Source organism: Myodes glareolus, chromosome 21 (assembly GCF_982192425.1).
Source record: "Myodes glareolus chromosome 21, mMyoGla1.1, whole genome shotgun sequence".
NCBI lineage: Eukaryota > Metazoa > Chordata > Mammalia > Rodentia > Cricetidae > Myodes > Myodes glareolus.
In genome coordinates, this window is record NC_142046.1 from 43,181,814 (window position 1) to 43,253,902 (window position 72,089).

The following is a 72,089-nucleotide window of genomic DNA, read 5'->3' on the forward strand; positions in this document are numbered from 1 at the left end:
CTCCTGTCATCAAAACTTGCATCATTCTGGTCACTATTGTACGGAGACATCGTACCACTGGAGCTCCTGATGGGAGGGTGTGGTGACAAAGTCATCTATGCTAGCCTTTACCTGAGTCTCTTCAAGAGGAGTGGCTTTTTTTTTTTTTATGGAGAATAAAGTAGAGAATCACTGGCCTTTCCAAATGATACTGTGGCTTTTGTCAGGAAGCCCTGTTCTCCAGTGAGCCTAAGAGAAGTCCTCGGTTTACAGTCTACCCAGCCCTCTCGTCAGAAGGCAGGAGAGAATGTCTTCAGAGCTCTTCACGTGTTGAAGATGAGAAATTGACTGTTTGAATGCAAGGTTATTCAGCTTTGCTATAAAGGAAATAAAATCAGTGGTCTAGAAACCTTGCTCTAATAGGCAGGTGCTCTTAGTATTGAGTTATTTTGCTAAACTGATTCAGTGGTATGAAATTTGGAGTGCCTTGGAAGCCAGCTTCCACTTTGAAAACCTGTTGCATTTAGGCTAAGTTGATCTACTTGGCTCAGACGTAGCCTGGTGAAGAGATAGAAACATTAACTTTTTTGTTTCAAAGATAGAAATTTGTGGTATCTCGGGCAAAAACTAACAGACCATCTTCATTGCTCTGCTTGGTTTCTTCATTATTAAATTCATTGGCTACAGAAATTCCAGTCATGCTTCTCTCTCAAGCACTTGCATAAAACCTGGTATGGAGCAAGCTTTGTAGGTAGTTGAGTGGAAATGCTTCTTGGTTGGTGTCCGTGTTGTGAGGACTAAATGAAACACTGTACATAAAAACTCTTCGGGAATTTGGAAGATCTTCCCAAATTCTGTCCCTTCATTTATTTATCAGTTATCAATCTTGAATATATAGACTCATTTCTGTAGAAGTTTTGGTATGCTTTTCTCTCTCTCTCTCTTTCTCTCTCTCTCTCTCTCTCTCTCTCTCTCTCTCTCTCTTTCTCTCCCTCTCTCAACATTTTACAGATAAGAAGGAAGAACGTATTAAAGAGTTAACTTTTACTCAATTTGTAGATTGATTCTGGTTACAGCGCAACACTATACATTCCTCGACTTGTCCAATTAAAGAACCTGGCAAGTGTTTTGATATCTGACAGCTCTGCTGTCAAGCAATTCTGTTCTACAATTAATCAAGCTGTAGCCATTTCCCCAACCGCTGCCATAACATAATGGCATCATTGTGTGTGCACGTACAATACACTTGTATGTTGCTGAAAAGGCAGCAAAACAAATGAACGCTACAAATTCGCTTCCCTCTTCCTGCAGTCGCATCACCAAAATTTGCTATTAAACCCGTGCTATTCTAATGCCATTACCATGTCTGATACTGCTGTTTAGATGCTGTTTTCTGGTTTCTGGTTTCAGAAATTGAAATTCTGCCTTCTTTGGAATGTCCTCGGCTTTGACCAGATAACACGGTACCAATGGCTGGGATGCTTTAATGATTGAATGTCAGCTCCTGGGTTTTGATTACTGTTTTGTCTGGGCTCGTGTTAGACACAACTGTAGACTCTGTTCCCCTTCCTCCCTCTCCCAGTGACTTCCTGCGGCAAATGAGTTTGCCACAAATCAAGATGCCGGTAACAAGCATGCCTGTGAACCTGTTCCATCTCTCCTTGGCAGTTTGCCACTTTGCCTTACTAGTAATGCTGAAATGCCTGAATTTACCAAATAGCTTGGCTTCTCTAGGGAATTAACTGTTTCATGGGAATCTTTCTCTTCTACCAGAATCATGTGTTTCTCACAGACATTTACTATTTGCGCATGTTGGTCAGCTTTGACCAAATAAACAAGCAACGATTTTCATTGCTATCGTTTTCTGTTTACATATCTAATTTGCTAAGCAATCAAATGACAAGAAAGGTCACCTAGAAATTACAAATGTACTGGTCAAAAATTTGATGTGAAAAGTAGATCCAATCTCCGGCTTCAGGAAGCAATTACAGCTCCTTACACTGATGACATTTGGTGATGTCTGGGTTCTCATCTTTACGAGCATCCTTGTTTAACTGGCATTGCTGATACCGTCTGCAACAGCATAATCAACCCTGCGACAAGAATGCTGAATGTGATCCAGACAACTCCATCTTTTTGGTTAAGGAAGATTATTGCTTGCTGACAAATACCACGATGAGGGTCTCTTGTCACTTAGGGAAGCATGTGAATAAATATAACCAGATTGCTCTGAGTGGGTGTGTAAAGGAGGGGTGACCAAGCCCAAGATAAGCTATGAAGCAGATCAGGATTTGTCAGTTCTTCATTTCTTCCCCCACTGACTCATGATCTGATCTCAATCCTGTTCCGAGGTTTGGGGTTGTAACAAAACTGGTTATTTTCATATTCTTTCCAAAAGGTTTTAATGGGTGTACAAAATGACACTGTGGCATCTCCAAACAAAGTTCGCTTCTGTTGATTCTGCTGCCTGCTTCTCTTCCCATCTTACTGCCCCCCCCCCCACAAGCTTGCATCCTTCTGGTCCCAGTAGCCTCCTGCTCTCACGCTACCTGTGTCCTAGGCCCCACTCGTTTCCTCAATACCTTTTTTCTGGTTTCTTGGCCTATACGCGTTCAAACCTACACACAAACACATGAGAGAAAGGAAAACTGTTTGGATCCCTTCCCTTAATATACTACTTCCCAGCTTCTCTCACTTCCCTGCAAGTTTCATTTTTCATTACAGCTAAGACTCCCTTGTGTCTATGCACCACAACTGCATCACAGCCTTCTGTTGAAGGTCATCCATGCTTGTTCCCATTGCCTTGTCCCTGCGAATAATGCAGCCATAAACATGGATGCATGAGCGTCTCTGTAGCTCTGAAGAGTCCTTTGTGTACATACCCAGGAGTGGTATAGCTGCTTCATATAGTAGTTCTGGGCTTAATTTCTTTTTATTTTTCACAAGATTTTATTTTATATATTTTATTTTATATGTGTACGTATGCACATGTCAGTGCAGATATGTCTGAGGAGACCAGAAGAAAGTGTTAGATTTCCTGAGATCTTCCTGATGTGGGTACTGGGAATTAAACCCAGGTCCTCAGGAAGAGCAGCCAGCGCTCTTAACTGCTGTGCCACCTCTCCAGCTCCATCTGTGTTTAAGTTTTTGAGAAATCTCCACAATGATTTCCGTAACACCTATACTGTTTTGTACTAGTACTCCACATTCACCCCCGCAGTAAATACGGGTGCATCTTTCCCTACATCTTCCAGCATCTACAGTCACCTATTTTCCAGATGGTGGCCATTCTGACCAGGTTGAGATTGCTTTCTTTATTTTATTTTATTTTTTATTTATTTATTAAAAATTTCCACTTCCTCCCCGCCTCCCTTTTCCCTCCCCCTCCCCATCTTCCCCTCCCTTTCTAGTCCTAAGAGCAGTCAGGGTTCCCTGCCCCATGGGAAGTCCAAGGTCCTCCCCACTCCATCCAGGTCTATAAAGATGAGCATCCAAACAAATCAGGTTCCCACAAAGTCAGTCCATGCAGTAGAATCAAAACCCAGTGCCATTGTCCTTGGCTTCTCAGTCAGCCTTCATTGCCAGCCACATTCAGAGTGTCCAGTTTAATCACATGCTCCATCACTCCCAGTCCAGCTGGCCTTGGTGAGCTCCAATTGGATCAGTCCTACCGTCTCAGTGGGTGGACGCACCCCTCGTGGTCCTGACTTCTATGTTCATGTTCTCTCTCCTTCTGCTCCTCATTTGGACCTTGGGAGCTAAGTCCAGTGCTCCAATGTGGGTCTCTGACTCTGTCTCCATCCATCGTCAGATGAAGGTTCTATGGTGATATGCAAGATATTCATCAGTGTGACTATGGGACAAGGCCAGTTCAGGCACCTTCTCCTCTGCTGCCCAAGGAACAATCTGGGGACCTCTCCTTGACCTGGGAACCCCTTTACAGTCAAGTCTCTTGCAAACCCTAAAATGACTCCCTTAATTAAGATATTCACTTCCCTGCTCCCATACCCACCCTTCCTCCATCCCACCCATCCCATTCCCCCAAGCTCTCCTGAATCCTCCCCTTTTCCCTTCTCTCTACCCATCTCCCCTTACATCCACCCCCCGACATCCCCGTGCACCCAAGTTTTGCCTGGCAATCTTGTCTACTTCCAATATCCAGGAGGATAACTATATGATTTACTTTGGGTTCACCTTCTTATTTAGCTTCTAATGTAAAAGTTGTACCAGAAGTGTGTGATAGAACTTCAGTTACAGATTGCTGGCCCTGTGCTTGATATGAGCAAACAAGTTGGGTTTCATACAGCAATCTAACCTGGCATAGACTTGATACAGTGTGATAGGCTCAGAAGGTGGTGATGATTCTCGGTGGGGTTGTGTTTACCAAGTGAGAGAAAGCAAATGTTTGTATGATCTCTTCACATGTTGCATATACAACTTCTTCACATGTTGCATGCACAACTGCTTCACCTGTTCCATGCACAACTGCTTCAGGTATTGCGTGCACAACTGCTTCACATGCTTTGTGCACAACTGTTTCAAGTGTTGTGTGCACAACTGCTTTATGTGTTGTTTTAAGTGCTCCCAAAACTCGTGCTTCTCTGGACATCTTATTGAAAGGTTAAAAAATGGAATTGCCCCACTTTCTGTTTTGTTTCCAGTAATAAAGATTAATTTTTATCATTGCACCCTCCCATTGGATCCTTCTTATCACCTGCTTCAGTCTCATGACAACTGCACTCTGTGGTCCTGGAACAGGACATTGGAAAGGTTGTGTCTAGGGTCAGGTTTACACACAGCATCCTCTGAAGTCCATCTAACTAACATGACTAATTGTTTATAATGGCGTCAAAGCCTCAGTTCCTCATAACTATTCAATCATGGGAGGCGGTAAAATTGGGCTTTTGACATTTAAATCAATGCTCAAGAAATGACTTCATGCAAAAACTTAAAATACTAGTCACACATCTTCTCAGAGTCTGCATTTCTCATCTGTAAAATGAGAAGAAATCTAGTACCTACCTTCTGTCGTCTACCACTTTTTGAAACTTTCCTTTGTGCTGGTGGTCACCTTGCAGCAGAATTACTCATGTCACTGTGTAAGCCACTCCATCCTGAAAGCTAACTTTGTCTCCATCTTACAGACAGAAGCAACTCAGATAGATGGTAAACAACATATCTCTACACACAAAGCTAGACAATGGAAAAACAGGTCAGACTCTGGATCGATCTGATGCTAAATCCTCATGCTATGCTCTGAGGTTATTAAATCTGGAAGCATATAGAAGGAAAATTAATACACCATGTTGAGAGTGTCTGGAACATTCTACAGGGTGGTGTTGGTGGTGATTTAATAGTTTGCCATTCTCTTTCATGACTTTAGCTACATACACTTACTAGCCATGTGATATATTCAATAGTTTCTTCAAGTTGACTCTTGTGTTTATTTAACTTTCTTTTTATTTTAAAAGGAAACTTCAATGAGTTGGAGACTCAAAATTAATACCAGGCGTAAAAAGTATACATAGTAAGACCAAACCAACAGAATGGAAATTTAAGATCACTTGCTTATTCACTAAGGTTCTAAGCTTGCAAAGAAAGTGTCCTCTTTAAAAAAAAAAAAACAAAATAGAAAAGTATATTAGTAAGAATAGAAAAATTCTCTTTAAAATGGAATCATATGGGCTGGGGAGATCATTTGGTGGGCAAAGTTCTTACCATGAAAACATGATCTAGGGTTTGAGCTCCCAACACTCAAATGCTGGCTGGTTGTGGTGAGTTGTCTGTAAACTCAGCTAATGGGAGGTAGAGACCAGATCCCTGGAACATTCTGGTTAACTAGATTAACTGAAGTGATGAGTTTGGGGTTTAAGTGAAGGACCCCACTTTAATATACAGAATTAAAAGTGATTAACGATGCCCAATTTCCATTTGGGGGCTCCATACACATGCTCGCATTGTGTATGCACATACACACACACACTACATCCATCTGCCCACACATATGTGGTTATATATGCATAATACATTCCATAAACACAAAAAGTGTGGGGGGAGGGGTAATGTTAACATAAATATCAGTCTTTCCCCAGATATAATCAAGAATGAAAACAATTGGGAAAAGATAACACATTCTTCAAAATGGTTTCAGTGTTATACAAAGTCACATCCCTATACTGTCTAAACCATTCTGAGTTTTGGCAAAGTGGGAAAATGCTGCTATCAATAGACTGTAACATGACGGGCTGGCTTGTTGGGGTTTCTGTCCTGCCCAGTTCCCACAGCCGGCAAGTCCCAAAGAAAATCACCCAGAGATCTCCATAAGTTATAAAACTGGCCCATTAGCTCAGTCTTCTTATTTGCTCTTGTAGCTTATATCAACCCATTATTCTTATCTATGTTAGCCACATGGTTCGGTACCTTTTTCCACGGGGCAGCTTATATCTTGCCTCTTCGGTGGTCTGGGCAGAACAGCGAGAAGAGTTTCCTTTTTCCCAGAATACTCCTGTTCTCATTGCTCCACCTCTACTTTCTGCCTGGTTGAACCACCTATACTTCCTGCCTGGCCAATCAGCGTTTATTTAAAACATGATTGACAGAATACAGACAATTCTCCCACACCAAATAGATCAAAAAACAAAGCTCTTGAATTGTTTAAATGTTTCTGTACCTTCAATTTGAAGAAACCCCTTTCTCGTGTCCACTCACAGACTGAAAACCACTCTGTACAGCCCTCTCTCCAATTTCAGAATGGAGCTAGACATGCCAGTCACTCCAGGAAACACATGGATCCTAATGAATCACAGTGCCAAATGGTAGACACTGCCTGCCATGCTATAAACAAATGTCTTTCTACATGAACCCAAAGATTTATTCAAATGAAAACCCTTAATAGATGCTGTCATGTTTAAAGCAACTCTACTGAATTCTGCAATCACAAGAATCTTACAAAGTAAACAGTGTAGGATACCCCATGTGTTTAAGGAGCATTGTATTTTTCTTTAGATTCTAGAATGTGAAAACAAACAAGCAAACAAAAAGCATGACTATCCTTGAGATAAAAATATTATTTCTTTAGTTGAATTGGGTAGGGCAGATCACCTCTCAAAACACTTCATTTTTTTCTTTTATAGAACTTAGACAGGTGGTGGTGGCATATGTACTCAGGATGCAGAGGCAGGTTGATCTCTGAGCTCAAGGCCAGTCTGGTCTGCAGAGTGAGTTTCAGGACAGTCAAGGCTGCACAGAAAAACTTTGTCTTGGGAAAAAATTCAAATATATAAAAATAAAATAGAAAAGAAAGAAAAAGACTCCTGCTGATCCGCAAACTCTTGAGTGTTGGTGAAGCAGCAAGTCCATGGAAGAGGGCTTGGGAGAAAGTTGTATACATATCCACTTGGCTCTAATTCAAATTGTTAATAAAAGGGCCATAAAATATGTTTTGATGTATAAAACAGTATGTGTAACTGTTCGGTACTTCTGGAAATTTTGTAAGGAAAGCGTAACTATTTTATTTGTAGCACTATTTAAGAACGACCTTCTTATGTAAACTTAACTAAATTCAAATACTCTTGCATCTATGTTGATTTTTGAAGGATATTTTAATTTTAATATCTTTGAGATGTACTTCAGAAAGATGGACAAAGGGACCTTCTACTTCCCTTGCATAGAGTGTTTTTTTTAAATTATTTAAACTGAAACCTTTGCTCCATTAACATTCACGTCTTTCTAAATTGTTCTTTAAGCAAATACTTCGCAAAAGGGTGATTGCTTTGACTGAGAAGCCATTAAACTGCATTCTTTAAGTTTATGGCCCAACTTCTGCCATCTAAAACATCAACATGCAGAGAGGATCGAAAGCAACAGCTCCCATCAGCCTCTCTGTCTAAAACCTGAGTCTCTCCACTAGCAGCTTCGGACACTGCCATGTCGGTGTGATGACCAGGTATTCTGAAGGGCTGACCTCATGATGTCACTTTCTATGGACTCAGAGATCCCTTGTGCAGTAGCCCGTCCTTACTAGGACAGCCCTGCTTCTCTGTGAGCAAACATCTGAACTTGTCTAGAGATTCCCTCTGCAGACAATTCTATGCTCACAGGCTCACTTGAGTTTCATGCTCATCTTGGGGTGAGGGGAGGGCTTAAGTACATCGCCACCCTCATTTACAGATACATGAGTCGTGGAAGCCGGCTCCTGTTCACAGAGCAAAGGTGGCTGGTCAAATCAAAATCCAGGTCATGACAGGTCTGTTCTCTTTCTACTACAACATATTGGAGGTAGAAATGCAAAGATAAAAATAATTTTTCTGTAACTTATGTTTGCTTTCCGCAAAGGATCTTTTAACAAAATTCTTCTTCAATAAAACTAAAGAAGTAACATAGTGTTGAGGACAGTATAAGCGCTGGATATGTCTTCTTGATAGGTCAGTTTTAGGGACAAAAATGTGTCCCAACCGGGAAGTTGACTTTCATTCCTATGAATTTAAACTGCTAAAGATTCTTAGCACACTGAGGGAGTTAACAACATTTCAAATGATTCTTCCTCTCCAGCTAATCCAGTTCTCAGCACAGAGTAGTAGGGTACGTGAAAGAGTTAATATTGCTTCCAAAGGAGAATTTATGACCTAGAAGTAATTTAGGCAGCGAGAGAAAATGTCTCACTTCAAAGATGGGAATGCTGAGCCATGCATACAAATGTGACTGCTTACCCATGTGTGACTGAAAATCAGCAACCATGGATTCTGTGGGCTTAAAAGAACTGCAAAGAGCATCTGGTCTACCCCGGCCTTCACATACATGAAATCTTCATATAAAACTGTGGAGTTATGGGTAATAAGTGACCAGGTAGAAAAATTACATAAAAGATGCCTTAAATCCAGATATCTAGCTTGATGTTTTTATTTTAATTTGTGTGTGTGTGTGTGTGTGTTTATACCATGTCACACACACACACACATGTAGGTAAGAGAACAACTTGGAAGAATCATTCTCTCCTTCTACCACATGGGTTCTAGGGATTAAAAAAGCTGTCAATCCCTAGTTCCATGGTTTTAATGTATTATTTTTTTACACATTTTGTCTCTTGGGAAGCTTAATTTGTTTCATGAATGGGAGAGTGCACATCACATATCAAATATGTATAGTCAAGTAAGATTAAGACCTTGGATTGTGCTATCTAGCTTTGTAGAATGTCTTAGTGACTTGAGTGAACACAGTTTCAGCAATATAGCAGGACAGAGATGCCAGAGTAGATGACCACAGACAACATCAACTCTGAAAATAGAGGACGAGAGAAGGCTGCAGTTAAAGGAGGATATAGGGCCCTAGGAAGTTTCTGGAAGTGGTCTGGTGGTGTGTATACATTTTTAAGGGGCAAAATTGGAATGTTTCCTTCATGTGGAAGTGGCTGCCATAGTTTTAAATGCTACTTGGAGAAATTGGGTAAAAAGAAATATTTAAAGATCAGAGATATATGTGGGAGACAGAATAAATTAAGAGTTCCTAAGAAAGTAGATACACGCACAGTCCAGGGAACACAATGAGTTACAGAGGGACGAGTGACCTTTGTTTTGTTACTGGGTGGCAGGTGTGGGGGGAGAAATGCAAACCCCTTGTGGGTGGAATTGTAGATGGGGTCAGGAGTAAATTAAGGAACTCTGTGTCTAACGGGTTTGATTTATGATACGAAGGACAGAGTCACATACTGAGAAGGGAGGCACTGATTGCTCAGGGAGGAGGTTTGAGGAGAGTAGAAAAGTTTGAAGGTGGCTTTTTGAAAGGCATGGTAGACAAATGTCACCAGGGGTTTGAAAGCTAATTATGAACTGGAGACCATGAACGTAGGAAACCTGTACCCTTCTTGCCTGAATCTACAGAGGGGGCTCCTAAGCTTTAGTTGTTTTTTTTTTTTTAAGAAAAAAAAGAGGCAAAATAAGCTATATGTGGAGGAAGTATAAGGTATATTAAATTGCAGTTCATTAACAAAAGTGCTTGAGATAGTTCTGCAAGAAACTTGGGCTGGGTGGTGAGGGTGATAGATCAGCCAATGCCTGCTTAGCAATGCCTGGGAAGTCACGATGAGATGAAAGAACACTTGGAGAAAAGATCCTTCCCCAAGCAACTTGGGAGGTTGGGGATCTGTTGTCAGCAAGAGGTGTGTTCAAAGAAGTCCTTTCAGAGGTGGCATCCTAGCGCTGACAACTGACAAAGAGTATTACAGCCCAGAGTGGGAGACTGCGACGGTCAAATGATCTAAATCTCATTTGCTTGTTTGTTTGCTCCCAGAGGAGTAACAGAAGCTTCGGGAAAGCACCTTCTAGCCCTGATGGACCCACACGGTGTGTGTGTGTGTGTGTGTGTGTGTGTGTGTGTGTGTGTGTGTGTGCACGCGTGATGTTGATCTCGAAAGGCTGTGGGTAAGGCGTCTTCTATGGACAGAGTCAGTTTCTAATGAAGGCAGAAAGTAAGACAGAGTCAATGGGGATGTGGGAAATCTTGCTGGTCGTGAATGACTACCACAGGGCACAAGGCAAGGGTGCAGATGGAGTTCGGGACAGGGTTGGAAAAGTCAGATCCAGCACAGAGCCAAAGGCCCTGTGCAGGCAAATCTGCAAGAACAGAAAGCAAACATGTGTGTGCCTGGGGTGGAGATGAGGGTGGAGACTACGAATGTGCGAGAGAGAACATTCTGACCTGACAGGAGTTCTGCTGAGGTGATGCTGTCCTCACAACTATGTGAGTGTGTTAAACAGTTGATCTGTAGACTTACAGTGAGGGGCTTGATTGTATGAAAGCTGTCCCTAAGGAAAACTGCTTTAAATTCTTAAAGAACTATCCAAGCTTAAAGGTTTAAACAGACAAGTCACCAAAGAAGGTGTCATGATGGCAGGCAAGCACGCGAAAATGCTAAAGCCCATTGGTACTTAAAGTGTAAATTAGAGCCACACAATGTCATCCTAGACCGAATTGAAAAGTGAACAATACCAGATGCTGGAGAGGAGGAGATCTCAATAATCCGCTAATAGGAAAAGATACTGAAATTAACATAAGAAACAGCTCACTGGTTTAAAAGAAAAAACTGCATACTATACAACTCATGGTCTCCATGGTGTCATATGTACCCAGGAGAAATAAGCACACACGCAGAACCTCACAGCACTTTTTGTTTAGATCCTCACCAATGGAAATAATCTGAATGCTCTTAAGCAGTAAATAGATAAACACATCAACCATAGTGCACCATAGGGTGAGTCAAGGGACACACACACATATCCAAACATACAGAGAGGCAGAGGCAGACACAGAAACAGAGACACACAGACAGACTGTGGGCATATCCATCATGGATGAATCATACAATTCTGTTGATTGAAAAATCCAAATTACAAATAGATAAACAGTAAATGAGAACAAATAAGATAATTTTATTTATGTGAAGGTAGTTCATTCTCTAGATGTGGACTGGGGTGGGTTAAGAGGTGAAGAGAGAAATTATCAAAGTTTGCAGGCAGACATTTCAGAAAGGTAGCCGCTCATTATTTTTATTTTGGTGATAGTTCATAGGTGCATTAATATTTACAAACTCATCAAATTGTACATCTTAATACATGGAGTTTTTCGTATCAGTTAAACTTAGGTAGATCTATTTCTTTTCATGACTCCCTGGATAACCATTCTTTGAGCAGCTGACAGCAGGTCACAAGATCAAGCGTCTTAAAAGCCACATTGACTCCCTCATTCTCTTTGAGACCACTACCCTATCTTAAGGCAGGCTGTGTCTTTGCATCCTAATCCGAGACCTCACTGAGACCATTTTAAGTTACAGGGGGTGGGGGTAGCGGGGCAACCAAAGACAGACATGGCTAGGAAGCGGCATAGAGCGTACATACATTCACTGCAGCATTCCCCTTCAGCTCCGCTGCATTTTCTCAACCATCATTTCCCTCACACATTTTTCCTCTCTAAATTTTTTCAGTGTTCTTATTTGGTTTTATGGTCTCAAATCAGCCGTCGTCCACCAGCCGGAACAAGGGACTCAGCTCAGCTCTAACTCACTTTCTTAGAGCTTCACCTCCAAAGAGAACTAATTCTCCACCGAGATGCAGTTCCGGGTTGGGGTGGGACACCTCACAATCCGGGCCTTGCTCTCAAAAGGCAGAGTCTGGAAGGTTAGGGCTTGAGGGTTCTGGAGTATGACTAGGAGGAAGGGAGGGAGACAAGCTGGGTGAAAATGAAGAACTGTTTGTCACAAGAGTCTATCACACCCAGGCTCCTAAACTCTGGCGAGATGCAAAGGCTGTGTTTGTTTGTTTCGTTTCCCTCTGTTTTTACTGGCTGTGGCTCCAGACATGCATTCCTTTCCCAGAACTGCCTTATCCAGCAGATAACTGGTAATAGTCCCCAGGAGACCACCACTCTGCCTATCTCCAAGGCGTTTCCTATTTGCTCTTTCTCAACCATAAAACAGAAAAGTAAGGTAGCGTCCGCGTTCCGCCAGTCACTAAAATAGCAGTTGTAATTTTTCTTTATCTCCCTGCCCCATTTATCTTCCAAATACATTTCTCATACCCTCTCTAGCTGCCGCCAAGGATGTTTGCATCAAAAATGACTCAGGAAGGAAGTGAGGTTTGGCAGACCTTGCCTGCTTTTCTAAGCCTTGGGAACAGGCTCCTCACCCACAGGGAATAAGGTCAACTCACTCCACTCCTGTGGGTAAAGTTAGTCAACAAGGACTTGTTGAATCACCCTGCCTGAGTTGCCCAATAACAGTGAAAATGAAGCAACCTACTATTGTATTAAGAACAACAGTTGAGTTCGGAATGGGGAACTATTTAGGATTATATCAAATAACAAAAGATGTTTCATTTTACAAATGTCACAACGTTTACATTTCAAGTTCTCTTTGGTTCTGATGAAAGTGAAGTTGAAAGTTCTTAGTATGTTTTATTGTGTTCCCATTGCCATCAGAAGTACAAAAACTTGACTATTATCTCCTCGTGTTTTATTTTAAAGATTGTTTATTTGCTTTCAGAAACCATTATGAAAATAAAAGTCGTTTCTACCCTTGTCTGAACCACCACTTTCAAAAGGACATTCTTTGTTGGTTATTTGCAATATTTCCAAACTCACTTCAAAGAGTGTGGTTAATATTTAAAAGACTTTTTCCAAAGCCTTCTACATTACCACATGCACAATGCCTCTCTTTCCCAGAGCAGCACTGCTGTAGGCCAATTGGGGATTCTATTAGAAGAATTCAAGTTTCTTGTGGTCCAGATTTACCAATTCCCAGACACGACTCTGGCTCTCGATTGCTCTCTCTCTCTCTGTCTCCCCGTCCCGCCCCCTGCCCCCAGCATAGCTATGCAGTTCCTAAGCCATTACTGACAAGTGCATAGCACAATCTGGCTTTTACATCTTTAAGGCTTATCAAAAACAATGTGTCCCCAAAGGAGTGATGGGTATTATTCACAAATCAGAGAGAAAGACCCTCGGAAGCCATGTAACTTTTCCACTCAGATGCAGAATAGAAGCAGAGACAGCACTGCCTGTCTTTGGGTCTTGTGGTTTTGTGTGTTACTAGAAAAAATCAGGGTTTATAGTTTTGGACAATGGCTTGTCACCAGTCATAGGGCCAGATGGCACCGAGAGACTCAGAAGAAAGCCAGTCAACCTCCCTGCTCCATTCCCCTCTTCTCCCCGCTACACGGTTCAACCCACCAGGCTGACTGTCCAAAATGGTAGTTACTAGTGCCGACCTTCCCATTGTCAAATAATATACATAAACAGCTTGTCCCTGATTGTTGATTTCAGACATTAACTTCTTAGGTTAAACAGAGGTTTAACTCTGTTAGCCCATTTTCTCAATACAAATAATTACATTGCTATTTATGTTTTGTGATTCTGAAACTATCACTTCTACATATTCCCCAAAAACACCATTATACTGTCCTCCTGATTATTTTGTTTTCTTCTGTTTTCAAGTGACCTATCTTATCAGATGCTCTTTTTCCTGGCAACCTCCCCCTGGTACCCCCTGATCTCTGGCTGAGCTGCCCTTTCCTGTACCCCAGGGCTTGATGTAATGCTCACTGGATCCCAACAGCTCCCTCTCACTTGCTTTAGTTCTTCTTTTAAGTAGAGGCTTCTCAAGACAGAGAAAAGGGGAATGCAGGTTCTGGTCCAGCATGTCAGAAAATGTCCTTTCCCGTTCCCACACTTGATTAATCTCTGGGCTGGATGTTCCACTCCAAGGTTAAGATCACAATCTCCCAGATTTTTTTTAAAGTCATTGCTCCATTACTGGCTCACAGCCAGTGGTGGTGAAAAGCCTCATTTGAATTTGTCCCACAAATCGGTATTGATCGCCTACAGAGAACCAGGCTCTGCTCAAAATACAACAGCACATAAAGAAACAGAAGGCCCTAAGTGTTAGTAGCACAGGCCTTTAATCCCAGCACGCAGGAGGCAGAGGCAGGTGGATCTCTGTGAGTTCGAGGCCAACCTGGTCTACGAGAACTAGTTTCAGAACAGGTTCCAAAGCTAAACAAAGAAACCCTGTCTTGAAAAACCGGGGGAGGGGGAGAAAAAAGAAAAAGAAGCAGAAGCCCCTCCTACACAGAGATTTTCCTTCTAGTGCTGAGAATGAAGTAGAAAACCAATGAGAAAGAGACCAAGCACAAAAGGTCTATGTTGTCCTGCACACCTTTAAGCCTAGTATTCCGAAGACAGAGGCAGGCACAACTCCGTGAGCTTGAGGCTAGCCTAGTCTACATGGAGAGCTTCATGGCCAGCCAGGGCTACAGAGTGAGACCTTGACCAAAGAAAAATTAATTACTAAATAAAAGACCACAAAGACATGCAACTGCCTATAGGAGAGTAGAGATGTTTCTTTGTGACGGTGGCCAGGGCAGGTTGTACTATGGAGGTGCCGCTGAGTTGAAACCTAAAAAATACCAGAGAGCTCTAGGAGTCAGTGGAGGGCAGAGGAAACATAAGTATGAGGGTCAAAGCAGAACCAGCTTGGGTATCTCAGGAACTAAGAGCCTGTGGCACAGAGAGATGAACTCACAGAGGAGGTTTGGTCCTGCCCAGTTCGTGATGATTCTTAGGGATTATGAACTTCACTTTTCTTTCCCTCCGCCATCTGCCTCCCTTTTGGTGGTGGTGGTGACGGTGTGTGTACATGTGTGCATCTCTCCCTGTATCAGCCTTCATTTCGCCAGACATACTCTCTCAGTGAACCTGGGACTCAGGTTCAGCTAGACTAGCTAGCAAGCAAGCTCTAGGGATGCCCCTGTTTCCACCTCCCCAGGTCTGGGGTTAACTAATGTTCACCACATTTGACTTTTGGATGCTGAGCATTTGAAGTCAGGTCCTTGTGCTCAGGTGACAAACATTTCACTGAATGTATGAAACAGAGTCTTCAACTATATTTTATTTTAAGGTATATCTGAAGAGAAGAGAGAATAATGTTAATATTTAATAATTTAATAAGTCTGTGTTACATGTATTCACAGCATTTTCAGCAACTTTCTATAATTTTTATACTGAAAAGAATGTGTGTGTGTTTCTTCTAGTTTGATTATTTTTTAATATAGGTAACATAGGGATTTCTTTTTTGCTATACACCTCATTGGTGCTGTAATATAAATTAAGCCTACTGTCAAATTCAGAAATCCATCTATTACATTTCTTCCATTACAAACCCCAAAATTTCAAGACATTTCAAGGTGTCTTGGATAATTGCTAGTCTTACAGAACTTTCAAATTGATGACACTCATTAGCCAGCTTGTCATAAGTGTCTTCATTATGGTCGGTTGTGATGAGTTTTTATGTTATCTTTACAATGCCAATATTTCATAAAAACTGCAAGAAATTAAATTGTTCTTTGTGCCTATTTCTTCATTAATTGGATCATCAAATTACCCAAAGGCACATTCGTTATTTCTTCAGCAAATTTTTATTTCCATTGCATTTACTTGGAAAGACGCGAGCCCAGCATGCGCAGAGGTCAAAGGGTAACTTAGGTCATCAGTTCTCTCCTTCTGCCACATGAGTCCCAGAGATCTTACTCAGATACATACTGAGGAATTTCACTGGGCCCAAATCCATTTATTTTTACCTTGAAATTTCCTCTCTCAGTAAATTCTTTGAGAACCTAAAAAATGGTTCATGTTGCTTTCTACCTCAGAACATTGTCACTGTTAACACTTGTGTCTCATATTTTTTTAAACTTTTGTAGAAATTGTCTGTCTCTAAAGAAATTCTACACACACACACAGCCTCTGAGACAAACTGATCAATTTGAATAAATAAGTCATGTGACTTCATACATACGAATTCTCTGCATATGTTTGCATTCCCCATAACCAAAAATTCCTACTTACTCTATTATATGTGATTCTCTTAGGAATGTTTGGTACATTATCAACTGTATATACTTTATTACCAAACATGTTTCTGGTAGGAGAGAATTCCCTTTGGATCAGATATGATGAAAAACAAATCCTCTGCTTACTATTTGTAAATTGGATGAGCGGAAGTGTTTATTTGAACTAATTTATTTGTCCTCCATGATCCACACAGTCTCATGGTGAGCACCACAAAATACTTCCACACTATTGTGGAACATTTGTCTCTGTACCTTTGGGTCACAATGATAGTTTGAATGATAGGTAGTCCTTTCTACCTGGGACTATCTAGCAGTATCATAACTATATACAGAAATGTGTGCATTTTAAGTAAACATAACAAATCCAAATTAAAGACACCTTTAACTTACCTTTCCCCTAAGCACATCACACAATGCTCATTTCCTCTCCAAAGTTGTGAAGAACGGTAATAAACTAGAGGAACATGAACTGGAAGAAACAGTCTCCATTGGGGTTGAACCAGGTTTCTTTCACAGGTTTTACTAGCGTCCACGGGCCCATGCAAACACACTGTGAGTCTCTCGGGCCTTCCATCATAGAAAAGGCCTACACAGAAGAGGGCTTTTGTAATTAGGCTTAATTGCCTTGCTGGTAGACCTGCCTTTGTAGCATTTTGTTCTGTTAGAAATCAGCAAGATGAATGACAGTCACATTCCATCCTCTTCGGAGAAGGATGACAATGTGCGAAGGATGAGCAGTTTCCTGGTTCGCTGCAAAGAAGAGTTTAGCTGGTGATAGGCAAATGGTGTGCAAACCCAGTCTTTCACTTAGCTCCCATGCCCGATCTGGTTCCTCGCCTCTGCTTCTGAGTCCTCTGCGTTCTGAGCTTCCCACCAGGACTGCCGTGCAAACCGTTCTCTTCTTCCAGACTTCCTCTCTTTGTGCTTCAGGTCATGGCTTCCTGCACCTGCTCAGTCACCATGCCTCTGACGGCTCCCTGGCTGCATCTCTCAAGCATCCTGCTGGCCTGGCAAAGATGGGCTGCTCCGTGGGATCTGTGATCTAAAGCTCATCAAGTGAAATTGTTTATAGCCAAGTCCTCAGAGCCGGCCCTTCTGTCCTATTATGAATAAAATATAATGGATTAGCTTAGTGTGTTACCTAGAGGGAAAGGCAGCGAAGTGTGGGCAGTCTCCCAAATGTTAAATCCATTCAAATTGTAGAATATACTAACGAAAGCTTACAGTTGCTAAAGGCATTTATTCATTTCTCCTTGCTCTTATGAGTTCATGTTTTACTTGATCCGCCTTATCAATTTGGAGAGGTGCTAGAAGGGAAAGAAATTATCTTTATTAGAGTCGCCTCTCCTGTGAATGCAAGCACTGTCCCTACACTGCCATTACCACAGTTTCTTCTCTCCTCTGACCATAAAACAATGTGTGCTGAGTGCTGTTATCAGCCAGGCTTGGCCGACGAAATCTTCTGCTTGAAATCTAAGACATGGTCTTGGGATGTGTGTTGTTTCACAGTTTTGAGAAGCTTGTCCTTGGGGAGCAAATGTGTTCTGCCACCAGATTTATATAAACCCACTTTTCACTTTCCAAAATACTTATCCCTCCCACTATCCATTCTTCTACAAATTACCTATAGTTCATACAGGCGGTTCATGACCTTAACCTAGAAATAGCGTCTATTGGATTTCAGAACTGGGCTAGTGAACCTTGTTAATATCTGTTGAACTGGTTACTAGTTATGCGGTTCACTTTTGGTAGGCTCAACGCCTACTGGGAAGGATAGATCATTAAGAGTTCAGAACCTATCCTGAGTTGCCACTCAAAGTTTCTTAAGCTTAACACTCATTTAAAGTACACCATCATCACACTGACTATTTCTCAGCCATAGATTAACCTTGAAATGTGCTCCTAAAATTCTAAGGATTTGCCCCACTTTTTCCCTGCTTGGGCTTGTTTTCACGTCATTAGCCTTCCGGGTAAACCAAATAGTGCAGTTTCCACTCATCTGTCCAAGTATCATTAGCTAAAATCAACTGCTCACATAAAATGTAAAGAATGTCCTTTTGGTTTTTCAAGAACTGGAAACGTAATGAGAATTCCCGGTTTCTGCAGCTCCCTCCATGCTCAGTAATAGTGATGTAAAGTTTACCATGGTATCAGGTTTTGTCATGGTCTTACTTCCCTGGCATGCAACAGGCCCACATTTTCCTATACAATTTCTACTTGGGCAAAAATATCTGCGTGACAGCTTTAAATGTATGACAGACAGGACACAAGGCCTCACAATGTTCTACAGTTAAACTATACCCCTCGCCCACTTGGGTCTCTTTTAGCCATCATTATTAAGTTGCCATGATCAATTTGCTCAGTAGGCATTTCTAGACTTTTTTCTACTTCTGTAATGTAATTCAAGGCCTGGTACATCCTGGGCAAACATCCTTTATCACTGAGCTGTAACAGGGGCCCTCAACACATGTCTTTAAATTCTTGCTATGTGTGAGACACTGGGTTATAATTTCTATGAGATCAGAGCCTTCATCTGTTTAGGACCTTATTGTATTTGTGATGCTATAAACCAAGCCCAGGGAAGCGCAATTGTTTTTGTTGAAAAGGTAATTGAAGAGCAATGACTAATTGGCATGCATAAAGAAATATTTTAGCACACAAGAGAAGCTATAGAGGTACAGTCTTAGGATACTGTTCCCTTTGCTGTAACAAGCAACTATAAGATTGAAGGCTTAAAAACAACACAATTTACTTTTCTATAGTTTTGAGGTCCCTAAAACATGCACTTTCTGAATATTTTAAGAGATACCTTGTTTCTGTGTCTTTTTTTTTTTTTGGCTTCTAGAGACCATTTCAATCGTCTTCAGATCATGGCACCCATGCCCATTTATATGTCCTCTGTGCCCACCTCTGCTGACCCCACTCTCCATCTTCTCTCTAACTCTGACACTTTACCATCCTCTTTTCTAAAGAGTCCCAGGTCTACTTCTGATGTGGGATTCCCCTCTGTATGCTCTGATTACCATTAATGAATGAAGAAACTTCTTTGGACCTATAGCAGGGCAGAACTTAGCTTGAGGGGGGGACTAAACTGAATGCTGGGGGAAAAAAGGGAGGAGTCAGAGAGAAGCCATGGAGCCGCTGCCAGAGACAGATATGCTGAAACCTTGCCAGTAGGCCACAAGCCTCGTGATAAAATATAAAATAATGGAGATGGGTTAATTCTAGATGTAAGAGCTAGCAAACAATATGCTTAAGTAATCTGCCAAACAGTGATTTAATTAATACAGTTTCTGTGTGGTTGTTTCAAGAGTATGGGCAGCTGGGAAATAAGCAACAAATTGGCACTCCAACATGGTCGACTATATCCATGTTAAACCTGAGTAAGCTTGGAAGAAAACTCTACACACATACACACACACACACACACACACACACACACACACACACAAAGTTTAGCAGCATTTTTTCAGCTGGTGGCTTACCACAGTTCTCTTAATATAATAATGAAAATAAATTAAACCATATGCTTTGCCATATTATATCTATAATTTTCTGCAATTCTGAAACACTTAAAATTAAACATTTACTTTAAAATGTGTTATGAAGGGCTTGAGAGAGGATAAGGTCACTTGCTGCACTTCTGGAGGTCTCAGGTTCAATTCCTACCACCCATGTCAAGCAGCTGACAACTGTCTGTAACTCCAGTTCCAGGGGATTTGAAGCCCTTGGCTTCCACAGGCATCTGCACTTATGTGCACAGGAACACATACACATCTACATATAGTTTTTAAGATTAAAAATAAACCTTTAAAATATCTGTGTGTCTACTGTATGTCAGCCATTAAGAATAGGTTGTTTTTGTGAAAATTATTATCTGTTAGTGAGACAATAACTAATAAACAATTATGAAGATGATCTCTCTAGATAGATAGGTAGATAGATAGATAGATAGATAGATAGATAGATAGATAGATAGATAGATAGATAGATAGATAGAGATCCATTTGTCGGTTCAAGTTTTCAATTCCATTCTACATGTACTGTTAACTCATGGACTCTTAGGAAGCTTCATTAACTAGATGACAGTGTTTATATACAGTTCCCTTTTCATTTAGTTTTACATAATTCAATCACTTCCAAAATTGCTTGGGTCAGGACCTTTTCTCCCCCCTCAGTGAGGCTGTTTTTTATGTTCATAACATGTTACACTCCATACTGAAATCTCATGTCTTAAATGAGTTAAAAATTCCCACATCCCTACTACTCACTCATTATAAAGTCTTGTGGGCTTTCACTATTGCACTATTCATTAAAGCCAAGAATAGTTTCCCCACCCTACAGTGCACCCTCTGCTTCACTGCATGATTTGCTCTTTCTCATACCTTAGACGCCCCAATAAACACTATTGTTTGCCATGCCCACAATCTTGCTATTTCTAAAAATGTTATAGAAATGAAATGATACCATATGAAAGCATTTCATCTGAGATTTATCTACATCTTTGCATGGTGCAGGATCATATTCCTTTATGTTGCTGAGTAGAACTCTATTGCATGAATATTCCAGCTCATGTATCTGGTCACCTATTGAGGGGTATCATGATTGCTTTCATTTGTGGCAATTATGAATAAAGTTATTAAAGCATCTTTGTTCAGGTTTTCCTGTAGATCTATCTTTATAACAACTGCGTAAATACTGTGAGCTAGATTGTTGGGTCATATGTATGCTAAGACTATTCTTTTCTGTTAAAAAAAGAAATGTCCAACCTGTGGCTGTGTCAATGCATTTTTAAACGAATTATTACCAGGTTCTCCTGGTGGACTTCTGCAGGCTCTTGGGTGGGTTTCTAAAAGCTGGAGGTCGACGTCAGTGAAGATCCTGAATCAATGATCCTGGCCAGAGATGACGGGTGTTTAGAGTATGGGTAGCTGGAAAGGTAAAGAGCCATCTGACACTCCATTCTCTGAAGAGTTAAAAATATAGTATGCGGGGGATCTGACCACCAATATAACGTGGGATTTTGGTGCTGGCTGTGACGCCCAGGCATCTAACTCAGGTAACTTAGAAAATGAGAGTACAGAAGAGTAACATGGTAGGGAGTGGGGATTTGGGGCTCTCAAATGAATCTGAAGTGCCTTATCTGGTTTTTCCAACTGTGGAATTTGCTTGGGAAATACCATCAGGCAAGATGTATATGTGTGAGTCCTGAGCTCAGAAATCAAACCTGTTTATCAGGTTAGAGTGACATAAAATTATTCATGGTTGTGAAAGAGACAGTAGGAAATTTTAACTTAGCAAACTGTCAATTTGAATTTAAGAACTATAATTTCCATTACAGGTCAAACTTTACCCTGTGATGTATATGTGTTGAGAGACAGTAGCTTCACAATGAAGATGAATATCTGTACCTTTATTATTTTTTGTTTGTTTGTTTTTTGAGACGGGGTTTCTCAGTGTAACTTTGACTGTCCTAGAACTCACTTTTAGACCAGGTTGGCCTCAGACTCACAGAGATCCTCCTGCCTCTGCCTCCCAAGTGCTGAAACTAAAGGTATGTGCCACCACTGCCCAGCTGTACCTTCATTATTTTATTGTTGGTTAAATTATTCTGCCTGCCAGTCTGTATAATTCGACCTCCTTCACCAGTTACATTGTGGTAAGTCCCTTGGGTTACACTATTGTTACCCATCAGGACCAAGGGAAAATTCAAATACCACCTAACTTGGTCACACAGTTTTAAGAATGAACTTAATTGAATGTGCAGTTGAATTTAAACAATTAAATTATTTTGTGTGTGTGTGTATATATATATATATATATCCACAAAATATTATTATTAATAATAATATTAATAATCTTAATATTAAATTAAGTAATGACCTTCTCTTAAAGCAAAAGTGACATCTTTACTGTGATCCCAGGAATACCCTCTTCCAAACCCTGGGGTGAAAACAATGCTTGAATTTTTTTATTTTTCTACATCTAATCAAATCTACCTTCTGCTTCTTGATCCACCTCAATTAGGAAGAAGTTGAAAAGTCAAGTTCCAGCACCAGTGGTCTGTTTCATTTATTTTATTTTTTATGTTTATAATATAATTACTTCATTTCACCCTTCTGCTTCCTCCTTCTAAAACCTACCATACACCCCTTCTTGCTCTTTGTCAAATTAATAGTCTTCTTGTAAATAACTGGTCTTTAATTTCTTCTTTATGTTTTATGGTTTTACAAGACAGAGTTTTTCTGTGTAGCCCTGGCTATCCTAGAACTTGGTCCATAGACCAGGCTGGCCTTGATCTCACAGAGAGCCACCTGCTTCTGCCTCTCAAATGTTGGGATTAAAGATGTGTGCCACCACCACCACTGGACTTCTTGACTGGTCTTTGAGATACCGTCCTTCTCTCTTGGGCACGTGAGCCATAGAAAATGGGCACGGGCATGGGTTTTCCATGTTTGAGGAAGTAGCCTCCGTGTTCTTGGCAGATGCCACCAAGGGCTGGGAGAAGTTGTTAACCCTGTGGTGCCAGTGCCTTATGACCTGCTCAGCCACTAGAGACTCTCACCAAAGCAGTTTGTTACCAGTGCACACAGAGTCCTATCCCTCCCACCTGGCATCTTCCCATCTTAGACAACTGCCTTCCAGAAATCTCTGTATCTCGGGCCTTTTGTTGGTTGCTCTGTGTCTGCAAGACAGAGCAGCTTTGGGATTGTTAACTTTTATAGCATAAAGCTACCACATAAATTGACTGCATTCCATCTACTCTTTACACAATCTACTTTAAATATATCTGGATCAGAAACTGCAATTTCTTCTCACCGATAGGAAAGTAAATTATTTAAGCCAGAATGACATGTTAAGGGTTACATTCTCTATGTTTAAGAATCAGCACCACTCAACAGAAGCAAATCTTTTAATTCAATGAGAAGTCAAGAGCACATCCTTTCAGAAGAACTCTTTCAAATATAAATGTTGGTAATAAATATTTCAAACTGCTGACCAGATCAAAGAAATATGACCCTAATGAATGGGCTACCATTTTAAACTGTTTATATAGCTCTAGGGAATGTGCATGTGCAAGAAAAAATAAACAATTATGCTCAGAACAACACCATCTATAATCTCTACTCTTGGGAGTCTGAATCAGGAAAATCATTATGTTCAAATTTGACCAGGAAGACACAAAATAACAAAATACAAACAAACTAAATTTCTTCTTCTTCTTCTTCTTCTTCTTCTTCTTCTTCTTCTTCTTCTTCTTCTTCTTCTTCTTCTTCTTCTTCTTCTTCTTCTCCTTCTCCTCCTCCTCCTCCTCCTTCTCCCCCTCCTCCTCCTCTTCCTCTTTCTCTTCCTCTTCCTTTTCTTTTCCTTCTTTGGTTTTGTTTATTTGTTTGTTTTTTGGACAGGGTTCCCCTGTATAACAGTCTTAGCTGTCCTTGAACTTACTATATAGATCAGGCTGGCCTCAAATTCACACAGATCTGCTAGCCTCTGACCCCCAAGTACTGAGATTCAAGGCATGCAGCACAATTGCCCAACTCATATACTAATTTCTAATTCCACTATTTAAAAGACAATGGTAATACCTTCCAACTATAGGTAAGCGAAATTCATAGGTATGAAGATAAGCATACTTCATAAGCAAGCTGAGTAGTGGAAGATGGAGCGTACAAAATAAATTTGCCTTTTTGTAGACTCTCATGAGTCTAAAAACTAGAAAGTTAATCTTCCAGCCTTGTTACATAATGTCTTATAGCACTTGGCATACAGGGACTGATTTGGACACAAGAATGATAAATGCGTGTGCTTGAACATGAGGCCTTTGGGCAAGAGTTGCATCATTTGGATTCTTTTCTATTGATTTTCCCCAGTGCTCTGTGCACTTAGTGTTCAATAACTACCATAATTATTGATGGATTAGTAGAGAAGGCAGTGGAAGATATAGTTATTATATTCTGTTAACATACCAAGACAAGTTAACAATGCCTCTCTGGAACCTTATAACTTTTTGGTAGTGGTGGTGATGTGTATGTGTGTGTGTGTGTGTGTGTGTGTGTGTGTGTGTGTGTGTGAGAGAGAGAGAGAGAGAGAGAGAGAGAGAGAGAGAGAGAGAGAATTTGGTCATTACTATTGCAACATCTTAAAAAAATATTATTTAGAGAAACAAGCATAAATCCAGTTAAAAGAGTCAAATAGCAAAAACAAAGAACAAAGTCTGGGTATAATAAAGATGTTCTCTCACAGAGAAAACGCCAGGGTTAGGGCCCTACCTTCCAAGTTGGGCTTGGAGGGCTGGGATTTTAATTTACCATAATGAATTAATACCCCTGTGCTTTAAGTTTCACCGAGTGAAATCTCATTTAACTTTTCACATAACATAAAGATCACTGTGCGCCTTTGTCTCCCTGCTTGGTGTTAGGAGCGCTGATTCAGAGCAACGCTGAGCCACAGAAAGACCACACGCACCCCGAGTCCCCTTCACTCAACACGCAGTGCTTGCAGGTCCTAGTCACCTAACCAGCTCTGGTCCAGCCCTGCCCTGCTCGCCTCGTCAGGGCTCGTCTTCAAAACCCAATGTTCTAGCTCTAATCATGACAAAACCAGCAGACTCAAATTAAATACCATGCTCCCTGATGACTATCACAGCCAGTACTTGCAAACGTGACAAGGTCATGAAAACCAGGGGAAGTGGAGAAACTGGTGCAGGCCAGAGGTGGGTACGGAGCTATGACAACTGAATACAGGATGGGGGTCCTGGAAGAGAGCAGGGACCTTGGTGGGAGGGGGCCAAGGAATCCAAGTCAAAGCTGTAGTCTTGTTGGTTGCAAAGCACCACACTCCTGACAAGTGTGTCACAGTCACCTGAGAAGCTAACAATTGGGGAAACACGCAAGGGGTACATTGGAAATCCCCCATCACGTCTTTGCAACATTCCCTAAGTATTCAATTATTCTCAAATGAACTTTATTTAAAGCAACTATATATTGTATCAGTCTAAATTTAGTTTCCAGGGCTCCCTAACTTAACTTCTTCATTCAAACACCTTTGTGACATTACAGGAAATGGCAGATGGACACCTGCCTTTTATTACTCTGTGACTCCAGAAGGTTCATTGTGGATAAATGTGTCAGTCAACATGAAATCTCTTGGTTGAAAGTGACAGAAAATTCAAATGTAAATAAATAAGCTGGCAATAGAATTCGGTAGATAAAGGTGCTTGCCCCCCAGCCTGGTCATCCCGAGGTTGGTCCCCAGTAACCACATGGAAGAAGAGAACCAACTTCACACGTTGTCCTCAGACATATACATGCATATGTGGTGTGCACTCAGGCATGTGTGCACACACACAGTAGTAATGTAATAAAAATAAACAAAAATCAGTATTTCCCGGTTCATGCAACTGAAATTCTGGTGGGCGCAATGCTGGCTCCAGAAAAAAGGGAATGATGTCATCCCTTCTCCCTAACGTGTTGGCCCCACCTCCTGTGGCTTTTGCTTCAGTCTGAAACCTTTGATCGTGACCCTGTGCACTTCTGACTCACATCCTCGGAGTTCAGGTTCATCAGAAAAGAGAACACGCTTCTCTTTCAACAGAGCTTCTCTGTGATGCTGACTGAGTCAGATGCACAAACACAAAACCCTGTGACTCACAATTGCAACACCTTGACCCTGAGGTGTGAGCTGAGGGTGGCAGGAACGCCTGTGGCTGCCCACTGACTAGCAATTGTTTCTTAAGAGGTGAAGCCCATTCTCTTGATAAGGGACTGAATAAGTGGATGTAGATTGACAAGAGTCTTGTCCAGACTCCCATCCTGGTTTACAGCCAACACTTTTGTCTAGAGAGGAGTTCCAGAGAATCCTCATGCCCTCCTGCAATTCACACATCGACTGCCCACAGCCCAGGATGTAGGTTAGGTGGATTTACCTGCCCTAGAAGGATCAATGCTGGTGTAGACTACGAGTTAAACCCTCCTTCACTCCGACTACATTTTCTCCTTCCCTCCAAGCTTTACTCATGACAGCTTCTGAAGATGATGCTTCGCTCAGCTGTAGCCATTTTTAGGTAGCTGTGGCTTCACAACCAGCAATACCCTCCCTGCAAAGAGCCGCTTTGTCACCAATGACTCCAGCCCTTCTCTAGAAAAGTGTAAGCTATTTCTTAAGTTCTTTTTGTATCTTAACTTTGGTTACAGGGCAAAGAGTGCATCTTCCGGGTGCTGTGTGACAAGAAGTCACTGGGGTTTGATATTTCAGCTTTTCACATGTCTTCAACCTGGAGTTTTGACTTTCCCTCACTTTGGGTTGCTTGGGCCATTTGAGCAAAGCTGACTACATGTTCTTAACGCACTCTGGAGTGGGCGTGTGGGGAGACAAGCCGAGTGTACATTTCTGCCAACTGAGAGATCACACACAGCAGTCAGTGTCTATGTCTTAACTTCTCTTTGTTGCTGCCCACATTGACAGCTCCAGCTGAAAGAATTTGAAATCGTCTTCCAGAAGTTGTTCCCCAGCAGCCGTAACAAAGATGCTTGGTCCACATTTACAGCGGGTCAGAAGGTCCAGAAAGTTAACGCTTTCAGGAAGAGGCATGAACAAGTAACAAGCTTGGTAACTAAATATCCCTGTTTTTTTTTTGTTTATTTGTTTTGTTTTGTTTTGTATTGCTTCTTGGGATCCTTCTGTCCTATGAAGAAAAAGCCTTAAAGCTGCCCGGGGAAATAGCAAAACCTCTACTTCTCAGGCCTTAGGCAAAATGCCCTTGTTTCCATGGGAGAAGAAACCAATCCTGTCTCCCTCTGGAGAGGGTAGGAGGCTGGCACGAATCCACAGCTGTGAGGAGGCTGTAGAGACAACACCCTCCCCCCACTCCTCTGGGAGGGACAGAGGACCACCATGACTGCAGGATCCCGTGCTAGCAAGCAGAAGCCGGCTCCTCCAACAGAGGACGAGACAATGCTACCCTCTCTAAGGCCGATCACAATCCACAGCGGAGTGTGGCAGTTACAGGGACGTGGTACCGGAATGACAAGGTACTGCCTCTCCAGGACAAACTATAAGGGCAAACTTGAAATTCAGAGGAGGAAAAGGAATCCGTCCATCTCCACTGTGATATTAGCATGGAGCAACAAGTGACAGCAATCCACTGCATGGGAGGGGAGTCTGCGAGTCTCTGTTGTCTAGGGCACAGGCAGGCAAACAGGAACAGCTTAAGCTCAAGACAAAAAGGAGCCCACAGGAAAGGGCCTCCAGGGCACTGGGTTCCACACTAAGGCCAAGGAAAAGCAAAACCCATGAAGCCTGTAGAGAATTAAGAGTAACAATAACATCAAAACCCCAACCATGCTCAGTTCCAGACTAAGGGCTTACAGAAAAGGCCTAACCTGCAAGTTTCTGGATACAGATCCCCTTAAATCATTCTCTCCCGATAGGTACATAATGTCTGGCACATAAATTTTAAAATCAATATGTGTAAATAATTTTAAAAGTAAGAAAGTACAAACAATCAATACAGTCAGATCCAGAGGTGACCTAAATGTTGACATTATGAACTATGTAGTCAATGTAACGAATATGTGGAAGGGTCTATGACTCATCAGAGGACCTAACAAAGAAATAAATCTGTGAACTTCTAGACACCATGATGCAACTTACTAGAAAGGAAAGAATGAAGAAGGAAAGAGAGAAAAACAGCATCCAAATGCTGCAGAACCAGAATGAGACTCTAACATGTATCAAACAAGAATTTTGAAAATGAAGGAAGAAAATTAAGCCGAAGACATACTTGAAGAGCTAATGTCTGCAAACTGTACACAATCAGAAAAAGAAAGAAAGAAAGAGAGAGAGAGAGAGAGAGAGAGAGAGAGAGAGAGAGAGAGAGAAAATCACAGATATAAGAGGACCAGAGAATCTGAAATAAGACAAACAGGAGGAAATAGATAGATACCAGCAATCAATGTACTACAAACTAAAGACAGAGAAAACCTCTTAGGCCGCAAAATGAGATGGGAGATTATAGACAAAGAAACAAAGAATTAAAGCAGGCTGTTCATCAGAAACCTTACAAATCAGGAAAAAGCAAGCAAACATCTTTAAGCACTGATAGGAAAAACTGCTCATCTGTGTACACTATACCCACTGCAAACAACTTTTAACAATAAACGTCAATTACCTTTTTTTTTTTTCAGATAAACAAGCTGAGAAAATGTCCTGCTGCATAGACGTAAGATCTGTATGAAAGGTGTTTGACATGAAGTATTGAAGGTGTTACAAGCAGGAGGGTATGGAAGATGCACATTTGTGACAAAGTATCTTTATGTAACACAGTGTTCTGTACAATAAAAATTATACAAATGAGAACATTAAAGAAACAGAAAAAAGCCAAAACATCTTCTATGTCAAAAGGAAAAAGGTAACAGGAATTCCATCAGAAAGAAAAATTTTATATCTAAAAATGAAGAGTGCCCAAAATGGTAAGACTAAAGGTACATATAGCATAGATTTGTTTTAAATGATTGACTGGAATGTGGTGGTTTGGTTTTTTGTTTGTTTGTTTTGTTTTTGTTTTTGTTTTTGTTTTCTATGTAGCTTTGGAGCCTGTATTGAAACTACCTCTTGTAGACCAGGCTGGCCTCAAACTCACTGAGATCCGCTTGCCTCTGCCTCCTGAGTGCTGGGATTAGAGGCATGCACCACCATGGCTAGGCTAATTGACAAGAATTTAGATGAAGATTGGAAAATGTTTTATGTAAGTGATTAGAATATATTTTTAGATTCTGTGAAGTCCATTGTTTCTTCTTGATATTGCTGTTGCTATTTGTACAGTTCTTTATGAACAATGAACAAGTTAAAACAAAGAATAAATAAAGACAGGGGACATATACATAATTTTCACTTCATGTTGTACTCTCTACCTTCCTGATACAAGAAAAGATAGTAACTTAGTAAGGTGGTGTTATATGAAAGTAAAAATGACAGCAGAGAAGGAGGAAATGGGTGAGAGTCAGAAGAAAATATACAATGCTTCATTATATATTATATAAAATATATAATGCTTACATTATGGATCTCATATAATGATGTCATCAAATAACATTGGTAAGTTAAAGTTGAATATTGATGTGGGATTCCCCTCTGTATGTTGTGAATATGTTTTATTACGATTGATTAAAGAGTATGCTTTGGCCTATGGCAGGGCAGAACTAAACAGACAGGAGAACTAAACTGAATGCAGGGAGAAGGAAGGTGAAGTCAGGCAGACACATGCAGCCACCCAAGAAGCAAGTTGTGAGGTAACCAACCACGAGCTGCGTGGTAAAGTATAAAATAATAGAAATGGGTTAATTTAAGATATATATGAACTAGCTAGGAATATGTCTGAGCCATTGGCCAGTGTTGCAATTAATATAGTTTTGTGTTATTATTTGGGTTTGGGTGGATGGGAAACGAAAGTGCAGTCTCCATTTATAGAATAAATACAGTTGTTGATAGAGAAATAAGAGAGAAATTGAAATCACGAAAAATATTTAAAAATAGGAGCAAGAGAAAAAATAAAAAACTAATAAAAAATAACTGTAAAGATGATAGATTTAAATTAAAAATGACAATAACTATATTAAACACAAATAGTCTAAATATACCTGTTAATGGCAGAGACTGTCAGATTGAGTCAAAAATCGATACTTTCTGTATGCTATCCATAAGAAATTCATTTTAGGTATAAAGACACAGATGCATTAAAAATATGTGAATAAAATAGGTCTACCATGCATTTCAAAAAAGCATAAAATATTGACTAAGATAAACCATGATATGGGGTACAAAACAAATTGCAAAAAATGAAAAGAATTAAAGTTCACCCAAAAAATATTTTCTGGACTTCAACAGAATTTAAACAGAAATCAGTGTGGGAAACCCCAAATACTTGACAATTAAACAACATGCTGCTAATTACTCACAGAGCAAAGAAGAAAAGCAATGCAAATCAGAAAATATTTTAGCTGCAATTGAAACCTACGAAGATTTGTGAGGGGTGCATTTAACAGACGTTTGAACTGGCAGGTTACAGTGAGCACTGTTCTTTATACTGATGACACATGAAGTTTAAAACGCAAAGGTTCTTTAGGAGTTTAGACTCCTGTTGATGCCGAGATCATATACATAAACGGATTAACTAAATGATTACAAAGGCCAGTATACCACACATTCTCTGACCAAAGAAAGGTGTGACCGAGTGGGGACACCAAAGAATGTGATTTCAGTTAGCTGGGTAGTCTAACAAGTCTCAAAAATCTCATTTTAAAAGACTTTTGATCAACAGTTTGAAGGAATTAACAGACAAATAATTAAAGAAGGAAGAGCCTTTTTTAAAACATTTTATTGATTCTTTGTAAATTTCACATCATGCACTCCAATCCTACTCGTTTCTCTCTCTCTCCATATCCAGCCTCTGCCCTTGCAATCTCCCCCTAAAAGAAAACAAAAAGTAAAATAAAATAAAAATAAATTTTAAAAAATCTCACTGTGGAAGCTGTGGTGTGTCACAGTGTGTCCCCCAGTAGATGCTTTTGCCCAAACAGCTTTACTTGCAAATGTTCGTTACAGGGAGTCCTTGGTCTGGTTCCAGGCCTCTGGTTTCTGTTGCACCATCAATACTGGATCCTCACTGGGATGTCTGTTGGATGTTCTGTTCTTGCCCTGTGTCATGGAGCTCCTGCGGCTTTGGTTCTTCAGGGCCAGCCTAGCAGTTCACGGATGAGGTGTAGATGTTGTATGGATGTTGGGGTGAGCCAACTCAAAGCCTTGGATCTGGGCCTGGGCGGTAGTTGAGCTGCTCAGTACGCCTGATCTCCTGCACCATGCCACAGGGACCATCTCTTTCGCTTTGCTTAGGTGAGGGATGGGACCAGCTCTCGTGACTGTGGCTGCTGGCAAGGGGCAGGACCTGCTCTGCCTGCTCTCATGCCCTCAGAACTGGCTCACCCATGGGACAGCTCTCCCACCTGGCCGTGGAGGGGTAGGACTAGCTCTCCTGTGGCCAAGCCATTGCTGGTGCTGCAGGTCAGTGAGGGACAGGGACAGGTCTCCCTAGCCCATACCATGAGGGCGGAGCCAGCTACGCACAGCACTCAGATGTCAACATGGCTTCAGGTGGCAGCCCAGACCACGGACATCCTCTTGGCCTTTGGTGGTAACGTGGGCCACAGACATCAACACAGACCCTGGTGGCAGTAGGACCACAAACCCACACATGGCCCTCAGTGGCAGCCCAGGGCAGGCCATCACCATGGCCCCAGGTGGCAGCACAGGCCACACCCACAGCAACAGCAAGGTCCTCAGACATCAACATGGCTTCGGGAGACAGCGCAGGCTCCTCATATCAGCCTCTTCCTCACCGCCATAGCGTCTCCAGTTTCCTCTCTCTCCGCAGCACGTGAACCACTCACTTCTCTCTCTCTCATCTCTCTACCACATACCCTGGTTTCCCCATCTCTCTCCATTATATATTTTTTCGTTGTAGGCAACCGCTCCTCTGGCCCTTGTGGGTGTCGTCTTTTGCTTTGTTGGGTTTTTCTTTCTTTCTTTCTTTCTTTTTTTTTTTTGTTTTTTTTTTTGTTTTTTTTTGTTTGTTTGTTTTTTTGAGACAGGGTTTCTCTGTGTGGCCCTGGCTATTCTGGAACTTGCTCTGTAGACCAGACTGGTCTCAAACTCAGAGATTCTCCTGACACTGCCTCCCCAATGGTGCAATTAAGGGTGTGTGCAAGTTGGGCAGTGGTGGTACATGCCTTTAATCCCAGCACTTGCAGCACTCGTGAGTTCAAGACCAGCCTGGTCTACAAGAGCTAGTTCAAGGACAGGCTCCAAAGCTACAGAGAAACCCTGTCTCAAAAAAAAGCATGAAAAGTGTGTGCTATCACTGCCTGGTAGGAAGAGCATTCTAAATGTGAGAAAAGCTGGAAGATCTAAGACCCTAAAGTGAGAGCATGCTTAGCATGTTCTAGGACCAACAAACAGGTCTGTGGCCAGGACAGAGATGGGGGAAGGTGATAGGAGCAGAACAGGTCAAGAGGGTATCACTTCTATTGTGGCTAATTTTATATTAATTTGACACAAGCTACCTTCATCTGAGAGGAGAGAGCCTCAGCTGAGAAAATGTTTCCCTAAGATCAGGCTGTAGGCAAGCTTGTAGGGCATTTTCTTAATTAGTGATTGTTGGGGGTGGGGGAAAGCCACAGGAATGACAAACCGTGGACACCCAGCCCATTGTGGGTGGTACCATCCTTGGCTGGTGGTCCTGGGTTCTATAAGAAAGCAGGCTGATCAAGCCATGAGGAGCAAGTCAGTAAGCAGCATTCCTCCATGGCCTCTGTTATCATCTCCTGACTCCAGGTTCCTGTCCTGCTTAAGTTCCTGCCTTGACTTCCCTCACTGATTCCCTCAGGACTGTCACCTGGAAATAAACCCTTTCCTCCCCAAGTTACTCTTGGTCCTGACAACTATAACTAAGACATGTCATCTACTGTACTGCTGTAGTACTGCAGGTACTACAAGATCTTTGGTTTTTACTCTAAGTAATGTGTGACTCACTGAAGGACTTTCAGTAGGACATGCTCTGTCCTGGCATAGAGCACTTATGGGTTGGAGTGAAGAAGTCCAAAAATAATGGAAAGCCCACTAAATGGGAGGAAATGGTGGTGGTTTGGGCCTGTAGGAATGGAAATGGTTAGAATTTGTTGGACTCTAGATACATCTTTTAAACAGAAAAAAAAAATCTAGGTGACTTTCTCTGCAGAAGCTTGTACTTCCTCTTAAGTATATAGTATTGTCCCTTCCTTACAGCTAGATCTCAGCCCAAACACTAGGTCTCTCCTGCCGTTGGAACTAAGTGTGTATTTGTTTCCTCTTAATAAACCTTCTACTTTATTTAAAAAACCCCTTCTTTGTAAACCACCATGACTTAAAAAGAAGGCACAGGTCTGTATGTTTCCTGGTGCATTAGAGGAGAAGTGGAGAGAAAGGGGGCTGGAGGGTGGCTCTGAGTTATTACTCTGGTTACTTAGAGGGACAGAACTGTCATCAGCTTGCTGATGAAGACAGCATGAGGGACAGGGCTTGAGTAAAACTGAGGGTCTCTTTGAAACATACAGGTATGTGGGACGCAGTTACAGATAGGCATGCATGTTCAGAAAAGTGAGATCTGGACCGAAGACACTCTCTTGGGCAGGTAGATCATGGCTGTGAACACTTTTTCCCAGAAATAAAACATCCTCTCCTTGGGACATAAGGGGAATTTATAAGGCTTAGGAAGGTAATGATACCAGGCTCAGAAAGCTCTAGAAGCTATAAGACTCACAAGGCCTCGCTGTAAACACTGAGCAATTGTTGAAGGGAGGGGACACTCTTGGGTGGAACTTCCTACAAATTGGAGGCAGGGTGCTCTAGCTACACAGCTTTTGTGGATTATTGTGGGAGTGACCCCAGCTGTCGCTCAGGCTGCAGCTAGGAACAGAACACAAAAGCCAATTGTCATAGTTCGCTTCAGCTGTCAACTTGACCCACCTGGGAAGAGGGACCGTCGGTCAAGGGGCTGCTTCCATCAGATTGACTCGTAGGCATATCTGTAGGGCATTCCTTAACTGGTAATTGATATAGAAGGGCCCAGCCCACAGCCCTGAGCAGGCGGTACTGGCTTGTAGAAGAAAGGTGGCCAAGCGAGATACGGAGGGCAAGCTACCAAGCAGCCTCCTACACGGTCTCAGCTTCAGCTCCTGCCTCCAGACTGCTTGAGTTCCAGTTCTGAGTTCCCCTGATGACGAACCTGTAGGATGGAATAAACACTTCTGTCCCCAAGTTGCTTTCTGTGACTGTCTCCAGTGGGCCAGACCAGTAACGGCCCTGGGTGTGTGTTGCTAGGCTCTCTGAGAGCTGAACAGGGACAGATGAAGGATAGCGCTAAAGGGGCGGGGAAATGAAGACTAAGAGTTCCCCCAAACCTGTAGTTTGGGGGAAATCAACAGACTATGTGGCTAGAAACCCTGGAAGTCTCAGAACTGAAAGACTGGAACAAGGCATTCCAACTTGCAGAGCAGCTGGGGGGAATAGATGAGGCCTGGGAACTGGGAACCCAACAGAGGTTCTAGCAAAACAGCAGGGCTAAGAGGAAGACGCTGTTTTGTCAAGAACTGGAGGTAAAGAAGGGAACAAAGACTGGGAAACATGAGTTTAGGCTCATGGAGGTTTCTAGGCCTGAAAGGAATGGTTTGGACAGAGTGGAGGATCTACTCTTAGTCTATCCAGCATGAGGCAAACTAAGAAAAATAAATTAAGAAGAATTGACCGAGGTAAGTGCTATTTCATAGTGGCTTTTCTACAAGGGGTGACAATTATTTGGGAAGAGGTTGGAAGAAGGCTTTGCTCTTGGGACTTGGCTTATCTTATAAAAGGCATTTAATTATCTCATGCCTCTCCGAAGGAAATCTGTGCTCCTGGATTAACTGAATGGTTGCTGATGGGTACAAGAAGGAAGAAACGCTAGAGCCTAGGCCTCTGGGAAGAGAAGGGTGTGGTGGGAATGCACACATTAGTACCCAAACATTGGTAAGGATTTGTGGGTCCGCTGCTGGAAGAAGTGGAAACAATGCATGGACATCAAGCAATTGCATCGTGTGGAAAAGTACCACGCAAGCGTCAGCCATGGCTTGCGTTCGCCATTGCCTGTGCTGGGCCTTATGTTTCTCAGCTCTGAAAGAAGCTGTTGGACGTTTCTAAATGCTCTCCAGACTGAACAAGCTATTAGATGAGGTAACTAAGAAACTATATGCGATGTCCAGCTCGGACCCTAATCTCCAAGGCTAGCCCACATGGGGTCCCTTGTGATGTTTACTGCGAAGTTGATGCCCACCTGAAATCCACACACCTGTACGTGAAAATTGAACAGTGTGCACCAAGGGGAATTACAGCGCCACTGCCTGCTGCTGCCGTCAGCAGAAAAACAGCTAAGTCGAATTCTCACAACACCTGAATCTCCAAGACTGTCTGCAAGCATTTGAGTCCACGCACTCCAACCGCAGGCCCTGTTGCTATGTAAACTGTGCTTCATAAGGCATTTAAAGACTTAACGCCAGTGGCTGAAGGTTTAATCTCTTAATTCCTTTGCTCCGTAAGTTCCTTGTAGGTTCAGTGAACAAGGAATTCAGACATAATATTAGAAACCCATTTCAGGACAGGGCTTAGGGCAGGGGGGAAATGGGCTGCGTTTTAGTGCACAAAAGAGTCCACACTAAGCTCCTGCTTTTACTTGTCTAAGGGGCAACTCTTGTGCCCATCCCGTGGAAAGACACATACTTGCACAGTAAATTGTCAACAGGGCACTTCACCACAAGCAACCCCCTTAATTGTGGCGCTTCTATAGGTGGAATATGTTCACACATACCACCAATTTGGGTCATGTCCCCCAAGGAAAGGTCACAATTCCCTGTGAAACATTGTGCGTCCCTTATAGTCTTAGAGACGTTTGCACTTTGAAGCAGTAGGAATAGCCATCTGTCCACATTATCAAACACAGCATGCATGTTCAAGTCATTTGTCACCTGGCCAAGCAGACTGAAGGCCACCAGCTCTCCCAACCCAGACATACACAAAAAAACCCTGGCTGTCACCGCACCTGTGTCTGGAGAAGGCTGGACCCACTGAGGGCACGCAATTCCGTGGTGACCTCAGAGATGTAGACTAATTTAACTTGTGTGACCCGCGAGGGCAGATGGGCCTGTGTGGATGACATTTAGGAACTGGCTCACAAATTGAATATACGGACATTAGCTGCACCGTAATAGATGGAGCAATACAATATCGGGGGGAAACAAATCACGGTTTATCTAGCCTGAATAACCAGGGCTCGTTTACATACATCAGGCTTAATTTTATATTTTACGAGTCACTTGAGGGCAAGGCACATTTGCTGCTGGGAGCTGGGAGGAAAGCTGGGCAAGCGGGCTTTTCTGCTCTTCGCTGCTCCCCGCCCCTCAGGAACGCGACACAGGCGCCATGTTCCTTGACACTTCTCTAAAATAACCTACTAGAATTTTCTTCAGTTTTTAATTTCCAATTTTTTTTAACTATTTAGTAACTCGTGGGCTGGGATTTTAGAAAATGAAGTACTGTCGTTTGTGTGTCTGGAATAGGAAGGTGGTGAGGAACTTGGGGCTAGCAGTGCACAAAGTTTCTCCTTTTCACCAAAAAGATAATTAGCTATCGGTACCCACTCTTTTCTGCCTATAGGACTGAAGATGATGTCAGACTCTTCAAGGCTGAGTTGCAAGAATTAGTACAATGTTTATAACTCTCTTGCCATGTTAGACAGCAAATCTTGCTAACGTTCAGAAGTCTCATAAATACTGCGTTTAGTTTGTATAGTGGCATTGTCAGTGGCTTTTCTTCTTTATGTTACAGTTCTGAGAATAATAGGGTTTGTTTTTGGCTCTGGTTTTGTTTTTTTAAGAAATGAGGAATTCTTCAGAGGCTACAGACAGAGAAAGAAGCACAAGAAAAAGCATTTTTAGCATAGAAAAAGATGTTGCTATTGGATTCACCAAAGTGTGAAGAGAAAAAAAATGGTGAGGTGTTTTATCAAGTCAAGATAAGTCAGTTTTCATTGATGTGTGCAAAGGTTTGATACCCAAACAAGAAATCTTTTAAGTTTTCTTTTAGAATCCTATTGTATATATTCCATTATGACACGAATTTAGAATTCTTTATCTCCTTTCCCCAACGTTAGTGTTTAGATTTACACAATCTGGGTGACCAGGCATGCTATGGTGACCAGGTTCATACAGGACACATGGTGAAATTTTAATTTCAAAAAAAAGTAAGCAAATGCAAATTTTAATCTTAAAGTGTTCTATCAGAACTAGGAATATACTTATACTAACAACAACAATAATAATAATTCCTATATGTAAGATACTCAAGTTTAACTGAACACCTTTCACTGTATCTTCTACCTGGTTTAACCATGCTGAAATTTGTATAAAATTTGTGTAAGACACCAGTTAGCTAGGTTTGTCATAGTTAAAGGGACTGGATCTAAATAGTGTCAGTGAAACACAAATCCCAACACGGAGAACTATAGTTAACTCTAGCTCTGAGGAGACTTGCTTAGTGCCTGGAGTGATCTGAATAAGAATGGTCCCCATGGACTCATATATTTCAGTCCTTGGTCTCCAGTTGGTGGAACTGTTTGAGAAGGATTAGGAGGCACGGCCTTGTTGGAGGTGTGTCACTGGGAGTAGGCTTTGAAGTTTCCTGTTAATGCACACACTCTCTCCCCCTGACTAGTGCTTAAGGATCAGATGTAAGCTCTCAGCTCCTGCTCCTCCTCCATGCCTACCTGATTGCTGCCATGCTCCCAATCATGACAGTCATGGACTCTAGTACCCTGAAACTGTTAGTCCCAAACTGAATAACTTTTTTTTAAAAAAAAAAATAATAAGTTGGCTTGGTCATAGTGTTTTCACAGCAATAGGAAAGTAACTAAGAGAGTATCAAACACATGACACCATGTTGGTAGGGGCGGGGCCAAGGTGGCTGAAGAAGAGGGCAGAAGAAGGGCAAGAATACTTACTGCTCATTGTGTAGTGTGTTCCAGGGCCCTGGGTGAGGTTGGTGCTAGAGGAGAGGACACAGGAGATCAGTCCCAAGTGTTGCTTGCCAGACTGGTCCTGAGAAAGAGCGTGAGGTTTGTGTTGCAGCTAGACGGATCCAGGGTAGGGCTGTGAGAATGTGGCCAGATGTTCTCACAGTTAAGCTTCAGTGAGGAAGGATCGTTTTCATCTGATGTTTGACATTCCCCTGGCGTAAAGTCAGCATTAAGTGCACTGGCACTCAGATCACAGAGTTCTGGGTTGAGTCCTACCCCTCCCCACACAGCTGTGAGCTCCAGTAAGCTGTGTGAGCCCTGGGACTGAGTTCCCTTTTCTGCAAACAAATAGGATGCTGCTTAGCAAGGTCTTTCAAACAGGAATCTGAAAATCTTAAAGCTGAGTCTGCCCAAGAGTCAGGTCTCAAAAAAGTAGTGCCTCTATGTTGGGATCTTGGCTTTCACGTTCTTAATCTGAACTGAACATTACACAGGAAGCCTTGTTCTGGTTTGGATTTAATGGTATCCATTCACATCTATTTGATTTTAAAAAATGTATCGCAAATGTTAGGCCAGCCCATCATCATTATCATCCTATTAGACTAAAAAGTTCCTAGAGACCTATGTTGGCTAGTTTCATTCCGACTTGACACAAACCGAGGTCATTTGGGAAGAGGCAACCTCAGGTGAGAAAATCTCCCCACGGGATTGGCTTGTGGGCAAGCCTATGGTTCATTTTCTTGACTGATGATTGATGTGGAAGGGTCCAGCTCACTGGGGCAGTTCCTCCCCTGGTGGTCCTGAGTTCTATAAAAAAAAAAACAGGCTGAGAAAACCATGTGGAGCAAGCCAGGAAGCAGCACCCCTCCATGTCCTCTGCATCAGCTTCTGCCTCCAGGTTTCTTCCCTGTTTAATTGTCTGCCCTGACTCCCTCAGCAAGGAAGTGTGACATGTGAGTTATAAACTGAAAGAAGCCCTTCTGTCCTCAAGTTGCTTGTGTTCCTGGTGTTCTATCACAGCATGGGAAACCCTCACTAAGATAAATCTAATGACTGAAGTACATTTGTACAGGCTATCACCCTATTATTCCTGACAAGAAAAAGCTTCTCTGATTAACAGAATCCATAAGCTCCAGATGAAAAAACCTCAACTCAAAATGAAACCAGTATTGACCAAAATAAACAGTCCTGTGTATTCTGCACATTTATATTTACAAATATGACTGGCATTGTGGTGAGAAGGAGTTAAAAAACACCCAGGAAAGGACTCCACCTCAAACAACTGCAGTAACATTTTGAGGTAACAGATGAACGGTAGCAAGCTTTAAAGGCTTCATAACATTGGAATGAGAGGCCATTTTAAAAATATTGGACAGAGGGGCTGGGAAGATGGTTCAGCAGTTAGGAACACTTGTTGCTCTTGCAGAGAACCTGAGTTTGGATCCCAACACCCACACAGTGACTGACAACCACCCTTAACCTCAGTTCCAGGGAATCCAACATCCTCTCTGACCTCACAACTATGAATACCAGGCACATGTGTGGTGTACAGACTTACAGGAAGAAAAATACTCATACACATAAAAATAAGATAAACAAATCTAACTAAAGCAAAATAAAACAATATGTTATATAGAGGAAAGAGTATAGATCTTTACTTCAGACCAAGCTGAGGTCAAACCCACTTTCTGATTGCATCAGCTTCTCTGTTAGAAAAGTGGAAATACTTAACCCTTGCAACCCTTGAGTTGCTCTGTAAATGAAGCAAATATTCTAGGATGTATGATCCTGGCCATCCAGGGCCTCTCTTTCCCTTCATGTAAAGAAACTGGACTCATAGCATGATTGGTTTTTAAACTGTTTTCAGTACTTATCTTTCTTGATCTTCCTTGCATTGTTGAGTGCTTGAAACCTGGTGTTTTCTGTAAAGAAGAGACTGGATTGTTGCTGGATTGTGGCTGTGTTTGATTATCTTGGCATTTCACAGAGCCTGGATCTAAAGAACTAGAGGTTTTAGTACCAAGATGTTGTGAAGAGAAACTCCAATTGGTTTACCACTCTCATTATTGTTTGCTCGATTTTGTCTTGGGTTTCATAGCCAAAGAGTTCTTTGGTGTACTTCTGCCATGCTTACTGGAAAGTGCTCATTTTAATCTGAAGGACAGAAAGTATTCATAAGTAATTCCCCTGTTTTCCCTTAATATTAAAATGTTACCTTACCTTGGTCCATTTGTCAAAAAACTTAACAAAATAAAAAGTTCTTTATTGAACCATAGACTTTGTAACTCTTCCTCCCCATCCCCAGCTCCATATCCATCCATACTGGTAGCTATTATTTCTAATACAGGTTCTCTGCATTTTTAAGAAATGTATGCTAGAAAAGCTGAGGGAAACAAAGTGTTGTTTTGTGGATGTATGGCTGGCTTTTTCTCCACAGAAATGTTACAATACAAACTTAGTTTCAAATTACGTAATTTGGTCTGTCATTTCACTTTTAGCCTGGACATTTATATTTGCAAGAGTTGAGTTGTTTGTGTGTTTCATTTTCCAAGGAGCAGGGTGTTAGACCTTGCTTCACTATCTATTCTGATACCCTCTGTCATTTGTTCAGTAATGCCATTGGCGATATGCTTGTATGTAAACCTCTGAATTTGGACTACAGACACAGCTCAGTGGCAGAGTGCTTATCCAGCGTTTGGCTTGCTTCCCCTCTCACTATAACAAAACACCAGACAGACATGATTGAGGGGACAAAGGGTTGATTTGGGTTCCTGGTCTTAGGTTTTCTAGTCCACTGCGGTGGGGAAGGCACGACGGGAACATTCCGTCCACACCCAGGAAAGAGAGAGCTTCTCACACTGCAGTGACAGACAAGAAACAGAAACTGGGCCATTTAAAGTCCTTCCCCTCGTGTTTGCTTGTGCCAGCCAGGCAAAAGAATGGATGAGGATACTTCTCAGATTTACAAAATTGGCAATTATCTGTCCCATGATCCTTGTGGGTCCTCATTATTTTCCCCCTATTTAAAGGCAAGCAAAAACACCAAAATAAAACAAATAACATTGGAGCATCATTTCTGTGATTTCATTTACACTAATGAGCCTGTCTGCTGGCCTGCTTTTCTGGATGATAGAACACTGACCAAAAGCAACTTGGAAAGGTGAGGGTTTATTTCCTCTTAGAAATTACAGTTCATCATCAAAGGAAGACAGGGCAGGAACTCAAATTAGAGCAGAGGCAAAAACCATAGAGAAATGCTGCTTCCTGGTTTGCCTCCCTTGGCTTGTTCAGCCAGCTTCCTTAAAGGACCCTGGTCCACCTGCCTGGGGGTGACAGTGGGCTGAGCCCTCCCTTACCGAGCAGTCATTAATTGAGAAAATTCCCCCACAGACATGTCCATAGGCCAACAGGACAGAGACAAGTCTTCAGTTGAGGTCCCCTCTACAGGGAACTCTAGTTTGACCCAAGTGGATAAAAACTAGCCAGCCCAGCTTCTGTAGTTAGTTTTTACTCTCTTCGTCAAATTCCCCATTATCTCATCTTTAAAGAGCTTTCTTTTCAATGTTTTACATTTATTTGGTATTTGTACATGTATGGATGTTGAGAGGGGCACACCTCTGGAGGACCGAGGATGACTTTCTAAGAGTGGGTTCTCTCCTTTCACTGTGTGGGACCCGGGGATCAAACCCAAGTCATTGGGTCAGGTTTGGGGGCAAGCACCCTTGCTCACTGGGTCATCTCACCAGGCATTAATATCCTTGGAAAGGGTTTTATCTCTAGTCCCCTTATCCTCCCTTTGTAATTCACATTACAGGTTCACTGATTTATTTGATTTTCTCTGAGCTTGTAAGGGCTCTCCTTTGTTCCTTCTACGCTTAGCAATTTGTGCTTAGTTTAGAGAACTTCTAGAGACTTATCTTCAGTTCTGTGACATGTTCCCCAGTTATGTTCTATCTGCTTGTCAACCCATTGAAGAAGTCTTTAATCTGTTGTGCTTTAATTTAATTTACACATTTCTATATCTAATTTTAATGTTAATCTCATCAGTGAAATTTCCCATGTTTATGTATCTTGTCTACATTTTTCTCTAGACCTTTTAATATTAATTGTATTATCTTAAATGCCAACCTAATAAATACTTCTAATGTCTGGATTTTGAGTTATTTATTATTAATAATAATTATTATTTATTAGTAGTAGTAGCATTATCATAATTATTATTGGTTTTATAATTGCTAGAAACTATGCTGAAGGGCAACAAAGATGGTCTTAAATAGTGCATATATCTAAAAGCGCCAGCTTCCATCCTCTGGAAAACATTTATGTGAGGACTGAGTCCATCAGGAGACCAGCTGAGCTCATTTGTGTTATGGAGACCAGTCACTCTTAGTTGCTCAATTGTCTCGAATACCTCCTCCTCTGGGCTCAGTGTGGGGCCTCAGATGCTTGGAGGATTTCCCTCAATTTCCCTGTTCTGACCTTAGATTTTAGAAGTTTGTTTTTGTTTTTTGCTTGTTTTGTTTTCTGTTTTGTTTTGTTATGTTTTTGCTTTTTGGGTTTTATATATGTACATCTCCTCCATAGGTGAAGGACCCTCTTCTTATCCCCCAGTGGGCTAGTGCTGCCCGCTACTCACTGCTAGGCTCACACTGGGTCTAGTGACTGGGAGTTTAGGCTGTTTTGGTTCAATGTCAGGATTTAAGGCCAATGAGTGTAGACTTTGGGCACTTTCTCCTTAGTATTCCTGCTCTAGACCTCTATCCTACCTCATGGCAGCCAAGCTCTGCCTTGTGTGTCTCGAGATACAGGAACTTTCCTGACTCTTTCCAAACAGAAGACTTCTACTGCGGGTGTTCAGAATCCTAAGTCCTGGGCAGATTTGGGATCTCTCAGTTTTGAGCCAATCGGGGGGTTCCTCAGAAACAGTGCCTCTCGGCCTGGCTACTCCAAGGAGCAGGTGGATGTCCACTTTCCCCCACTGAGGTATTAGAGGCAAGGTATGTGTGTGCCTAATGCCAATACCTTGTGACTTTACTTCGTATGATAGAAAGGTATCGGAAAATGAGCTATGCCTTGTGGCCTTTCTCCCAGTGGCATCCAGTCGTGTTTTATGAACTTGTACCACTAAGAAGGACTCTCTCCTGGCTCCCCTCTACCCCCATGGATCTTGTGAGCTCCTGAAAGATCCCTTGGGGGAGAGCTGGAACCTGAGTCTGAGCTCCATGCAATTGTGTAGTGGATTTCTAGGTATGCAAGATTGCTGCTCTGGCCTCCCTTGTCTTTAGGAATTTATTATGGATTTTAGTATGGTTATCTCTTCTTCTGTGCCTTGAAAGAGCACATCATTCCTGTGTCCTGATTCTGAGAACCTGCCTATCAAATAGCTATGACTTTATAGATAGATTATTTGGGGTTTTGTTTTGCTTTGATTGTGAAAGAAGCCAATGAAAGCAAATCCTTTAGCAACTTTTTACATGGAAGCAATAATTTTCAGTAATTTAATAACAATATTGTGTCATCCATATAGCCCTTGTCCTTTTGACCTCCGGTATTGAATTCTAGAGTAAAATGGATCATGCTTGATTCAGATAAAGAAAGCTTGGAGGAGGACAATTTGCAGACATGCTGACAGATTCAAGTGAATAGGCAATTTCCTTAAATATCCCCGTATTTGCTCATGATCCTTTCTCCGACACTTTCCTACATATGGAAAATATACTGTACCCACAGTCAACCCCCATCACCCTCTCTTATCACCCTCCACCTGATGACCCCTTTCTCTTCCTAACTACCCACCCATACACATACACACTCCTACTTTTCTGTCTTTGTGTGAGTGTGCGGGAAGACTCAGTGGATTGATTTAGTAGGATTGCACCTATGAGCACAAGTAAGGGCTATTTACTGGATCTATGAGAAAATTAGCAATGTCATCAATGCTTAACATGACAATTCCCCTGTCTCCTCCAACCATCAACTGCCAATAGCTACTCAGGCATGGTAGTGAGATGACCTCCCTCCCTTATCCATGGTATCAAGTTAAAGGTCCCAGCCACAGGCAGGGGTGACAGTTGCTGTATGTTTGTGACTGCACTGACTATGTCACAGCAGCAGACAGCAGGTCATGGCAAGTCATGGCATTTCTTCTACCCTCAGGCTTTTCCTCAGAATTCCTTTGGCCATGAGAAGGGTATTGTGGATTACTGTGGGACAATGGTCTTGTACCCTGTAAAGTTTTGTCCACTTGTATTGGTTTAATAAAGCATGGATGGGCCAGTAGCCAGGCAGGAAGTATAGGTGGGGTGACCAGAATAGGAGAATTCTGGGAAAAGGACAGGCTTAGTCTGCAGTCGTCACCTAGATGCAGAGAAAGCAAGATGAGACTGCCTCGCTGATAAAAGGTACCAAGCCACATGGGTAGCACAGACAAGAATTATGGCTTAACTTAAGATGTAAGAGTTAGCTAAAAATATGCCTAAGGTATTGACCAAAGAGTGCTATAATTGATATAGTTTCTGTGTTATTATTCAGGTCTGGGCAGCTGAGAAACAAAGGAACTGCTTGCAGTGGATGCCTGACTTGGAGCTGAACACACAACGGTCAGCCACTATCAGCTCTTTGACCAGTTCAAAATCTCTGCATTGACTGCTGCCCACTACAAAAGAAGTTTCTCTGACCAAGGCTGAGAACAGCACCAGTTTGTGGGTAGAAAAATAATACTCAGAAAGTAATTTGACCACATTTCTTTTTAATAAAACATCAGCAGTTAATTCCTTACTAGACCTGAGGTGCGCCTTAATCTTTAAACCTGTAACAAAACTAGGAGACCAACTATGTAAAGCAAGAAACGCTGCCCCTAAGTCTATTTCTTCATGTTCAAAGCAAGTGAGTTGTCAGGGTTCTCCGGAACATAGAACTCATGGGTGTGTGTCTATGGGTGACTCATAATAAAGCTGCGTGTGCTGAAGAGAAGAGGCTTTCCCTGTTTAGCTGTGGAATCCAGCAAGTCTCCACATCTTCAGGCAGGGTCATCAAACTAAAAACACGGGAGAACTGATATTTAAGTTCAAAGGCAAGGAAAAGCCTACATCCCAGTCTGAAAGCAGTCAGACGACTTCTGTCCTGTTTAAGGGATTTGCAGTTTCGACTTTTTTATTCTGTTCAGAACTCTGGTTATGTGGATGAGGCCACCCACATGAGGAAGGAACAGTCTGCTTTACTCAGTCTCCAAACACCATCACAGCCACATGCAAAATAATATTTAACCAAATACCTGGTTAGCCAAGGTGCGGTCAAGTTCACACATAGAAGTCACTCTTATGGCAGACCATAAGTCATCTGTATATTTCAACTCATTGGGGGCATTTCTGTCTCTGAGAATTGTAATATTTTCCAATCTAAAAGTCAATGGGGATGTGCTAGGTGGGCAGTGTGAGGGTGGGGGTGGGGACCAGTTACACATGCTTGCCTTTGACCAGGAAGACGAAGATCACGTCTGAATCAGAGATGCTATTGTGCTTTCGGCATCCCAGTCTCCAACCTTCCCTTCCAAGCCTCTCCCTGGTGTCACCCTCCATGTGCACTCCCAGCCTCATGGAAGGGATTGGCATCATGAAGCTGGAGTTTTTAGAAGCTGTTGGCACATATGCTTCTCCTTGCCCCATAGACGAAGAGAGAGACCTTCACTTTGGAAGGTAAACAGACCTTCTCTGGGGAAGAGAAGGGAGTGTGTCTACCTTTCCTTTACCACCTTGGGGCCAGAAAAAGGCAGATCTGTGCATTTCACCAGAGCAATACCCAGTCTCTGTATTTCTGGTCCATTGCCTTTTGAGTGGATAGATTAGTCTTTTACATTATCTCCTCAGAGTTCTTGTTTATTGGGCCAAGATAATCATATGTAAAGTGCCAGAAGATCCTTATAAAAATAACAGAGGATCACCCTAGTCAGCTCTAATTCTATTACCCCTGAAAAACAATGAGTGTATTTGCCCTTATAGCTTTGTTCATTCTTCTTTTTAACCGTCTCAAAGTCAGCTGGGTTGGTAAGACTTAGCTAACCATGTGTGGTAAGATGGCAAGTCTTTGGGTTGACATGAGCATCATTGCTTTGCGAAGTTATTCATGAGATCCATTATGCACACTGCCAAGGTACATTCTGACATCCTAAGAACCTTTGGGAACTTATGATTTAGAAAACTCAAACATTCTCAAATCTTCCTAAGCTAACCTCAGAGTGGGCACCGTGGTGTAGTTGATATGCATCTGTCTGACTGCTGACCAATAAAGGTTCCCTTCCCTGGGAACTTTCTGTGGTAGATAAGGGATATTTATGGCAAGGATGTGCTATAGAATAACTGAGGTGTGGATGGATTACTCAGCTCTCCTGACTCTCTGTTTTTAAGTGTTTCTCTCCAATCTACACAATTTAATACCTTCCCTTGGTAGTATATAACCATGACCACTCCATGTGACAGCAAAGAGGGAAGGTTTGTGTCTTCCTAATGTCAAAGCCAAGTCCATTTAAAATTTGTGTTTCCTCATTCATTTCCCCAGTGGTAGACAGCTTTTCTGCAATCAGACAGCCCATGTTCACCCTCTGCAAGGCTAGAACTGCCTCATTCTACTTATTCTAAATGGATGTAATGAAATTACTCCTCTCCCTGTTATTCTCATTGAAATACTTCGTCATTTAGCTTTCATCAGTTTCTAGAAGTTTCTGTGAGTGGGATTTTTGTCTTTTTGATTGTCTAATTTTATGGGATATGATTTTTTTAAGTATAAATTTTCTCTCCCTCATGATTAGAATTATTGGCCATCTCAGAGGCCATAGATAACCAAAACACAAATTCTTGCCTCATACATCAGCCTTAATATTCTTCTGCAACAGAAAATATACTTAAAATGCTAATGTGCTCATGGAGCAGGTGGCGTTCAATGGCATCGCAAGAAGCATCATGATAATGCTGTCTTCCCAGGAGAAATGAGGAAGCTCTAGTTTGCATCTTAGATCCCAAGTTTTACCTACCTTTTACTTGCTGCAAGGAGAGAAGTTTTTTATTTTTTTTTTCATGGTAGCAGCCAAATGAAAGGGACCAACTAATTGGGTATAGAACACAGAGGAAACTTTCCCAGACCATGGAAGACTCGGAGCAGAAGGATGGCTGTCATTGAAATGTAGTCTCTCAGAGAAGAAGCTTCAGCTGTAGGTGGAGCAGATGGAAAGATATTCTTGCTGGATGCTCACTGTCTAGTAGAGGGGTCATCCGATGGTGGGGCTTGATAGCACTAGCTGAATAAGTGAGTTTATAGGGGACTGAGCCTCACCATTTGAGTCAAAGTTAGCCAGTTCTCCTATCATTGCCCCTTATTAAAGATTATTTTGGATTCCTTGCCTCTCTTTAGTTATATACCTTTTAGCATCATACATAGAGATATAGTAAATGTCACTCTGCACTGATTCTCCAGAGAAAGCTAATTGATTCTAGGGAGGGTACAAAATTTCTATATCAATGCATTTTAGGAAAGAAGCATAGTGTACTGGGGAATCAAATGGTTAGAACATCTTCAACATCTCACCGAAGTCTGTGAGAACACTGTGGACCCTAGCTGAGTCTCTGCTGCTATGGTAAGGTCATTCTGAGACTACAGTTGGAGCCCTGGTCACCAGGAACGATAGCACAGAAGAGATAACTCTAGATACTGGGTGAAAGAATCTGCCATTGAGTGCTTAGTATTGACCTAAAAAGCATCATCACAACCACCCCAGGGAGCTAGTTCGGCCTTCTGCTGCCAGCAGCCAGAAGGATGCTGTGCCTTTGGTTTAAGCCCTGTCTCTTGGGTTCCAATTCATCCTTATGGATCCGCAGTGCTGGCATTGAGTTCTGATACTAGTTAACTCCAGTCAGCTTTACTACCACATTCTACCAACTGAGTGCATTAAGCGGTGTATTACAATTATCACTCCGTTACATAAAACTGTCATCCATATGCAAACTACTAGGGTTAGACAGGGCCATTCCTACTGATTTGGTTTTAAGTGTTTTCTGTTGTTTCTTTCTTTGCCTTTCATTGTTGTTGTTGTTGTTGCTGCTGCTGCTGCTACTGCTTTTCAAGACAAGATTTTGTAGGCAGAGTTTCTCTGTGGCCCAGAAGCTGTTCCCAAATAACCAGACTGAGGTTTATTATTAATTATAATTGCTCAGCCAATAGTTCAGGCTTGTTAGTAACTAGTTCCTACAACTTAAATTAAGCCATGCCTTTTAATCTACATACTATCACATGACTTTTACCTCTATCCCATTTTGTGTGTGCAACAAATGGTAGGCAACTTCTAAGACCCCACCCTTTTTCCCCATGTTCTCTCTGCTCTGAAAATCCTGCCTAGCTACTGGCCAGTCAGCTTTTTATTAACAATGAGAGCAAAGTATCTTTGCAGTGTACAAAAGGATTATCCCCCAGCAAGATTTCTGTATGTATTTCTGGCTTTCTTGGAATTCTTTCGCTGCAGACCAGACTGGTCTTGAATTCAGAGATACTTCTGCCTCTTTCTCCTAAGTCACTACTGCCTGGCTTAAATGGTCCTAAAGGAGCCCAGTTATCAGTATGTAACATCTCCCAGGGTAATTCCAGCATGCCATCCAGTCTCAGCCAGAAAAGAAAATGGGAAGGGGGGAAGGTTAATTCTGCTTCCTCTTTGTTTGATATTCCTCACAGCACAATCACAAAAGTAGCACTGGGGCACAGAAAACCTGGATACTGTATGTTACTATGTTCTCTTTGAATTGTTTGAATGCTGAGGAAGGAGCAACAGCTACTAAACGATGTTTGTTTAAAAATGCTGCTGAATTAATCCAAGATAGGTATTTTGAAAATAACTTGATTTCAAAATTGAAGTCAAAAGATACGTTACTTTGGAAAAGAGGTTTTGTTTTGTTTTCATGGGAAATGAGAAGCTGTGAATTTATTCCGGGTTCAGAAAAATCAAGTTTGATCAAGGAAGACCCCCTGAGTCATCTCTGCTAGGAGCGGATGGCTCAGATGTCTGAGCTCTAAATCCCAAACAGATTCAAGACTGCTACCTGAGATGATCAAGCCTCACAGGATACTCCAGTCACAACTTGATCATAATTCTAAATTTTCTTTAGGTCATCATAAGATTATAAGCAACCCCAATCAGCAGAAAGTAGCCTAGAAAACTATGCCCATATTCCCAAAAAATGGATTATGGATGTCTGTCTTTGTTTAGAATGTTGGTTACAAGTTGTTATGGATAATGGTCAGTAGAAAAGCTAAACAAAGGAGATTCAATTCAGAGTTCATGTTTTGTTTTGTTTTTTAAAAAAAGGGGGGGTTTGGGGGAAGTGCTCTCGGACAATGGTCTGTACCCTATCAATTGTATTTTAATAAAATGCTGATTGGCCAGTAGCCAGGCAGGAAGTATAGGTGGGGAAAACATGCAGGAAGTAGAGGCAGGGCAATGAGATCAAGATTAGGCAACTAGGTGAGACTCATTAAACCAAAAGGATGTGACCAAACAGTAATATATGGGGCGGGGGCCAGACATCTCAGTGGGTCACCTAGGATGTCTCAATCTCATTCTCTCTGGCATTTCTACAGTATGAGTCTGTGCCATCTCTAGAATAAGACCATATACTCTCTTATGGGATAAGCACATCAGAGAACTCCTTCTTTGCAGATTCTTACCTAGAAAGGCTGAGGGAAAGGGGAGTAGAATTTTCAGTTTTGATGACTGTCTTTTGAGAAGATTTTAATTTCTGTGACTACCTTGAGTAAGAAGAATTTTACTCGCCTTATGCAAAAGAAGTACATATTAAAAAGTGGGGTAGAGTAGATGAATACTTTGCTTAAGAGACCTTCAAGTATCCTTCAATTCAAAAAGCTCAGATGCCAACATGCCATACTTTAGGGTGCTGTTTTCTGAACCACAACACTTGGACCATGTTGTTTTAAACCTTCTCCTAAGTATTTTTGGTTACCATAGAAATGCCTTAGGTTATCTTTTCCTCTTAAAATGGGCTGTAGAAATCTAGTACCAGAGTCATTCCTCAAGTTAAGGTTTCATCATCATCCAAGAAGGATGCTTGATGTTCCAAAGTGTTTCATGGGCTCACTCTTGTTCATCTTTTTCAGCTTTTTATTGGATAGCAAGAGTTCACAAGACTGTACCAAAGAGCCAACCACAGGTCTTGAGCAAATGTTACACTTAGTCCTCTTAGCTTGAAAGAGTGACTCACATATGGCCATTTATTAGGAAAAGGCAGAACATTAAATTAACTTGTCCAAATCAGTCCACAGCAACTGTACCAGGTATGATCATAATTATATCATTAATCTGTGCCCTCAATTTGTAGGTTAGTTTATATTTTGATGGGTGGGAAAAGACGGATGTAGGAGACAAAAGCATGGAAAAGCCAGCAGAAGAAAAACACCACATCAATCAACACAGGTGAGAATAGGATTCAGGCCCCACCATTTTTCTCTTTTAAAAGGTCATTTAAACCTCATTTGAGACTTGGAAATTAGTTAATTCTTCCAGCAGTTAAAGGCTGAAAGCCCTAAAGCTATTTTATTTAGCACATTTATTTAAAGTAGGGGATGGAAACAAAGGCCAAAGTTTGAGAGCCTCCCAGGTGGTCAGCTCTGTGTGCCCAGGGGAAAGCTAGAACATGGAGCGGAGCAGGAGGAGGGCCTTCATTCCTCCACCTATGTATGTCTTGGTCAACCTACTCAGAAAAGAGAAATAGAAACAGTGGCCTACTTCTGTGTATGTGTGGAGGGTGGTGCACAGCACAGTAGACTTTCAAACATTCGTTGTTAGTAAGACTATTTGAAGTCAGTTAAATCACTGAGTGGGGTGACGGGGCATCAAAATGTTGGTCTCTATGGGATAAGATTTTGAGGGACATGAAATTAAGTTTATAAATGGGGCAGCAATCAAGATGCTGGGCATCTTTATGACAAATTGCAAAGTCCCTTGACATGAAGAGTGCTGAAGATCTCAGAACCTTCCATGACCATTGTATCTTACAATTCTGCATTCTTTAAATCAGCACGTTACTGTAAGCGAGCCAACAAGCTAGATGTGGCAATTCCCACGGCAGTATGCTTTATAATCCATCAAATAAGCACAAGAGCGAAAGCAGTGGCCAATTTTATATTTGTGGGACTCCCTTGGGTGCCTGGCTAGACTTCATTTCCTCACACCACCTACTTTCTTTCTCACCTGTAAGATTTATTTATATACCTACCCAACGATACCTAAAACAAAATTTAAAAAATTAAAACTCAGAATTTCTTTCTGAAATCTAACTGTAGGTATCTACAGGGTAGACCTTAAATGTTGTTATAAGTTAAAACATATGCTCAAATTGTGTCTGGATGTGATTATAATCGCATAATATTCTGGTATGAGAAGATAATCTTAATTCACTGTGAAGCATCTGTCTGTGTGTGGTACATTGTCTGGGCTCTGAAGTATAAGTATTGCTTCTCTAGGTAGAATTCTCAGCATCTCAATTTTCTGTCTGGCTTTTAAATTGTGCCTAATTAAAGGATTTCACATTCCTTCATAATATTGCCTTCTCAGGCAGAAATAAAATGACGACACCACATTTTGTGTTGTTCTATGAAAAAGACATTGTGTTACTATTGGGGTGGGTTATTTTGCTTGAAATGTGTTAATTACATTAATTAGCTAGAGCTGGCAGAATGAGCCCCAGCTAGATCACTGCCATTCCAAAACCTCCCTTCTCCTCAACTTTCTGGTGCCTCCTTTGCCTTCAGGGTTACTGAAAGAAGCTGAGGTTCGGAAACCCCACTCTCTCTCCCATCGCTAGCATTGCGCCATTTCTGAAAAAAATGGAAGCATCTATGCTATGAAAATAATATTCAGTAATTATATTAATATCATACAGAATGATGAAACTCAGTGAATACCTCTGGGTCCAATCTTTCTTTTTTATTAATTTTTAAGATTTCTTTTATTATCGGTGTATGAATGTTTCATCTGCATGTATGTGTGAATACGCTATGAGTGTCTAGTTCCGAAGAAGGTTGGAAGAGGATGTCAGAACCCCCGGAACCAAAGGTACAGGCAGTTGTGAGCTGCCTGGTGTGAGTGCAGGGAACTGAACTCAGGTCCTGCAAAAGCAACAGCTGCTCTCGACTGCTAATCATCCTCTCTGGCCCAGTTCTAATATTAATGAGACTGACCAAATTTCTTCTCATTTTCTCCACGTACGTTTTCTTTTGTCAGTCTACTCAGAAAAGAGAAGTGGAAATAGCGGTCTACCTCTGTGTGGGGATGGGTAGGGGGAAGAGCACAGCACAGCGAATTTTCAACCATTGTTATCGATACGGGCTGAACTCCCTGCAGAGACTTCAACAACATTTTATAGAAACCCAAAAAGACCAATGATTTTTTTTTTCATCCTGACTTTTTATGGAAAACATTGACCAAATCCTGAAAGAATAAAGAGCTTGCTCGTATAAACATGATAATCATATCTGCCACAATCTGCTTGATAGATAATCTCTGGCCCCATCTCCTGTGAACGCAGGCAAGAAAAGGACCAATGATGCCAGACCCCCACTTCAGCTGCCCAAGATGGTAGCCCAGTGTCCTCAATCCCGACTCTCAAAGACTGGCAAAGATGACATTTGACCCCTTGAAGATTCAGTGAACCTGTCCACTTCTTCTTGGTCCATATTGTATGGGAAAACGGTCTCAGAACCTGTTTTAGATTCTGGAGGTTTCAAGTGGGACCTAAGAGTCTTCATCTATCAGAAGTTCCCTTTGCAATGAATGCTACTGGTGGGGAGATAGATTGCATTTTAAGTAAAAAATGGTCTAAAACTGTGACTTTTAAATATGTGTATCCTGACCTATAGCAAGAATGAATTTTATGTTATAATATATGTTACATGTGCAAATGCAGATGTAATTAATGTGAAAAAGCATGTGCATGCATATGTGTGTGAGTATGTGTATAAATTATCACAAAGCAGGGAATTTCATGGAAGAATCCTTATTTTTTCTGCGTGTGAGACTGTCTAGACTGATCTTACTTCAGCTGTTACCCTGATTATGCTGATAGTTGCATGAGTCTACACTTGAGATAAAACTGCATAGAATTTTCCAATTCCAAATTCTTGGCTTTAATAGTCATTGTAAGAGCTATACAAATGTTGGTGGAGGTGAGGTAGACGAGACGGTGTGTACGGTTCCCTTGTACACATGTCTGAGAATTTCCTTGTGGACCTATAAATTGCAAAAGAAAAGAAAGAACAAATAAATAGATTGGACCTGTGAAACTGGTTTCAAGACCATTAAGGCAAGGAGCCCAGGAATGTGGACAGCATTCCTCTCAGGTTGGTCTCGGATCAGATTCTAGGAGTGGGTGTGGCTGAGATGTGTCTTCATCTGAGATGCCAAAGGGGTATTGGTAAGCATGGAATGTGGAAAGAGGGAGGAGACTTTTGGAAGGGTTCTGAGCAAAAAACAACCACAGTGTAGACAATGTATCTCAGAGTGTTAGCGTGTCGCCCACATGCAACCAGAAAAGAGAAAGCACACAAGTGCCCACTGACCATCAAATAGTGTCAAGCAGATAATGAATTTGAAATGCTGAATAACTCAAGTACCTTTATCTGATTATTACATATGGTATGCATGTGTGCAAATATACCACACCGTGGACATAAATATATACAATTATTATATGAAACTTTGAAAGAATACTTTTGAAAATCTGCTTTCAGTTACTCCCACCCAACTTTTCAGGATAAAGCCTGCCCAGAGTTTTGCTTGTATGTATTTTTAGACTCTGAGGAAGCGAGTCTCAGCATGATGAACATGACTTGAATGAGGGGCTCAGGAGAGCTTAGGGGCATGAAGAAAACATTTACACAATGGCCACCCTGGGAAGGCATGCAGACTTGGAAACGGCTTTAGGTTTTAGCTCTTATTTTAAACTAAGAAATCCAGAATACGATCATCCACATTAGATTTGCGAGGCACCCGGACAGAGCAACAGCTCCACGCAAACCGCAAGTGGAAGGCCCTGTTTCTCTCAGCTCTAGAAATCACAAGACTATAGAGGGATAATAAACACATTCTTTAGCTAGAGACTCATGATACAAAACAGGGGAGGGAAGATATCCTAGTCGATGCCACAATCTGCTAAAAAATAAGGATCTAGCACAATTATATTAAACTAACACCTGGTAGATTTACTTAAATATAAGAATGACTTTGCAACATTTTTCTTCAAATTCTCTTTTGTCATTCTCTCTGCTTTGGCTAAGATGCATTTTCCCTTTCTAACTAGGTAATTGGGGAGCATTGTCTTCCCCTTGTAATCTAATAGCAGGTAAATCGGAGATATCTGCAGAGTCCAATTTAAAATGGAAGAAGGCTTTTTTCTGCATGGTATAATAATTCATTTCAATTAACACAAAGAAACAAACTGCAAAGCCATTTTTCACTGGAAATGTTGCAGTGAATTTCGGGGAAATATTTAAAAAAAAAAAACCTTTCTAGAAGCACAAACAAGCTTACACATGCATTCAGTTGCCCTGAGGAAAAGGGGAAGATTGCAAATTATCTTATCACGCAGTTATGAATGCTCCACCCTCTTCAGCACTAGAGGTGAAACAGGATCGCATCAAACATATTTATCATCACTCAAACATGATTCCAGGGTATGTCCAATTAAAAAAATACTTTTATTTGCATTATTCTTCTTTAATGCGTGCATCTAAGGAAATGATACAATTGAGTCTACTGTGGATTTTAATTTTTAAAAAAGATAGAAAATAGACATGGGAATAAATATTGTTTCCAAGTAATGAATTATATTGAATAAAACTGATGTAATTAAATGGTACCACGATATTTCTCACAAAGGCTTAAGGGAATTTGTGGCTAGGATGTAGGGAAGGAAGCCCCTCTATGCACAGAGTGTGTCCTGTATGTGAATGCGGAGGTGGTATATAGATGGTCAGTTGACTTGCCACACATTAATCAAGAGGAAAATAATGGAGTTAAGGAAAACTGTGAAACTAATTGGGGTTCAACATATCTTGGGCTGCTTTTTGTTTCCTTTAGAGGGAACGGAGGTCAGGAATGGAATGAGGGTCAGTCCAAACTGCAAAGGAAGTCCCCGGGGAAGGAAGACAAGCAAAATGGCCAACACAGAAGGTCACTGACGGTCCTAGAGACAGGTCAGGAGCTCAAGCCGAGCAGACACAGGCCTACCTCCGAGCAGACGCAGGTCTAGCTCTGAACAGATGCAGGCCTAGCTCCGAGCAGACGCGGGTCTAGCTGTGTGAAGGTCAGCATCGCTTTTCAGGGGCGGGCAGCTTTAAATCGGGTGCTGCTTGCTCAGACTCCAGTGTGGGCACATGCAATATGTAACTTGTGGAAATGTCATGATAAAGTATTCAAGTCCGTAACAAAATTGATATTTACCCAGACTCACTTCCAATTTATTTAATCCTTGAAAGAGGGGTGTTTTCATTTCATTTCAGTTGCTATGACGAAATACAACGCAGAGGAGTCAAGAATTTATTTGAACTACAATTCTGGATTATGTAGGCCATTATTATGGGAAAATTGAGGCAGACACGTACTGCACCACATCCACAGGCAAGAGTAGAGAGAGAAAAAAATCGTGAGTCCTTTCCTCCTGATGATTAGCTCATCTCCACTCTTGTACAGTTTAAGGCCTGGCCCAGGAAATGGAGACACCATATTCAGGGTGGGTCCTCCCACCAATGAAGACAGACAGTTCCTCACAGACATAAGCATAGTCAAATCTGATGCAGAGAATCTCTCATGGAAGCTCTCTTCCTGGGTGGTATGGAGCTGTGTCAGGTTGACAGAAACTAATGATTACAGGGGAGAAACCTACATTTTCTCTTCTAGCAGGCTTTATTATAGCTAGTAGGCATTAATAGAATATTCGACCCATAAGCATAAAGTCAAATAAGGTAAGTCACTTCTGTTAAAGTTCCTTTGTTCTGCTGCCAGTCAAAGCCATTTAGGATTGACATCTCACTTGAGGCATATAGGGACAACTTGATTGCCAGGTTGGTTGATCACTTACGTACCCAATGACTTCAGCCCAATGTTAATTGATGTAGCATTACCTTCCCGGTACCCTAGACAACAGCCCCGATGGAAAGGTATCTTTGGAACCAGTGGCTGAATGCTTCCAAAAGTAGAGTGAAAGCAAGTTATTCTGTTTGGAACTGCCACTCCCACCAAGACTGGTTTGTAGGCACAAATAGGGTGCATTTGTTGAGCGTTAATAGTCATGAAATTGAACAGCTGTGAAGAGGGCTTCCTTCCTGGAAGAGGCCTCCATTCTGCAATGAATCTTTGCCCTTGGCTCCTGCCTGCCTGCTTGATGCTGGAGATTCTGAGCCAGGCCATATGAGGCAGCAGGATGATCCTGGGGTAGCAGACACAGGAAACAGGCTTGTAAAACTCAGACAGGTCTCCAACAAACCCGGTGTTGTGCCTAGAGCTTCCAGTAACATTTGCATTCTCTCCCTCTTTCTCCAGCAAGCATTCTGCTAAGTTTCTCCTCATATATTGCTGTCGCATGTAAATATTTAGACTGGCCTTTCCTGGCACTGAACACCTATGTTATGCTTCTCAAATTGTGACTCGTCCTCTTCCACCCACTCTCGGGAAATACTGTTGCGCGACATTTTTTCCCAGTTACACGTATGCTGCAGTTTTTTTGGCATTGCCTCTTGGCTCTGCCAGGGAGTGTTAGTTACCAGGGCTTTCTTCCCCATCCTGTAAAGTAAACGAGTGAGTTGGAGGACGTGCTACTCTGCTGTCTTCGCCAAGGAGGTGGAGAGCATAGAAAGAACATTTTTTGCTGGTACCTGAAGCGCTCCCAGCCTCACTTCCAAGGCAGAACAGGACATGGGGGTGTGTTACCGGTTCCCAAATACTAGTTCTGATGTCCTTCATTGTAAGGACAGATAACCCAGAATTCTTCAACTGCGCATAAGGGCAGCAATCTGATTTTCAGGGGGACTAGGGGGCTCATTTGTTCCACAAATGTGCATTTTCACTTTGAGTGTTTGTTTATTTGGAAAGAGTGATGGAATTTCAAGGGAGGATTACAAACCCACAGATTAGCCAGCCTTCCCTCCGTGGCCACTACTACGTAAGCTCCTCCTACCACAAATCTGGCCATTACTAAAACCTCCTGGCAGGTATTTCTTTACAATATACTGGACTATGAGAGTTCACGATATGTTTGCAAACTAAATATTATGGGGTTTGTTTGTCTGTTTGTTCATTTGTTTTTCCTTTTTGGCCCTTTGTTAAGTCCATGAATGGCAAACAGAAAGACGTATCTTAAAAATCAGCAGGGTAGCACTAACTGGAAAGTAATTTTACAAAACCTGGCCATCTTTCAACAAGAGTGGGTGGATTTTTAGCACTACAACTGTTTGTGTATTACAAAGTATTTGCCATGGTGACAGCGCCGGGAGAAACATCCCATTAGCCACAGACGGCTACAGACTGTTCTGATTATCTGTGTCCGAAACGGAGTGTGGATACAGCTTCCTGGGTTTGTTTGTTTGTTTGCTTGCTTGCTTGCTTCCAGTTTCTAGAACTGCTCCATTTTTTAATATACTCACCTACCACTTAGAAAATTTGGTATATGTTATCATTCAATTGAAAGTTCTCATTAAATGTAACTTAGAGCTTGTTTGTATCACCTCCATGCAGATTCTGCATGGGTTAACATTACTTTTAAAGTGGATGTGTTTATAGCGTCAAAATAATAAGCTTTGAAAACATGAAAGATTTATAAAAAGTGTCATGGAACACTGATTAAAAATAAAAACCGCCTGGTAGAGAAGAGGTAAAAAGGAGTAATGAATGTTGGCCTCCATCTATTTGTGGGGATTTCTGACTATTGATTTCAGTTTTAAGAGTTATGGCCTCTGTTTCTAAAGGTGACTCTGACCTCAAGTGCAAGGGGAGAAAGTGAATTATATATATCCAGCAGAAATTATGCTACTGCATGGAAGGAAGCCACATTTCTCCTCTTCCCAACATTTTCCTATTAAAGAAAACATGGGCCCGTTTGAATGACCCTTTTCACCCCAGTTTCTCGGAGGAGTGATGTTTATAAGCAAAAAAGTGTTTTATGAGGTGGAATGAAAAATCTCACAAGGAAGCCTGGCTTTGTGCGGTGAGTTGTTTTGAAGTTACCCATGCCTGAGCAAGGTTGAAGTCAGAAAGAATAGAGCGGGAAGTTACATTAAAAAGAAAAGAGAGAGAGAAAAGGCTTTAAGGTCTTTGGAAGGTGAAAGAAAATAGGTCATCGGAAATTGATCCTTATTATCTGTCAAGCTTGCTGCTACACTGAGGCATGATGGGAGCTGGGACAGGCTGAGATGCTAGTGATCACCATGCTCAATTCCCAGCCACAGCACCCCAACCTGCTTCTCCTTACCTTTCTGGGTGGGTGATTATTGTTTTTTAGTGGAGGTGGCACAGGTGGTTTTTTTCTCACATAAACAATGAAGAAATTCTAATTTACTTGTTTGCTGTTTGGTTGTTTGGGGAGGCAATCGCGAAATCATGTCTCCAAAGAGCACAAAGGTACAAAACAGTCTACTGAAGAAGTAAAACGCCTGCTCCAGGCATTCTGAGCAAACGCTTTCTCAATTCACTTGAAAAGTTACTCATTTACGTGATTTGCACACACACACACACACACACACACACACACACACACACGGAGAGAGAAAAAACAAAAAACAAAAAACCAACACTGTTCTTTCAATAAATATAATGAGGTTTTCATGCACCTTAAATATGCCAGGGTTAAAACAGGATCTACCAGCACATTCCATAATTTTGTACATTTAAAAGCAGTTATAAGGATAAAGGACTCAAGTCTTGTTCTAGGATTTTGATTTCGAATAGGTTTGTGGTGGACATTTCCAAAAATACCAAGTCTAAATCTAGCCTGTTTTGGAACCTGATTCTAATATACTTTTTGATCTTGCCAATCGGCTGGTTAGTTATCTCTATGAATACACACCGATGAGATCAGCCCTTAAAACAGTTCAAATCTGCAGTGTGGTTAAGCAACCTCAACTACCCATGAGCGGAGTGAGCAGAGCATCTGGGGAAGTACTTTCTTGACTTTTCCAGGATCATTATTCATCCCTTGCCTGCACTGTTTCAGAGTTCACATTTGGCATTTTCCAGAAGAGAGGCTGGACCTCTGCCGCCTTAACTCGAGCTGGGATGTTGGTGAGGGTTTTCTCTATTACATTCTACACGAGACTAAATAAAATTAGACAGACACAAAAGACTACACTCCTGATGCAGATCTCCAAAACAGAAAATGTGGAGAATGCCCGCTACATATTTGTGTTTCAGTGAACTAACACATCTGATAGGGGAGTTCAGCCAATCATATTCTGTTTTCAGGGCGTGCCGCCCTCAGGCAAAAGCCTGCCCATAAACCTAGTAAGCGCACCCCGCTAGCTCTTTTCCGCCTGGCTCCTGCATCCGGACGGATCGGTTGGATTCTGGTGTAAGCTGTTGTAAGTCTTACTTCTGTTTATTAAAGCTGTATATTTTGTATCAAGATAGTCTGGGGACTTTTCTTTACCAATCGCCCTGCAGCTTCACACATCAGTTACTTAACCTGGGGAAGCAGCTATCACATATGCAAAAATCTTTCGGATAAATTACTGCATTTCTATCTCAGAATCACATCCAGAGGATTCCATTCTTACAAAGTTGTCATCGCCAGAGGATCATGGAGGGTCTCCCACAAGGATGCCAGGCACCACGTCATGTGCACATTGTCACCATTGTCACTGGTATGGTGACAGCATGCATGTCTCCTTTATTGTAGGGCATCAACCCTGAAAAATATCCATTAAGGATGCAGATGCCTCCTGTTGACCAGACCACTGAGCTGCATAATTTAGAGGTTCCAGTTTGGAGAGTGAGTTAAGATTTTTACCTCACCAACAACCTCTTCTGCAAGACTGTCTTCTAGAATGTCTATTGGAAATCGCTTGTGAGAACATCCCCCATGTTGCGCTTACTTACTGCCCATCCTTGTTCATCCCTTCCCTTCAATAAGTAAAGCCCTCTATCCATCCCACCCCAAGGACACATTTCAACTCAAGTTCAATGTTCAGACATCGCAGGGATGCTTACTAGATAGAGCCCTGCTGCCACACAGTCTCACCTCTCCCTTGAAAAGAAGGGTGTCATATTTCACTCATGTGCTGCAAATACAAGTCCACTCTCCTACCTGGAGACTGTCCTCTCTAACTTCTTCAGCACCAGGTTAGCCACAGGTAATCCACAGCCTCCTCTTCCATTAGCTTCCATGGACAAGCCAGAACCACCTCTATCCTCATTCCCGCAGAAGGTTAATTCCTACAGTGGAAGCCTATTAGCTTTAAATCCAACCTACATCCTCCAATCCATTACTGGCAAGAAAGCCTACTTTTGATTCCTATGTACCTCTTTTATCTACGAACATGGTTCAGAATTTTGAGAGAATAGAAAACGTGATCTGGGACCAGGCAAACAAGCTGTCATGTCTTTACAGCAGTCATCTGAGTTTCTGTACTCACATGGCCTCGGCCCTTCTTGGCCCTTCTTCCTAGATCACAGTCAGCCTTGGCAAGCTCCACCTGCTGGATCTTCAGAAGCCCCGCTGACATGCAGTACAATACTAAATGCTAGCTGCTTTATCTTAAAATCGTAGCACTGATGCCCACTAAAATAATAAAGTAGTAAAGTATGAGAACTTTACTCCAGAAATTACATGAGTGTCCGTAATAGATAGAAAATCATAATGCAGGAAGAAAGTTGTGCTGATTTCATCTCTTGAATATCAGAATTACAGAAGCACAGGAGTTTCAAACCCAGTGCCTATTTAACGGATCAAAGTATGTTCTCCCAGAATCCCTCAGTCCTTGCCAGTTAGGTGTATGGCGGGCATACCCCGCTCCTTACTCTGAACTCTCCAGCCCAGAGACTGGGCTGCCCTTCCTTCCTCCAGAGGCTCTTCCCTATATAATCCAGAAGTTTGGTTACCCATGTCTTTTGTACTTTCGGTCTCCTGGCTGCTGCACCTGGTTTGCTTTTCCCCCCTTTTCTTACCCCGACCCCAACCCCCAGCTCAGTCTGGTCATTGTCTACTCTGGGCTTGTTCAGGTGTCCCTGCCTCTGACTATGCTCTCCCACATATCTATAATAAACTTTCTCCTCCACCATACCTAGGAGCAGCCTTGTCTTTTCCTTTCCCTTTATGCCCGTCTGGAGAACTCAGGGTAGGAAGGTAGGAAGCAGGGTATGCCAGCCAGGCTCTGTAAACAGACTGAGGGAAGACCCTTAGCCAGGTCTGCTTTGATATGCTAAATAGTCACCTCAGCCATTCCTTGTCACCCTCCCCCCCTCCACCACCACCTACCTGGCTTTGAAAATTAACAGGCTTTAATCTCTGTGTTAGTCCATTTGAACTCCTTTAACAAAATAGTCTGGAAAGTTTGTAAATAGCAGATTTTTTTCCCTCACAGATCTGAGTGTTGGGGGGGGTCTGAGGTCGGAGCTCTGGTGAGGGCTATCTTCAAGTTGTCCCACAGGACACAAAAGGGGACTTTAGGAGGTCCAAGCATAAGGCTCCACCCTCACGACCTCATTATCCCTCAGAGGTTCCATCTCCTAACATCACTACATGGGCGTATGGGTTTCAATATATGAATCCTGGAGGGGGAACAGACATTTGACCCATAGAAATGCCCCCCCTGCTACTTCCCCTCCTACCCAGTTCCCTCTTTCATACATACACAGCTCTTAAGGACTGCCTTCTATACTTTAAAAAATGATGGCATGCCCCAGGCGGCAGCTGTAGGCAGGCAGTGGACTCTAGTCCCAAGTCAGAGACAACAGTGGGGGCCATGTGAGCAGGCGGCGAGATCACAGAGCAGGCGGGCAGTAGACAGAGACTGGATAGACACCACATGTAGAGTGAGATTGAAATATTTATTCAGGCGGTTATAAAGGAGAAAGGGAGGAGGGCAGAGAGAGAAAGGGAGAGGTAGAAAAAGAGGGGGGGAGGGGAAATGGGGAGATGCCCGCAACCCCAAGAGGAGAGCAGTAAGAGTGTGTGATCCAAGATGGCGCGGAGAGGTCAGGGGTCGCCGGGAGTGGGTGTGGCTTGCCCCTTAAAGGGCCAAAAGAATAACAATGCCCACTTCCCAATAGCCATGATTAAGACTGACTACAATATCAAGCTTATAAATCTCATGTATCAGGAATACCCAGAGGTTTTTTTTCCCCTGAGGAATGAAAGTTTTGTTTTTCCATAGTGTTTCTAATTTTTCAGGAGCCAGGCTCTCAGCCAGGCCCTGCTTCCTTGCCTCTGTGTTCACAAGAGGATGTCAGGTAGACCTGAGAAGCAAGACAATATGGATGTGTAAAGGTCAGCACAAAACTGGTGGATTTTCCTGATGCTTTATACTTGAGCTGGAAAATCCTCTTGACACAAAATCTGAGTCATGCTACAAAGAAATCCCATGAGTACAGATGAGCCAGTTCAAGCAAATTGTTTTTAGTAATAAGTATTACGTCACCATAGCCTAACTAGAAAACTTAATTTAGAGTCACTCAAAGGCCAGTAAGACAATGATCCGCATGAAGGTCACCAAACCAGCACAGACTATGAGATTCAGAGATAGCCCTGAGCAATTATGAACAGCTTTGCCCTTTTGTTGTTTATCCATGGGTAACTCTCATCTTCCATGTTGTTGTGTGTTGTTTTGCAGCTTGACATAGTTTCAGGACTATGTTTAAATACCTTTGTCATCATGCCTAGTCATGATGCTCACATTCTTCAAGATAATTATAGGAATCAGCAACTCATTGTTTCTTGCCAAATAAACGATTAACAGACCCTTAACAACAGCATTTCATTTCTTGAATATGCATTTTGACCCATTAACTCGATTAAATCTATTGAACTAATCCCCTAACCTATTAAACTAAATCACACTTTTTTTTTTCAAATAACTTTCCTCTAGACCTCTTTCTAAAAGAAGAAAGGATAGATTTAGTCCCAGACCTTCTAGGTGTAAAAGAGGCTTGAAGAAGTCTCGTTGGCTATGGAGAAAAAAAGCGGGACCAGAGATTTCTAGAAGGTAGAAGGAAGCAGTTGGGAAGTGAGATGGTACCAGGGTTTATGACTTTGGAGACAAGACAGATGAGAGGAGCAGAAAGGGAAGAAGTAAGACAAAGGCAGAACTGGTGACTAGAGACAGACTTCTGGCAATGTGACATCTGGTTTTTGGGACAAGTGTTTGTTTGATTGGCACTCATATTCCAAATGGAAGGAGCCCATAGGTGGTTCTATAGCTGCATCAGAAATATCTCTCTTAGGACACCTCCACACTGGTGCATGACAGAGCTCCAGATAAAGGAGAATGGATGGAACAACTCTGACTTTCCAAACAAGAGATCCATCTCACTGCCTGATTCTGAAAACATGTGCATATTGCTTCAATGTAAAATGTATCTTCTATCTAAGCACCTAACAGAGAACATAACCTCACCAATTGTGCATAATTTTATTGTATTTGTAGCTCAAGGTCTTTTGAGGAGTATTTAGGATATATATTACAGGTAACACACAACAGGAGTCTTCTCCCTACTCTAGGATTGGCAACATTTCTAGACTTCCATACTGGTTGTCTTTGTCAACTTGACACAAACCTAGATAATATCCGGGAAGAGAGAATCTTTACTAAGAAAACGCCTTCATAAGGTTTGTGAAATCTGAAATCTGTGGGCTACTGTCTTGATTGATGATTGATATGGGAGGGTCCAACTAACTGTGGACAGTGCAATCTCTGTGCAGCTGGTTCTGGGCTGCACAAGAAAGCAGACTGAACAAACCATGGAGAGCAAGTCAGTAAGCAGCACTCCTTCATGGCTTTGGCTTCAGCTCCTGCCTCCAGGTTCCTTCCCTGTTTGAGTTCTTGCCCTGACTTCCTTCAGCAATGGACTGATGTGGACCTGTAAGCTAAAATAAACCCTTTCCTTCCCAAGTTTTGTTGTTGTTGTTGTTATTTTAGTGCATCTGTAGAAACACTAGAACAGTATCCTTGCATCAAAAAGGAAATAAATATACCTTGTGCTTCCTCTGCTCTACTAAAGAAAGCAAGAAATTGTTATATATTTTGAAAGGGTTTTTAATCGTCACTCTTAAGATCTAAAAGTACTGGCACATGAAGGCTCCTGTTATCTGGAAAATGTGTTTCCATGTAGAACACCCCATGTCCCAGCAATGTCCCTGCAAAGGGCAATGTTGCATCCCATCAGGAAGACCTGGACTCTCCACAGGGCCTTGCACTTCGCTTGGTGTTCCAAAAGAGTCCCCTGTTCTGCTTTCTTCATCCTTTCTACAAGAGTGCAGTCAGATAGCCAGAGCTGCTCCCAACAACTGAATTGATAACTGAATTTGATTTGTGAATTTCCTTTGGAAATAACGCTCGGCTGCATGGCAAGGCAAAGGAAGCGTAATGTGAAGAGCCTAATCACACCGTGACATTATCACTTTATACAAACGTAGTAAAATTTTAGAACAGAGAGCAATGAATAATTTGAGGAAAGATACCGTATCTGTGTATTACCATGTTACTGACCTTAATGTGCAGTGTCTCTTGTCAGCCACAGAAAGGCCGGGTTCCTCTTCTTTTTCTACCTCCTCACTATTATCCTCGGCCATGGCCACATCATGCAAATATTCAATCAGTCCCTGGAAACTGTCAGCCAATGGCAGTTAGAGACAGCATTCTTCATTTGTTCCTGGCATTGCTATAACAGTTCTCAGGTAAGACACAGGGGCCCACTCATCCTCTGACCTTCATCCAGACAACGAAAATTCATATCCACCAGCAGGTATCTACCAAAATGAAGAGAGAAGGTCACCTCATTCGAGAAAGTGTGAAAGAGGCTCAATCATGAGCACAAGGTCTTAAAACAAAAGGTTCCTAGTTAGTATTCAAGGAGGGAAAAGCCATTGATCCACAATCAGTGTATTTCCAGGGATGACATTTCTTAAGCCCACAATATTTAAATTACAACTTTAAAGGGGGGAAAAAATTAGCCTCAATTACAGTAAAAGTTACACTGGTGGAACACTGAATTTAGATGGAAATGAGACTCTTTTTAAGGATAATTCTCAAAATCAAACATTTCGTGAAGGAAATGTTGCCAGTACAGAAAGAAGGGTCACACTAACAAGTGCAATTAAAGGAGGACTATGGGCCAATCCAGGGGACACAAAGTCACATCATTTGAGCCAATTAGCCTGAAAGACAGCGTTCCCCAGAATGACTTCCTAAGAGCTGGTCACCAGAAATGAATGGCCATCCAGATTTGAATATAGATATTGTGATATATATCAATATATTAGTATTAATATTATATATATATATATATATATATATATATATATATATATATATATATAAAATCACAGTTGAGATTCATTGTTGTCTCATCTAGAGAGTTATAAAGGGAAGCGGAGCTTTCCTGTCCCAAGCACCATCAGGTCCCAAATAATCACACACAGCAGGGCCACTGGGAACATCCCCTTTTCTCATATTAACGCGACAGTGATCACTAACATCCCTCTCTCCATACTCATTCCCAAATGTCTATGACACCTTCAGAAAAACTATGGGAATTACAAGAACATGTCAAACAAATGCACAGGATCGGGTCCCAGGGTCTCTTGGACATGAGCTCCAAACAAACCAAACAAATAAAGAATGGAGAAAGAGGGAGAGGGGGAGGGAGGGAGGGAGAGGGAGAGAGAGAGAGAGAGAGAGAGAGAGAGAGAGAGAGAGAGAGAACGAGAGAACTCTGGCCACAATTCCATAAATTTAGACAAGTCGCTTAAGAATAAGATTAGTGCCAGGGTGTAGCTACTATCTAGGAATATTCATTTTAAGACATGTTTATGTGTAGAAAGACAACGCAGGTAGCTAAAGCAGATTGTTCTCACACACACACATGTATTTGAAGTTACAAAAGACCTTTAAGATCTCTCAATGCAGATGCCCTAAATAGCCTTCCAATTTTTAATATTTAATCCAAGAAATATAAAAGGCAATAATTGTGAGACCGATTTGGAAAATATGAACCAGGGATAATCAAGGAAATGGGGGGGGGGTGAATTTCTGCCTGGCTATCAGACTATGTCTTCGTCATCTTTGTCTCAGGAAGAATGGAGAGCTAGTTTTTCTGTACGGAGCACGACATGCACAACCCTGACCCAACAAGAAAATCTGGGCACCTTGAGAGACTCAAAGTTTTGTTTTATGCTTTTGTCTCTTAACTGAGGGAGTGGCAGCAGCTCTGGTGAAACAATTTTAGGTTAGGAAATTGTGGCAAGGGGGAGAAACCTGCACAGCTTTGGATTCTTCACAGAGAACACCACGCAGTGCCCTGGAGAACAACAGATCAAAGCAGGACAGCAGAGTCGTGATGGGTGCCCTGCTGCCCAGAAATAAATACAGATGCTGCAGAGGTGGGCCGACATGACACTGGCTCTTTCCAGGTCTTGATGGGACCTTCTTAACACCTACTGATCAACCTGCAAACTGAAACCAGCTGGAAACCACTATACAGCAATCATTTTATTTCCCTTTTTATAGTGCATGGCTGGGGTGGAGGGTTGCATAAAAACCCCGTGAACTGTATAACGCAAGAGAACTTGAAATGCTAGTAATTTTATTCCTCTCCATTCAAGGGGTAAGAACGAGCCAGAAAAGGGCGGGGTGAGAGTGGATGCGCAAGGGAAGGGCACTTATTTCCTTGTAATGGCTCTAGTCTAAGTTGCCTTTTATCCACTTAGGCCCACAGGACAAGTTCACCCTGGAAAGCTCTTGAGCTTGGCTCTGTGCAGATGTAATCTGACCTGCTCTGGGCAGTCCTAATTGCAAACACATTTCTCTCCCTCTGCAGCCATTCCTAAGCAGGCCGTGGTCAGAGCCTCACCAGGGTTTTCTGGCATCTTCGTCTTGCTTTGTTTCCAAATCTGCATTTTTCTGTGAGAAAGGATGTAAGAGGGATTGTAAACAGGATAATTATATGTCAATGTGATTCCCAATGCCGTCTTCCCTCGTGGGTTACTGTGAATGTGTAGGGGTTTGCCGTGGTATGAGTCTTTTTCCACTCCGCCCATGAGTCAGGGAGATAAAATGTTGTTTTGAAAGCAGAAGTATATGGAACCACTAGAAACCTCCTACGATGCTGTTGAAGACATTTAGGAGAGATTACTGGAGGGGGAGGGGGAGCAAACAGCTGAGGAGGGAGAAGGAAGCCGTAGGTGTGCAGGTGTCTGGCATTAGAGTCTCATTCTGAGGACAGGCGCATGCCCCGGCCATCTGTTCTAAAAGTGCAGAGAAGGAAGCAAAACTTCACAGACGTTCTCAAGTTCGGAATATTGCAAAGTTATCCTGTCTGAAATGGCGGCATTCCATCTGGGGAAGGTCAAGTCTTATTCTCTTTAAAACACAGCCTCCCGTCCTTCCTCTGTGTTTCGCTGAATTTCCTCTCTGCAGTATGAAGTCAGATGTCCTGAACTTGAGATGAGGTAAGGTAACGCCAAACACATGCTCACCACACAAGTCGCACTCAGGGACACGGCACAAAATTTTTTCTCCCGTTTGATACATAAACAGGTGTGAGCTGTTGTTGTTCAACGCAAGAGGCATTTGGGCCCTACGCTGATGGCCGCATAGGTTGCCTGGCACCATTCACCTCTGCAGTGCAATGCGGATCAGAGCATGTGACCAGTAGCCATGGAGCATTAAACCGAGGAAGCCTTGGGAACATACTCTCTGCTTGTCATGGACATTTTATCTTAAGTGCCCAGAACAATGATTAAGTGTTCAGTAAATATTGAAAACCTTGCCAATGTGCATTCAAAATACCCAGCCTGTTAATAATCAAAGAACTTTGGTTAAACTCTTGATTCATTTCTCCAACAGCCAGGGACATGGGATAGAGGCAGCACCATCCTTTCCCGAGGAAGCTACAGTCTGATGAGAAAAGCATGTGCACAGGAACTTAGAGAACGGAGAATGTTGGGAGCATAAAAGAAAAATGGGAAATGCATTCTGCAGTGTGAATATTAGAGCAAGAGGGAGAGAAAAAGATTTGTAAATTTTAGGGAAAGAAGAAGATTATTGTGGTATAATGATTACACTAAATACATTAGATTCTATTCTAGTTTTGAATAACAGGCTCCATAATAACTCTGTTGTGTATGCCATTCAAATATAACAATTTTGCAAGTTACCTTTCTCAAGAATCATCCCTTCAGATGCTATAGAAGGACATCATGCTAGATAGTCAGGCCTCCTACAGTCATGCAGTCCTGAGAATACTGTCTTCAACAATAAGGGGGCAATTGTGTCAAGTGACAACTGTAAGGGCTATTCTTCTACTGGATAAGTGTTTCATGTTGTGTTTTTTGTAAACAGCCTAGTCAACTTGGCAAATGGTTGGTGACCAGGATATATAAGCAGGCACTGAAAAAGTCTTAAAGGGCTAACAATTCACCTCTTTACTATCTCAAGCCTAAGCAGTGGTAACACAGCTTCTCTTTCATGATCTTCCTAAAGGGAAGGGAGGAAGATATAGAAAGATTGAATGACGTCAACCTGCAATATCAATGGTACACTGCTGTCTTTTTCAAATAGTTTTAATACTCTCCATAGTCATAGCTAGCAATGAGTGCTAACCTTGTGTGAGTCTTACCATATTCCTAGCACTCGGGGGGCTGAGAGAAAAGGATCGCCAGCCCAGCCTAGGCTAAAGAATAAAATGCTGTCTGTAAAACAAACAAACAAAACAAAACAAACAAAAAGCAGAACAAATGTCTGTAAATAGGTAGTGAAGAATTTTTCATTACTGTTATTCTTTATGTTGTTGCTTTAAAATAATAGCAAGGCAAATGAAAGTTTTCACAGATTATTGTTCAATTAAATGTATTAAATAAGTGTGTTTCTCATGACTCCATGTATTTCCTTAAAAACATTCTAGACTGTTAACATCTCATTTCATCCCGGAGACAATTAAAGACTTGCTTTGAAAGTATCCAGGCTAATGCAGTCAAAGGAAACAGGTGAAAGGCATTCAGTAACCTTTCTGCAAAACACACACCGAAAAGCCCAAAAGAAAACTCCAGTTAGCTGATTTCCAGGATTATTTACTTTTCCCCAGGCTGCTGCTCTGGGCTGCTAAGTGACTTGTCCCATTGACTGGTGTACTGTTTATGTTAGCATGGTCGGGCCCCACTCACCAAAACAAAAACTACATCAAACAGACTAGGACACGAAATCAGAGGTTTACAGACTACCCCTTCGCTTATACCCTGGCTTATAGTTCGGCTCTGGCCAATTCTACCATTCATTCTAGATTTTTCCACCCAGGAGAATCCCAGACCATCTATTGTGTGGTATCTGCCGCCGTTGGCATTGAGAAACAAAGGCAGATGGCATCACCACCTCCCTGAACTACTTTTTTCCTATTAATGGGTCCTCAGCACTGAAAGAGCACCTGTTTACAGTGTAGACTTTTAATGAGATTTTATTGAGTGAATAATAAAAACGACCACATGAACCTTACTCTTCATAAAAGCCGAGTACCGGTGGGAAAATGGATTCCTATGCCATTAATTCAATACTGTGCTTCCCATAGCAGCCTTCCTCCACACGGTCCTCACCGTCTTCACACTTCCTTCCAACCACCTGGTGAAACCACAGTAAATGTGGGGGTTCTCAACCTGTGGGTCGCAGTCCCTTTCCCAGGGACCTCATCAGATATCCTACATATCGACTATTTAGACAACGATTCGTAACAGGAGCGAAATTACAGTTACGAAGTAGCGATGCAATAATTTGAGAACCGTTTGAAAGGGTCACAGCGTGAGGAAGGTTGAGAACCAGTGAATTACAGAATCAAGTGGGAAAATATTTTAAATGAATGAGGTCTGCTTTCATTTTCTGTTCCATGACTATCTGTGTGACTGTAGAACAAATTATTGATTTTTCCCTTCTCTAGTCTTTATTGCTCCTACTTGCGATTTAGGGCACGTTGGAAAATTAAATTGCGTTGTACAAAAGTCTGAGGCCAGAGTTTGCCGCATGGTACCTGAGAAGTTCCCAGATTGGTCCCTCTTTCTTCCTAGCTTTGCATTACTTAGCCTGTACTCTAGATCACTGCCTTGCTAGCTAATCCCTGTAGGACAGTCCCCAACCCATACTGATTTAGGAGTTACTGTGCATATTAGGATATACTGAAGGGCTAGAACCATGCAGGTCCTTCCTTCTCACTCCAGAGGATGCCGACTTTTAATTCTCTTTGGAAGAGCTATATGACTTCCAAAGTTAGTCATCAAGGGAGACATGGCTTCCTTCTGTCTCTCTGGCTCCTGAAATTAGCCCTTTGCAACCATGACCCTATAAAAACGTCCAGTTGCCACCAGGACAATCACTGTTCTCCATCACTTGAACATTCTTCAAGTCGATGATTCTCACACATACACAAAAAAATAAGGACCGGAATCAACTCTAACGATGCCACCCACCCCCAAGTCTCCCCAGAGAATGTGAAGTAGGGCCTAAGAATTTGCATTTTTTAATAAGTTCATCTTAGACACTGCTAGCTCAGGAACCATAAAAAAAAAAAAGACCTCAAAGAGACCCACCTTTTCAAACTCTCCGACCATCAGGAGGTAAAGGTCTGGCTACTAAGAACTTCAGCACCACTGGGAGGACCTTAGAAATGCAGAATTTCACACCTCTTTCTAGATGCTCAGCGACACTTGAGAAACAAGGATTTAGGGAGGAGCTTCACAGAAGGCCTTCCACTGCAGATTCCTGGGTGCTCCGTGCCAGAGATTCTGCCCAACAACAAGAATCTTACTAATAATCATCCAAACCCATGCTCTTGGGAAACACCACTCAACAGGCTCTGCATAAAAATTTGCTGACCACAGAACCCATAATGGGGTTGCTCCTAGGCGTGCACCATTGGGTCTGGCTGACCTTCCCAGGTGTCTCATCCCACCCAGGTGGTCGCTTACAGTTTTATTTCTAGGCATCAGTTAAGGACTATGTGTGTGTCCTAATGGCAGCCATCTAATCATGACCTGTTAGAATAGAATCAGGTTGGATATGAACTCACTCTAAAGACAGTATGTCGAGTATGGAAAAGAGTGTCTGAAATCATTACTTAGACCCATTAGTCAGGACTGTTTTGTGTAAAGGTAACAGACACTAGCACTGTAGCACATAAATATGATGCAAAGGCGAGTATGGTGGGAAGATAAAAGACATTTGACACAATTCAAGACCACAGAGTACCGATCATCTCTAGATGGTCCAGAAGTTACAGGGTTCTCTGTAGCAGACTGTTTGCCCAATTGACCACACAGTATCCTACCTGACGGGCGCTATTCCTAACCCTTGCCACTTCATAACATGATAGTCTATGCCATCTTCTCTTGAAACTGTGTCAACCTTTGTACCTGCCCCCACAAACAGGACCATAGTAGGAAAAGTGGTAGGTGGCTTCCATAGTCAGGTCACACAAGCACTGATGTGGCTGATACTTGGCCCTGTGTCTTGGAAATTGCCCCCTTTAGAAACCTCTAGCCTCTGTTGTATCCAGCTATGGTGAAGGTTTCAGGATGCAAGGGGGACCACGTTGAAGAAGGAGAAACCAACAAGCCCAGCTGGATTAGCTCTCATCTATTTTCAAACTTCTCAGCTCAGGAGCCAAGCATGTCATTGGTCAGTAGTCAGACAGGAAGTATAAGTGGGGCAATCAGACTAAGAGAATTCTGGGAAGAGGAGAAGCAGAGAGATGCTGTTACCAGCCAGACACAGAGGAAACAAGATGAGAATGCCTCACTGATAAAAGGTACCAAACCATGTGGCTCAGCATAAACAAGAATCATGTGTTTTTAAGA

At 42.0% G+C, this 72,089-nt stretch overlaps 1 long non-coding RNA gene across 2 annotated transcripts; it reads left to right on the forward strand.

Moving 5' to 3' along the window:
- The first annotated feature begins 26,154 nt into the window (after positions 1-26,154).
- Positions 26,155-29,139, forward strand: LOC146890425 (uncharacterized). Of its 2 annotated transcripts, XR_014998744.2 has the most exons (4): positions 26,155-26,517; positions 26,835-26,978; positions 27,112-27,400; positions 28,556-29,139. It is a non-coding gene; the product is annotated as an uncharacterized LOC146890425 (long non-coding RNA). The 2 variants fall into 2 exon arrangements; XR_014998743.2 differs by lacking the exon at positions 27,112-27,400.
- The last annotated feature ends 42,950 nt before the right edge of the window (positions 29,140-72,089 follow it).